Source organism: Lathyrus oleraceus, chromosome 1, assembly GCF_024323335.1.
Source record: "Lathyrus oleraceus cultivar Zhongwan6 chromosome 1, CAAS_Psat_ZW6_1.0, whole genome shotgun sequence".
Lineage (NCBI taxonomy): Eukaryota > Viridiplantae > Streptophyta > Magnoliopsida > Fabales > Fabaceae > Lathyrus > Lathyrus oleraceus.
The window spans coordinates 356135793-356207881 of record NC_066579.1 but is presented as its reverse complement, the minus strand read 5'-3'; the positions used below and the strand labels follow the sequence as shown (position 1 = coordinate 356207881).

The window sequence follows — 72089 nt, the reverse complement described above, 5'->3', positions numbered from 1 at the left end:
ACATTAAAACAAGCACTCAAGCCTTAGCATCACTAGTAATAGTGCAGTAAAAAACTAAATAGTGAGCCACATGATTATCAAATTTATGGAAAATTTTCTGAAAAGAGGTGTTAGAGGACTTAGCTTCGGATAGAAAGAGGGTATCAGGGTGATTTTTATTGACGAGGCCTTCAAGGCCTAATTATAGGCAGGTCTTAGAGGACTTAGCTTCGAAAAATTCAGAGAGAAGATGGCAGAATGCTGTTTGATATCTATTTTTCCTACTTCCTGCTGTGCTGTAATTTGATATCAGTTTGAAAATGAAAGTTCTTTGAAGATTCTGTCTGCAATAATGGTTAAATGGTCACTAGCTGGTTAAATGGTTAAATAGTCAAGTTCTTCCTGCTGTGCTGTTTTTTTTATGCTTTTGAGTTATTGTATATCTTCTTTCAGGGGAAACATATGATTACACTATGAACTTTGTGCTTCATCTCAACATGCTTGCAGATTGCTGTTACGCAGGCAAAATAATGATCAGTCCCATTAGATTTCTGAGCACAACGTGGATGTGTCGATTCCTATAGTGACAATGCATGAGACAGCGCACAAATACTATTATTATTATTGATTCTTTTCTTAGATAGATATCAAATTTGTACCTTTGTTTACATGTGAATAAATCAAACCACCCTATCAGTGAGTGAGTCATTGGCATAACCATTTTGAGTTTCATCGGCATAGCTGTATAAGAATGATACAATTGCTTGTGTTATCTTGCTGTTAAGTATTCCTTACTTTTTCTATTATGCAGAAGACTTTTAAAGAGAAGTTTGATGCAGAACTTCAGCCAACTGAAGAAGGGAATGGAGAGGTTGTTCAAGTGTTAGATGGAGAGCGTGTAAATCAGCTATGGACAGAGGATGCTGGGGGCCGTAACCGTGGTCGGGTTTATGGCGCTGCAGATTTAGCTATTAATCTAAAACGTGGATCAAAAAGTTTTACCCAACAATCTCAAACTCCTCAACACTCTATGTTTGGGATGTCATTAGAAGCTGAAAGAGCAGCTAGAATTAGAGCTGAACAAATTGCTGAGGCTGCAACGACCCAATTACAAGAGGCTAACGAAGCAATACGAGCTGCTACCGAGGCTGCAAAAGCTGCTACCGAGACTGCACAAAGGATGGAGAGGGAGATGAATACTTGGAAGGAATTTATGATGAAGAAATTTGACACTTCAACTTTTGTATCACATTCTCATCATTATGATGACGATTTGGATGATCAATCATTAGATGAAGATTGATCTTGTACTTTTAGTAGAACGAATTAATCTCGGATGTGATTACTTTTTGTGTATGTTTTTTGAAAGTTAATGTGGGTAGAACTTTTGTAGTTTCTTTCACGAATGTTTAAGATTGTTGCCAAATGTTTTACCATAAATATGATATTGTTCGGTTGATGGAGTGGATTGAAAAAATTTGTTCGAGTGAGGTTGTCATGTTGCAACCCGACTCTAAACATCTTTATTGTCCTTTTTTGTTGACTTTAGAGTCGGTGTATGCAAGGCTAAATATTATTATAGACTTTTCTATGTTGACTTTAGGGTCGGTGACACGGACGCTATCTGTTTTTTTCTTGAGTTTTATAAATTGACCTCAATGCCACTCGATCGATGCATACAAAAAATGTTGACTTTTTTTGTTGACTTTAGAGTCGGACAGGGCAACGCTAAACATAATATTGACTTTTCATGGTTTTGAAACAATATAGCATCGGTCCCATTAGTGTCCGCGTTAGCCTCCGTTTCACCGAGGCTACGTAGCCTCGGTGTATCTTTAGCCGACGTTACACAGTAGCTTCGCAACTTTTATTCAAGGCCCGACACCGACGCTAAACCGACGCTAACCACATATTAGTGTCTGTTTTTTCACCTTTAGCGTCTGAAAGTGGCCGACGCTAATAACTGTTTTTCTAGTAGTGGTTGTTTCTATCATGATTATGTTTATTTCACATGCTGTTATTACATAATAATGATGATGATGATATAATGGTGATAATATAAATCCTTGGTTGTCTTTAACATGTATGTGTAAAGTTCGTTTTATCATTATCACTTGCAGTAAAGAGAACTAATACATGAGTAAAATAATATAAGCTTCTTGATTTGTGCATGACTATTTTTATTATTGCATGATGATTACATATGATCTTATTTTATGTGTGTGGTTTGATATAAGATGAAGTTACAGGTTTGTTATATTCACATGAAAGAAACAGCATGATAAGAAATAAAGTAGCTTGCCGTAAGAGAGAAAGCGGTAACATGCATGGTGGTGTTGTGTCAAAATGGAAAAATCCATGTAGAATTAATATATATTTTAATGAAGGCGAATAAATAATGAATGGACCAACATGGCTTGTTGGTAGCTCCCCCCTTATTGCAATGTAGAGGTCCTGGGTTCGAGCTCCGTAGGATCTATTTTTTAAAATTTCAGTGTTTTTACTATGTTTACTCCCTTTCCACTATAATTAATTCACCACTGTTTTTCTATTATTAAAATAAAACCCATTAATTAATTTTCTAATTCATATATTATATTAGTTATTTAAACTAGGATATAATTTAATCTAGTTTATTAATTAAATTTTCATATATCACTTAATTAATTAAAATGGGCTATTTTGAATAATAAAAATCTAATTATATTTTTTTTCTCTTTTCTTTTAAAATTTCTATCAATTTAGTCTAAGTTTTCCCATAAATTCATAAAAAAAAGTTTCTATTATTATAGACTAAAAATATTCTTAATTCATTCTTAAATTTTTTTTATTTCTTTCTTTTTAGTTTAATTAGGTTTTATTATTTTGTATGCCCTTTTAATTTTGTACTCGTTAATTAAGATTTAGATATTTTATATCCCCTTTTAAATTATGTACCCCCATCCCGGAGCCATGTAATAGCGTAGTCTTATTTTTCGCACTTTAATTTTTCCGTACTGTGAATATAACTGTCTAGATGTATGCTAATAGGATTGCATGGAAAGATAAATAATCGAACTTAGATAAATTAATTCAAGATAATATATCCGAATCCAATCATTTCCACACTTGCACCTCTAGGGTAACTCTCTCTTTGTTGCCTTACGATATTACGGTCATGTCCCGCGAATGTGGGGATACCCTTAGCAAAGACCCTTTCGATTAAATCATCATCATCCCTAAACAGATAAGTCATAGTCTCTTCGATCAAAAGGTCAATGACCCTACAAGATAAATCATAGTCCCTCAAACGTTGCCTTCGAATATATGACCTTGTCCCTCGAACGTTGCCTTTGAATATATGACTTTGTCCCTCGATGACCCTTCGTTGTAGCCTATGATTAAATGATGATCGTCCCTTCGAATGCTAAGGTATCCTTACAAATGTTGTCTTCAATGACCAATCGACGACCCCACGATGTCCCTTTACATCCAAAGGATAAGACTACTTACTTCTCAATAGTAAGGAAAGTTTTACCCTCCTAAGGATAGGAAATACCTATAAAGACCTTGGTTAGGTATAACTCTAAAATGCTTGCTCACAGCTTAAAATACTTTTCACACCTCACACTTTTCAAAACATCTTTTAGAAAATCACCACTTGATATACATTCGCAACAGAATCATCGCCGAGTTATATTTTTCTAAACATCTTTCAAAATCAAACGAGATAAACACTTCGTATACATTCGTATAAGAATCATTACAAAGTTAAATTTTTCCGTACTGTGAATATAACTGTCTAGATGTATGCTAATAGGATTGCATGGAAAGATAAATAATCGAACTTAGATAAATTAATTCAAGATAATATATCCGAATCCAATCATTTCCACACTTGCACCTCTAGGGTAACTCTCTCTTTGTTGCCTTATGATATTACGGTCATGTCCCGCGAATGTGGGGATACCCTTAGCAAAGACCCTTTCGATTAAATCATCATCATCCCTAAACAGATAAGTCATAGTCTCTTCGATCAAAAGGTCAATGACCCTACAAGATAAATCATAGTCCCTCAAACGTTGCCTTCGAATATATGACCTTGTCCCTCGAACGTTGCCTTCGAATATATGACTTTGTCCCTCGATGACCCTTCGTTGTAGCCTATGATTAAATGATGATCGTCCCTTCGAATGCTAAGGTATCCTTACAAATGTTGTCTTCAATGACCAATCGACGACCCCACGATGTCCCTTTACATCCAAAGGATAAGACTACTTACTTCTCAATAGTAAGGAAAGTTTTACCCTCCTAAGGATAGGAAATACCTATAAAGACCTTGGTTAGGTATAACTCTAAAATGCTTGCTCACAGCTTAAAATACTTTTCACACCTCACACTTTTCAAAACATCTTTTAGAAAATCACCACTTGATATACATTCGCAACAGAATCATCGCCGAGTTATATTTTTCTAAACATCTTTCAAAATCAAACGAGATAAACACTTCGTATACATTCGTATAAGAATCATTACAAAGTTAAATTTTTCCGTACTGTGAATATAACTGTCTAGATGTATGCTAATAGGATTGCATGGAAAGATAAATAATCGAACTTAGATAAATTAATTCAAGATAATATATCCGAATCCAATCATTTCCACACTTGCACCTCTAGGGTAACTCTCTCTTTGTTGCCTTACGATGTTACGGTCATGTCCCGCGAATGTGGAGATACCCTTAGCAAAGACCCTTTCGATTAAATCATCATCATCCCTAAACAGATAAGTCATAGTCTCTTCGATCAAAAGGTCAATGACCCTACAAGATAAATCATAGTCCCTCAAACGCTGCCTTCGAATATATGACCTTGTCCCTCGAACGTTGCCTTCGAATATATGACCTTGTCCCTCGAACGTTGCCTTCGAATATATGACTTTGTCCCTCGATGACCCTTCGTTGTAGCCTATGATTAAATGATGATCGTCCCTTCGAATGCTAAGGTATCCTTACAAATGTTGCCTTCAATGACCAATCGACGACCCCACGATGTCCCTTTACATCCAAAGGATAAGACTACTTACTTCTCAATAGTAAGGAAAGTTTTACCCTCCTAAGGATAGGAAATACCTATAAAGACCTTGGTTAGGTATAACTCTAAAATGCTTGCTCACAGCTTAAAATACTTTTCACACCTCACACTTTTCAAAACATCTTTTAGAAAATCACCACTTGATATACATTCGCAACAGAATCATTGCCGAGTTATATTTTTCTAAACATCTTTCAAAATCAAACGAGATAAACACTTCGTATACATTCGTATAAGAATCATTACAAAGTTAAACTCTCCTTTCAAAATATTTTCTAAACACACCATATTTCTCAAACACTTTCTCAAATAAGGAAAACATAAGTGAGTTAAGCAATTAAGAGCCCATGGGTAACCATGGATACAAAGGGTGCTAACACTTTCCCTTTGTATAATGTACCTCCCGAACTCAAAATCTAATCAAGGTATTTCCTGTTCTTTTCCGCCTTTCCTTATTGGATAAAAGAAAAGTCGGTGGCGACTCTTGCTATCCACAACATTGCTTTTCAAAGCAAAAACACAAAGTCAGTTCACTGTATCACATTAGTGAATAAGTGTAGGATATATGATGAGGATAGCAAAGCCTGTTCCGCTTACTATAAGAGTCTTAGTGAGAAGAAAGGGAGGAATTGATATCGTGGGAAGTTGTATAGTGCTCCAGCTGATAAGGGGAAGTAGAAGGCTTCAGGTGAGAGTAAGCCAAGCGGGTGAAAGACTTATGATCCTATCAAATTCTTTAAGTGTGGTGTCACGGATATTCATGCCATTAACTGCAAGAGTTCTAAGAAGAGATGCTTCAAGTGTGGAAAGACTAGACATCTTATTGATGATTGTAAGAGTAATAATATGACTTACTTCAATTGTGGGGAACCAGGTCACATGAGTACTCATTTCCAGAAACCCAAGAAGGTTCAATCTGGAGGAAAAGTTTTTGCTTTAACTAGGTCAGAGACTACTAGCACAAACATAATGATTCGAGGTACGTGTTTTATTAATGGTATTCAGTTGATTGCTATTATTGATAAGAGTGCAACACATTCTTTTATTTTGCTTGATTATCCTCAAAGGTTGGATTTAAAGTTGTTTGTTATAGTTGGGAGTATGCTTATTGATACCCCCGCTAATAGTTAGGTGACTACTTTGTGGATATGTTTGAATTGTCCGCTGACTATCTATGGTAAGAGTGTTGGGATGGACCTAGTCTGTCTACCATTGAATCAACTCGATGTTATCATTGGAATGAACTGGTTGGAGTTCAACCATGTTCATATCAATTATTTTGACAAGTCAGTGTCATTTCTAGAGTTAGATGCAAGTGACGAGTTGTTTGTATTTGCTAAGCAAGTGGATGAGTTCGTGGAGAATGATGTTATATTGTTTATAATATTAGCTTCTATGAAGGATAAAACCAAAATTGCGATTGGTAAATTACATGTGGTGTGCAATTTTCCAGAAGTGTTTACAGATGATATCAATGATTTGCCACTGGAGCGCAAGGTTGAGTTCACCATACACTTAGTACCATGTATTAGTCATGTATAGATGGATCCTTATAGGATGTATGCTTCAGAGTTGAGTCAGCAGAAGAAATAGTTGGAGGATTTAATTAAGAAAAAGTTTATCCAACCGAGTGTTTCGTCGTGGGGAGTGTCGATGTTGTTAGTTAAAAAGAAAGATGGTAGAATGAGGTTATGTGTTGACTACAGACAGATGAACAAAGTTACTATCAAGAATAAGTATCATCTTCCGAGAATTGACGATTTGATGGATTGACTGGTTGGTGCTTACATATTCAGTAAGATTGATTTGCAGTCTGGTTATCATCAGATTCGAGTGAAATAAAAGATATTTTGAAGACTGTGTTCAGAATGAGATATGGTGACTATGAGTATTTTGTGATTCCATTTGGTGTGTCTAATGCACCAAGTGTGTTTATGGAGTATATGAATATAATTTTCCATCCTTATTTAGAGCATTTTGTGGTTGTGTTCATCGAAGATATTTCGATATATTCTAAGTTTGATGAAGAGCATGTGAAGCATCTGAGGGTAGTATTATAGACTTTACGAGTAAGAAAGTGTTATGACAACTTGTCCAATTGTGAATTCTAGTTGAAAGAAGTGAGTTTTCTTAGGTATGTGATTTCTAGTGGTGGTAGTAATGTTGATTCGTCGAAGGTTGATGTTGCAATGGGAGACCTTGAAATATGTCATTGAGATCAAAAGTTTTCTTGGTTATAGGAGGTTTATTGAAGGCTTTTCAAAATTGGCATTTCCTTTGACTCAGTTAACTAGAAAGGGTTAAGCTTATGTATGGGGCATTCTGTGTGAAGAAAGTTTTCAAGAACTCAAGAGGAAGTTGATGTCTGCTCCAGTTTTGATTCCGTTGAATCCAAGTGAATCATTTGTTGTGTATTGTGATGCTTCAAAGATAGGTCTAGGTGGTGTACTGAGGAAGAATAGTCACGTTATGGCTTATGCTTCTAGACTATTGAAGGTTCATGAGAGGAATTATCCTAGGCATGACCTAGAGTTTGAAGTCGTGGTGATTCTGATAAAAATTTGGAGGCATTATCTGTTTGGTTCCAAATCTGAAGTGTTCAGTGACCATAAGAGTTTGAAGTACTTGTTCGATTAGAAAAATTTATATATGAGACAAATGAGATGGCTCGAATTTCTGAAGGATTATGATTTTGGCTTGAGTTACCATCTAGGTAAAGCCAATGTCGTAGCTGATGCGTTGAGTATGAAGTTGTTGCATATGTCGATGATGATGGTTTGAGAGTTGGAATTGATTCAGAAATTCACATACATGAGTTTGGTGTATGAAGAGACCCCTGACTCTGTGAAGTTAGGCATGTTGAAGCTGACCAGTAGTATCCTTGAAGAAATCAGAGAATGTCAGAAAATCTATTTGGGATTGATCGACTTGTTAATATTAATCAATCAAGGAAAATGAGGTGATTTCAGAATTGACGAGAATGGTATGATGAGATTCAGAGACAGCGTTTATGTATCAGATGTACCAGAACTTAAGAAGAGTATTCTTGAGAAAGGTTATAGAAATGGTCTAAGTATTCATATTGGTGTCACTAAGATGTATTAAGATTTGAAAAGAATGTTTTGGTGGACATGAATGAAGAAGGAAGTAATTGAGTTTGTTTACGCTTGCTTCACTTATCAGAAGTCGTTGGGTCTGATGCAACCGTTGAGCATTCCTGAGTGGAAATGGGACAATATTTCCATGGATTTTGGACAAGTTTTCCGAAGACGACGAAAGGATGTAACTATATATGGGTCACCATTGATAGATTGAATAAATTAACTCATTCATTCTAATTAAGATTAGTTATCCTTTGCAGAATTTAGCCTAGTTGTATATTGAGAAGGTTGATAGCTTGCATGGTATTCATGCGAGTATTATATCTGATAGAGATATGAGATTCACATTGAGATTTTGGCAGAGTTTGCAAGAATCTTTGGGTACTAAGCTGAATTTGAGTTCTGCTTATCATCCGCAGACGAACGATCAGACAGAGAGGAATATCCAGTCTTTGGAGGATTTGCTGAGAGCTTGTGTTTTTGTGAAGGGGGTAACTGGGACAGTTACTTACCATTGGTTGAGTTCACTTGCAATAACAATTTTCATTCTAGTATTGGAATGACACCATTCGAAGCTTTGTATGGTAGATGGTGTAGAACATCTTTGTGTTGGTATGACTCAGGTGAAAGTATTGTGATTGGACATGAGATTATTCAGTAGACTATCGAGAAGATCAAGATGATCCAAGAGAAGACAAAAGCTTCAAGAAGTCGCCATAAGAGTTACCATGGTAAAATGAGGAAAGAACTTGAATTCCAAGAGGGAGATCATATGTTTTTGAGAATCACTCCGGTAACTGGTGTTGGTCAAGCTTTAAAATCTCAAAAGCTCACACCATATTTTATTGGTCCTTATCAAGTTATGAAGCGAGTAGGAGAAGTGGCCTATAGAGTTGGTTTACCGCCATTTCTTTCGAATCTTCATGATTTCTTTCACGTGTCTCAGTTGAGGAAGTATATTCCTGATCCGTCTCATTTTATTCAAGCGGACGATGTGCAAGTTAGAGAGAACTTGACCGTTGAGGCATCTCCCTTGATAGTAGAGGATCACGAAGTGAAACACATGAGAGGAAAAGAGATTGTGTTGGTGAAGGTGGTGTGGGGATGACTTGCTGGTCGGAGTATGACGTAGGAGCTGGAGAGTTAGATGAGAGAGTCGTTTCCGGATCTGTTTCCTTCAGGTAATTTTCGAGGGCAGATATTTAATCAAATAAATTATGTTTTGGTTTAATTATTTAGTATGTGGTGTGCTTTTAATACAATATTTGTGAGTTGTATGTGTATGTGGTACATGGTGGGGTGTAGTGAGAGTTTTGATGGGCGGATAGAACAATTAAAATAATTAGAAATGATTAGGATTAATAATTATTTTTAATTAATTTAAATAAAATAGAAATATAGGTTTTGGGTGAAAATAGGAACTAAGGAGAAATAGGGGAAGTGGTGAGAAAAATAAGAAGAGTTGCGACTTATTATAACTATTTAGAGATAAAAAGGGGTTAGTGGAGTCTTTGAGAAAATAATATGTAAAGTTGAAGCATTTAGGAGAAAATTGAAGGCTAGGTCTTGAAGAGGTAAGAACAAACCATTAACCTAATTCAGAATTTTGCTGAAAATTTGATGTAACGGGGGAGAAAGGGCTTGAATATGGGTGTTTGGCATGAAAAGGGTAGAGTTAATGACAATGAATAAATGATTAATTGATGCAAACAAAATGAATTAATGATGAATTGATGTTAATATGATTTAACATGATTGAGTATTGTATGGATGTAGATATTTGTTGTGCTTTTGTTGTTTGGTGATACTATATGATGTGAATATGATTCGTATTGTTATTAAATGCATGATTATATGGTGATTAATTATGTATTTATGATGAGTATTATTGTTATAATCTATGGATAGTAATTCAGAAAGAGGAATTACTATTGTGTGTCAATGCATGTTACTTATAGTCAGAAGGGGGGTCGAAGCATTATTATTGTTATTGCATTGATTTGTATGGAAGTGCATCATTGTGTCATGTCGTTGAAAGAGGTAAGTTCACTAGTTCAGAAGAAGGGACTAGTGGCTTGTCCCAAGTTCAGAAGGGGGCTTGGAGCTCAGAAGCGGACGATCATGGGTTTAGAGGGGGGGGGGGGGTTCCTGAGAGAGCCAAATGTGAGTTGGTACCACATGTATAATGTCACAATGTGTCGTGAGTCACATTACATATATTTGCATATTATTATCAATGGATGTGAGATTATGGTGATTTTGTTTATCTATTAAATGTATGACTTGTGTGTTTCTCTACCTTTGCATTCTTTACACCGTTTATATCAAATTTTATTACTCACCTCATTGCTTAATGTTGTCCACCATGAACATCTTGCAAATACTCAGGAGTAAAGTTGTTGATGTGTGTGGAAGGTGGCTTTTGGAGCTATTCTTCGTTTTATTTATTGTTTATCCCAATTTAGTGGTTTTAGTGCTCTGATCTTATAACATCAAGAATGGGGAGTTTGTATGTCTTGAGTCAATGTTGAATTTTGGTGACTTTAAGTTTAATATGTTATTTGTGAAGTTTAATTTGAAGTTGTTATGTTATGATTTTTTGCTGCTTATTGTCACATGCTTTGATGAGTTTTGGATGGTGAACGTTGGTGACACCTTAAGTTGTCAAGTAATTCATTTTTTATAAGTTTTGGGGTTTTGGGTGTTACGCACATCAATTTAATTACATATCATCAAAGCAATCTTTTTCGTAACGACTTCTGGCGTAGACCTATTGTAACACCATGTTTTTCATATTTAATTAATTATGCTATTTTAAATTAAATTTGTAATGTGTTAATGAATCGTTTTATGTTATATGTTTGTGAGTAAATGGCCTAAGATGAGACAACACACGCTTTAGAAATAAAATGAGATTTTTATTTAATTTTAATTAATTTAATTATTTAAATTGAAGAAATAGAGTTTGGGGTAGAAATTAGAAGTTTAGTAGAATTTTGGAATGTGGGAGTAATAAACGAGAAGTGGGGGTATCATGAGTAATATTAGAAATAAATAATTAGGTTTTATTTGGAATTATTTAAATAGAGAATGGGTAGAAAAATATGTTTAGTTTGCAGTACATGAACTTCAGCAAGAGTTTGAGCTAGGGCTTGGAAGAGGGATAGCTAGGAGGAGACACCATTGATAAAAATTTAGAGATTATACAATTCTAAGGAAAGGGGGGAGAATTGTTCATGTGTGGGTGCTTAGACAAAGAAGATAAAGATGGTTCCTTACCCTCCTCCTTTGGGGTTTTTTCTTTTCACCATTATTGAATGGTTTAGAGCTTGAAATGAGTATGCATAGAACTCTCTCATGATCTATGTGTTTGATGTTACTTTTGTGTATTGATTACGTATCAAATTCGTGTGAATTTACCTAGTTAAGTTCTGAAATTTTGTTGTTCTTGTTGGTTGTGTTGAAAGGATTGAAGATGATGATGAGTGTTAATCAAATTGATGTAATATGTGTTAATATGTGCCTATTTGATTGTTTTAATATTGTATTAACATGTATGATTGAATTTCATGTGATTGGGGTCGATTGGGGTCGAAATTGTAGCTTTGATAGGGCTCCAACGGTGGAAAATCACACTTTTGACGTTGTTATTCTGGGCTATCACGCTCAGCTCGATCGGGGGGTCACCTGGAAAATTTTTGCTCAGCACGAGGAGGTATCGCTCACTGAGATGTTTGTTCTAGGTTTTTTGGTTTTGTGTGATTCATGCTTAGCGAGTAAGAGCTGCACTCAGCGAATTGTATTTCGCCTAGCAAAAATGATAGGGCATAACTGAGTTGTTTTTAAGTAATTTGGTGACAATATGCTATTTTGAAGATTAATTAGTATTGTCATGTATTGTTTGAGATTATTTGATTCTGTTTGAATAGAATCGATGCATTATATTAAAATGAAAATTATTATGCATGAAATGGTTGAGTTTATGTTGAGTTGTGATCAATTGATTGATAATGAAAATTGTTGAGTTTCATGGTGAGTGGCCATGAAAGAGTAATGGTTGAGTTGTGAGTCAGGTTCAGAGAGGGGACCATGATGAACATTGATAGGGTTTAGTTGCATTACATGCATTCATGAGTTGTTGAGATATCTAGTTCAGAGAGGAGACCTTGTGGCGGCTCGATTCAGAGAGGGGGTCGTGGCAGGATGAAAATCAGTAACAAACCTATGATCTTCCAAAAACTTGGTACCATGGTCATATAGAGTTGAGTTACAAGTTCGGTTCAGAGGTGGAGTTGTGACGAGTATTGTCAGAGTTGAGGAGTCGAGCATTACATACATATATGCATTGAGTATGACTCAATTTTTTATGAGTTAATGTGAGTGAGTAATTTGATAGTATGAGTTGATTGGGTTATTTTGCACGAGTTTATGTTATTGATGTTGTTTTGGTAGTTGATATCAGTGTGATACTTATAACATGTGGACTATCTATCCTTGTTGTTTATGCATACTATCTATATATGGATGTATTCTTTTTGTTTGTTGCTACGCTTGTGCTCCTCTGGGGTACAGACGATCAGGTACAAGAGTATATGCTTGATGCTAGAGGGTGACGTTGTACCTCTTTAGTTATTTATCATTTAGGTCTTATTGGACTTGCTCTTATATGTAACACTCAAGAATAGGCTGTTCTATGTTTTCTTTTGATGCACGTCTTATTTCCTTGAGGTTTTTTGAACCACTTTCTCATAATTATTGAGATTTATACGTTTAAATTATTGGTTTTTGGATGCTTATTTCTAAGAATTTTAATTATGGTTCTTTCATGCTACAATGAAGCATGCGCCGCACTCTATTTTGTTGAATTATATTGAATTATTTTAATAAATGTTGAGTTGGGGAAATATGGTGTTACATAGTTGGTATCAGAGCAGGCCAATCTACCCGACTAGATTTTGTGACATTATTTGTCCCCTAGTATGCGGCGAGTGTATGAACATTATCGATACAATCTTTCTTTTAATGGATGTTTATTGGTATCCAGAGAAATTGGAAGAAATGATCGTGCAATAATTGAGGCTTTGGAGGTTATGGCTCATGTGATGGGTTAGGAAAATTAGGTGCTCTAGAATCAGAATGGGATAGCAGACGATGTCAGAGGACTAGGAAAGTTCCAGAGGAACATTCCTTTGACTTTTAAGGGGATGTGCGACCTAGATGGTGCTCAGGTTTGGTTGCAAGAGATTGAGAAGATCTTCAGAGTGATGGCTTGTTCAGACACGCAGAAGATCATGTTTGGTACTCATATGTTTACTGAGGAAGCGGAGTATTAGTGGGACAATGCTCGTCAAAGGATTGAAGTTGTAGGTACTGATATCACTTGGGAGAATTTCAAGACCGAGTTCCTTGAGAAGTAATTTCCTATTGATGTTCATAGCAAGAAGGAGATCAAGTTCCTTGAGCTGAAATAAGGAAACATGATTGTTATTGACTATGTTGTAAAGTTTGAGGAGTTGTCTATGTTCTACCCGCATTACAATGGGGTGGGAGCTAAGGATTCCAAGTGTATCATTTTTTAGAGCGACTTGCATCCTGAGATCAAGAAATTCATCATGTATTAGGAGATCCGTCAGTTTTCTGTGCTGATTAATAAGTGTAGAATCTATGATGAAGATAAATGTGCTAGATCTGATCACTATAAGAGCATTATTAAGAAGAAAAGTGGAAGTCAAGACCATGGAAAACCTTATGGAGTTCCAGCTGATAAAGGGAAATGGAAGGCTTCATGTTAAAAAGAGACTAGTGGATGAGGAAGCTTTGTTCCTCTAAAATGTTTCAAGTGTTTGAAAGAAGGTCATCGTGCAACTGAGTGCATGAGTGTTGGCAGAGATGTTTCAAGTGCAACAATCCAGGACATTCTGCTACTTAATGCAAAAGTGGAGTTGTGACTTGTTTCAACTATGGAGAACCAAGTCACATTAGTACCCACTTCCAAAAGCCAAGGAGAGCCCGACCAAGTGGAAAAGTCTTTGCGTCGAGTATGGATGAGACCACTGGATCTGGTAACTTGATTAGAGGTATGTGTTTCATTTATGGTATTTCTCTCATTGATATTATTGATACGGATGTGACACATTAGTTTATATGTCTTGATTGTGATAAGAAGTTGAATATGGAAATATCTTAAATGGTTGGAAGTATGGTCATTAATACCCCATCTAATGGTTCGGTGACTACTTTGTTAGTTTGTTTGAAATTCCCTTGAACTATTTATGGTAAGGACTTTGGCATTGACTTAGTCTGCTTACCGTTAAGTCAACTTGATGTTATCGTAGGAATGAACTGGTTGGATTTCAACCACGTTCGTATCAAATGTTTTGATAAGTCTGTGATGATTCCAAAGTTTGAAGAAGGCGAAGATGTGATGTTTATGTCGGCTAAGCAAATGGAGGAGTCCTTGAAAGGTGACGCTCGAGGGTTTATGATGTTCACTTCATTGAAAGCTAAAAGAAAAGTTGTAATTGGTGATCTACCAGTAGTGTGTGATTTTCCAAAGGCGTTTCCCGATGATATTAGTGATTTTCCTCCATAATGCGAGGTTGATTTCGCCGTAGACTTAGTACTTGGTACTAGTCCTGTGTCGATGGAACCTTAAAGAATGTATGATTCAGAACTGAGTGAGTTGAAGAAATAGTTAGAAGACCTGCTTGAGAAGAATTTTGTTCGGCCTAATGTTTCGTTGCGGGAAACGCCAGTGTTGTTGGTTAAGAAGAAACATGGTAGCATTAGATTGTGTGTTGATTATATACAGTTTAATAAGGCTACTATTAAGAACAAATATCCTCTTCCTAGAATTGATGACCTTATCGATCAGTTGGTAGGTGCATGTGTTTTTAGCAAGATCGATTTAAGATCTGATTATCATCAAATTCGTGTGAAGCCATAAGATATCCCAAAGACTGTGTTTAGAACTCGATATGGTCAATAAGAGTATTCAGTGATGTCGTCCGGTGTGTTTAATGCGCCAAGTGCATTCATGGAGTATATGAATAGGATCTGCCATCCTTACTTGGATAAGTTTGTGGTTATGTTCATCGATGATATTTTGGTGTATTCTAAGACAGATGAAGAGCATGCAGAACATCTGAGAGTTATGATACATACACTGCAAGATAAGAAGTTATATGCAAAGTTGTCCAAGTGTGAATTCTTGTTGCGTGAAGTGAGTTTTATATGTCATGTGATTTATAGTGGTGGTATATTGGTTGATCCTTCGAAGGTTGACAATGTGTTGTAGTGGGAGACTCCAAAGTTAGTTACAAAACTCGAAAGTTTCATGGGTTTGGTCGGTTACTATTGAAGATTTATAAAAGGATTTTCAAAGAGAGCTTTGCCTTTGACTCAGTTGACTCTGAAGGGTCAAGCTTGTGTGTGGAATTTTCAATATGAAGAGAGTTTTCAAGAACTCAAGAGGAAATTGACGTCGGCACCAATTTTGATTTTGACAAGTCCAAGTGAATCTTTTGTGGTGTATTATGATGATTCAAAGATGGGTTTAGGTGGCGTGCTTATGTACATATTGACTAAATATGCTCATTTTATTCCAATAAAGATCATTTATCTATTTCAAAATTTAGTTGAGGTGTATATCGAGAGGATTGTTAGTTTACATGGTATACTTTCGAGTATTGTTTCATATAGAGATCTGAGGTTAACTTTGAGGTTTGGGGAGAGTTTGTATGAAGCATTGGGAACTAAGTTGCGGTTGAGTTATGCTTATCGTCCACAAATGGACGGCCAGATAGAGAGGACTATCCAATCTTTGGAGGATCGTCTGAGAGCATACATGTTGAAGCAAGGAGGTAACTAGGATAGTTACTTACCGTTGATCTAGTTTACGTACAACAACAATTTTCATTCGAGTATTGGAATGAGAATGTTTGAGGCTTTGTATTGTAGGAGGTGTCAAACGCCTTTGTGTTGGTACGAGTCTAGAGAAAGTGTTATGCTTAGGTAAAAAATCATTCAGCAAACGACTGAGAAAATCAAGATGATTCAAGAGAATGTGAAAGCTTCGCAGAGTTGGCAGAAGAGCTATCATGATAAGAGGAGGAAAAAATTTATTTCCAAGAGGGAGATCATGTGTTCCTGAGAGTCACTTTGGTGACTACTATTGGTCGAGCTTTGAACTCTAAGAAGCTCATGCTACATTTCATTAGTCCTTACCATATTTTGAAGCGAGTAGGAGAGGTGTCCTACAGAGTTGTGTTACCATCATATCTTTCGAATCTTCACAATTAAGAAGATGATTGATGCTAGAGGATGATGTTATACCTCTTTATTTATTTATCGTTCATGTCTTATTGGAGTTTCTCTAGTATGTAACACTAGGGAACAAACTGTTATATTTTTTATTTTGTTGAATGTCTTATTTCCTTGAGGATTGTTGAACCACTTTCTCATTGTTGTTGAGATTTATTGGTTTTCCGCTGCTTGTTTTTTTAGAGTTTTAATTGTGATTCTTTTACACTATGGTGAAGCATGTGTGGCACTCTATTTTGTTGAGCTATATTGAATTATTTTTTAAATGTTGAATTGGGGAAGCAGGGTGTTACACCTATGACTGACGCACCTTCTCTAGGAGGTGACCCTAAAACATGTCGAAGGTGACCTTGGAAAGGAGTTTCATCTTCTCCGCCTCATAAAGACTTTAGACAAAAGATAAATCATTTGTCGACACAATAATAACAACTTCCTATGGGTTGCAAGGAATCTGTGCGGGAAGAATAACGGGCATCCAGAGGTAGGAGTTAACAACCCTATGGCGTCGTTTTTGGACGAGTCTGTTTATGGAACCCTCCTCTAGAGGGGAATGATAGCCTTTATCCCGACCCATGTTTTCTCGAACAAGAGATTATGGTGTATCTTCCACATATATGGTAGTCACGACGCACATGAGCTGGTCAACCTCCTCAGAGGTGTCATACCCTAATTTTGTCCTACCATTCACTCTTGATCCATTTGCATTACATGCATCACATTTTCAAGTTAATTCATTTAAGTCACCATAAAAGTCATTAATAAGGACTTGTACACTTTAAATATAAAGTCTATTTTATCACTCTTGTATCATCTTTCATTGTATTTTGCATGATTATAACTCTAGGGTCATGTTAGAAATATAAATATAAAAACAAGACCATTTTTTCCTTTATTCATTTGCCATTTTTTATCTCATGCCATTAGACCATATTACATACATTGTCATAGCCTTGAATAATCCTAATGTTTCTGAAAGGGCTTGATTTCTAAATGAGGTTTATTACATTAAGCCTAAGGTCCATGCATAACACATCCATCATAAGAAAAAATTGATGTTTAAGGAGAAATAAATCTTGTTTTATAAGAAAAGCATGTGCAATACTCATCATCATCCCATCATTAAAAAAAGTACAACCAAAAATGGCATACATCACCATAATATCATTCATATTATTATTTATTTATAATAAGAGGGAAAAAGGCAAGTGTATTGGAGAACAAAGCATCATCCTAATCCTCAAACATCCCTAAACATAACATCCGCAATATACATCATCTCTACAATGTATACACCATAATGTTATTGCTTCAACATAACATTCCTAAACTAAGAATTCAGCATAAGTTCCACAATATACATCATCTCCGTAATGTATACACCACGTACATTAAGAAATAACAAATAAATGAAATAAAACTCAAGAAAAAGAGAGGTTTGTTTCATGGTATTGCAAACACGTGAGTCTATTGATCTTTCATCATCAACAACCATACATCCGATCATCATGTTACAACATAAGGACTAAACATATACATTGGAATGAAAATGCCAAATTTAAATTCAATTGAATGTGTTTTCATTACATGGTACATATGATGTTTGCATGATTCATGTGAGTTCACAAACCTACATGATACATACACGGTTACAAGATAAAACCATCCATAGCATCTCATTCCATCCTTCGCACATTAAATAAAACTAAAAAAAATGAGAAAATGAAAATCAATTTGCACATGAAGTCACGAGTTCAATAAGCTATTACTCCACCCCATACATCCATGAAATTGCAACACTATCAACATCTCCCCACCTGCCATGACTATTTCACACATACATACTCAAAACTCATGAGTTTCTATTCATCCCAACTCACACGTTTCACCACCCTTGATCACGCAGCCCTCACCCTTCTCACACACTTGCAAAACTCCCTCCAAAACTTAACACGAATTCCACTAATAAATCTCATTCCTTCCTATAAAAATCAACACTTAGCTCATTCCATGACACTAAAAAAATACCTAGAAACTCTACCAAACTCGTCCCAACCCTCACTACAAAACTATGAGCTAAAGCCACATCTATCCCTACCACAAACCTGCCACCAGAATAATAGAGAAGAGGAAATAGTCTTAAGAAGAAGAAAAACACATGCCAATAAAAGAATTGGAAGGCTCACCGGAATTCCAGATTCTGGCGAGGGTCTTCATACTTCATTAAACTTTATTTTTCATGTTGTTTATGCATATTTCTTGTCCTTTTTCACTCTAAATCGTTGTATGATGTTATAATCCCTGAAATATTGAATGAATTGGGTTATGGTTTAGTTTTGGGGAAAGGGTGATTTGTTTGTTTTGTTAAGAATCTGTTCAAATAGAAAATGTATTCGTGATCAGCGCAAAAAAACAAGAAGAGTTTATGTTGACATTTTCCACTTTAGATGAAAATTTGAAAAAATATGGAAATAAGAGGGATGAACACTCAACGTGTTCATCCTTTTGTTCTTCTTGTTTTTTTTTTTGATCCATTTTTGTAAGGAGAAAAGCATGGAACGCGTTTATGAGAAAGAGAAGAGTAAAATGTAATCATATTAGAGAGAAAGAGAAATCAGATATGGACTCCCACATGCATTTCTTTTTTTTTTCCACCACAATCACCTCCCAATGGCCACACGTGGATGGTGTATAAACCCTCAAATTTACTGACTATAAGTCTTGATCTAGGGTCCCATGAGGGGACCCTATCACAATTTCCATGCGCCCTACTTCATTACCCTTTGTCATGTGGTGTTCTTATCAGATGCCTCATGGTTTAATAAACTTTTGTTGACTCCCTTAGCCCTATTGGATCAGGCCAATGCCTCTTGGGCCTTCCCTTATACCTGGTGCTTCCAACACCCCCTTCTTTTTTTATTACCTTTTTCATTTTTATTATTTGCATTTTTGTTGTTGTGTGTTTTAGTCGGCCTTGACCCATGTTTTTGTTTGCTTGCATATCTCTCCCATGTACGAAATGCACCCTCTCCCTTTTTTATTATATTTTTTATTTTATTAATTAATTTTAATTAATTAGATAGAATAATTTATAAATAAAATTAATACTTCAAAAAAATATAAAAACCTTTATCAAAATCGCTTGGCTTTCAAAAATTCATCACCCTTCACCATTAAACCAAAACCTTTTGATCGATTTCACATTAACGCAAATCAAATGCTTGACTCGATCAAGTTTGTTTTCAAAATCAAAACAAAAATATTTAATAATTTCAAATATGTTTCATAAATAAGTTGAAAAAGGAACGATTTAGTGTATACCACTCTTTTCCCCAATTGTTTGGATACGAGCCGTATAGCTCAACCATTCGAGCATTCGTCATCCATTCAAAATTCTCAATCTATATCGAACCTCTTTTACAATCAAATAACTCGAGGAATGCATTTTCATTAAGAATTGATGAAAAGGGAATAATTTGGTGTATGCTTTTATTTTCCTCGAGTACTTGAAACTTGTTGTATAGCTTGCCTGTCAAGTACTTGTCATCTTCAAAAAACCTTAATCATATCTAACCCTTTCAAAATTAATTGGTGAAAAACAACTAGTTGGATGTATATCCCTCTTTTTCCCGAGTACTTGGATATGATCCGTATAGTTTGACCATCCGAGCATTCATCATCCACTCAAAAACAATTCAACACATCAAACTATCTTTTTCCACACCCCCGTGCGATCCAAAACCTTTTCACAAATGAACAATCTTTTATCTGTTCTACCGCGATACAAACAAACCCTTAAGCCTCCACCGTGAGCATACAGGCAAACATTTAACCACTGGAATAAGATCTAAACATTGTTCACTAAAATCAGTTAACAAATACATGGTTTTCTCCAAAGAACTACATAGCTTTGAGTTTCCCATCGCACTTGGGGATACGTAGGAGAGAGATTTGAAATCTCATCAAGCACTATAACATAAAACCTAAAAATATTTTTGCCTTTCCTAGAACTATGTAGCTTTGAATTCTTCATCGCATATGAGAATACGTAGGAGCAAGACTCACAATCTTGTCAAGCACCCTAATAAAAAACACTTTTGCGGTCTTTTCCTTTTCCTTTAAAACTTTCAATAATCAAAAGAAAACAAATAAGAAATCTAACATTATATTATAAAATCTAACTAAATGGTTCCCATATAGTATAAAGGATGTGAAGGGTGCTAGTACCTTCCCCTTGCCTAACCGACTCCCAAACCCATATTTGGTTGTGACGGCCATTTTCTTTTTAGTATAAGGGTTTTATAGATATTTTCCCTTTCCTTTTGTAAAAAATAAAGTTTAGTGGAGATTTTGTTATCATCTCTAGCGTGCGAACGCCCATGATCATTTTTCGCGCCATGATAAAGGGAAACTACAGTAATCTCACTACGCCAAATAAGGGAAAAGAGGGCGCTTATTTTGGCCTATAACAACGCTTTTAAGCGCCCTCTAAAGTGGCGCTGACATAGGTAAAGACAACGCTTTGTTTTCCTGGAGAAAGCGCTGTCTAAAGTGGCCACATTATAGTGCGCTTTCAGAAAAAAGCGCCCTCTGGAGTGGTCCATAAAGGGACACCTTAGAGGGCGCTTTCTGGAAAAAGCGCCCTCTAAAGTTGTCAATGTAAAGTGTTTAGAGGGCGCTTTCAGGAAAAAGCGCCCTCTAATGTTGTCAATGTAAAGTGTTTAGAGGGCGCTTTCAGGAAAAAGCGCCCTCTAAAGTTGTCAATGTAAAGTGTTTAGAGGGCGCTTTCTGGACAAAGCGCCCTCTAAAGTGTTAGTTATTTTAAAAAAAATTGTTTGAAAAACAGTGGATATTTAATTGGTAACCTGTTCGCATGCTGCAAAAGTATAAAATTCATATTGATTTCATCCTTTAATCCAATGTTATACACCATTAATCCATTGATATATACAACATGAATCCATTTATGTACAACATTAATCCTCCATATATACAACATTAATATATGATTCTTTGATCAACAATATACAACAACATATTCATGATTTAGTAAAAGTACAACAACAATATACAACATATATACAACAACAACATACAACAACAACATTCCATACATATATGTACAACAATATACAACCTAGCTATATGATTCTTTGATCAACAATGAATTGACACAATTCATCCTTCATTTCATCCAAATGAGCTCTTGAGTAAGATTTGTATTCCTCAAAGTACTACAATTAAGAGAATAAAACATATTCATGATTTAGTAACAAATTAGATGAAATATCCGATAATATTAAAATAAACCCTAAGTTATTATTCCATACCATTTTTGGGATGTCTATACGATTCAACGCAATGATATCTCTCATAAATCTCAATACAAAAAATCCGCAATCGACCGAATTATTTTGCTGAGGACACTACACAGAAAAACAAACAATATATATATAGTTAATTTCTTACAAACACTATTATAAGCAAAAAAACAAACACTATTATAAGCAAAAATAAGATACTTAATATATACCTGAACTCTGACCCAGGTAATGTCCTTCCTATTACGATAATTCTTTTTCGATCTAAATTTTATTATTGCCCTAACAAAATAAAAACGTATATTGAGATCAATCTGACAGACATAATTAAATATACAAATACACACGAATATTTAGGGGAATTTCACTTACGCGTCAACCGTCTTCTTCATACTCGGATATTTACTCCAATCACCCGATAACGAATCGAGATAATACACTATTAGTCTCGTAAGATCCATAGCAACCAACACCCAGTGACCACTGTAAAATAAAACAAAAATTTAGATGAATGAAAATTTTCTACGTAAAAGATATACATAGATTAGAATGAAATTATTAGAAAGAAAATCTAACCCGTTGCCAGAATTAAACGGTAAAAAATACAAACTGGGTGTAGTATTATCGCCGGCCGCCATGAATCTATCGACTAGATCATTCTTTACGGATGTTGGATTTTTCGTTATTAACGTTGCGTTGATACGGGAAGCAGCAATAAAATTGAAACGGTTACACAATTCAGTTCCCCGCATCAATGTTACATACGTATACCTTAAATAGAAACATAATAAACATTAGACTACTCATTGAAATGTGTAAATAAATTGTTCAACTAAGTAAATTATAGATTGATCGGAGTACCATATGTATGTATGAATGACAGCGATGCCCAATTCGTCGTGTTCAAAAAGTTGTTGGATGTCCTCCTTTGCAATTATTTCGAAATGAGCAGCTCCGAAAACACCTTCATCAAAATCTATACTACGAATGGCCCCGTGCATAATATCGGACTCATCCACCATTTTCTTAAGACGCATCATAATTTGAGATTTTGTCCCGGACGTCGTTGGAATATCCTTAGCAGCGCTTTTCAACTTTCGACCGGGAACCTAAAAATTCATATAAAATAAATCATGACTTTTTGTGATGCAACAGAATCGTTGCGTATATAATTCAATGGGTATATATATTTGTACCTCTTTTTGAGATGCAACCGACTCGATGCGTCTTGAAATCCCTTTACCAACTTTATGTGTGGGTCTTGTAGGAGTCTAACATTACCATGTAATAAGGATTGATTAAATATCATAATTGTAGCTGAATTGAAATGTGAATACTAAATATTCATAATCATTTAAAACATATATACCTCGGCATCAGGGAAAATTAGATCTGACGGCCAACCAACAAAGGATCCGACTGCATCTCGCATCAACGTTGTCTCTGAAACAACGTCAGGTAATGGTAGAAGGGCGTTCGTATCTAATACAAGGTCAACCGAAACTTTCATATATCCCACCGGGAGGGGATTATGGTGAAGTAATTCACCCGAAGTATTGTGCACTTTTCCCTTGCCAACTATGCGATAAGTTGGTGACGATAGATACAACTGACAAGGTGAAATGCCCTAAACCAATAATAAATGTTATTGTTAACGTGTATATGTGTCAAGTAAAAAAGTGCTATTTTAATTTCATAATAACATATATAATTACCTCGGGAAATTTCGGTTGACAATTGATACTAGCTCGGTCACTAGTATCTTTTGCCTCGGAAGCGCACCTTTCCTCTTTATACCTTGCATTCTCGTTTTGCAGTTGGAGTACTTGTGCCCTTAACTCCGCCAAGGTCTCCATCACCTCTTTGTTGGTAGGATTTTTTGTTTTTGGTTTTTTATAAAATGACGACGGAGTCACACCAAAACCCTTACCCCTCACACGACCGGAATACTCAGGAACATTTAGTACTCGACTAAGTACGCTCCTGCAATCCTGGACCTCGGTTGAAGGTAAGGTTTGGGATAAAGTCTCCTGAAATATTATTAGAGGAGATTAAAAATGAATTATATGTCTAACAAAATTTTCGATATAATTAAAGAAATAATGTTACATATACTTACACATTCGTCATAAACATTTTGGACCGCTTCAACGACAGCCTCATCCTTCCCAACCCGAGCAACCTTCCATAATACGTGCTCCGGAAGAGATGTTGCGTCACTTTTCTCCTCGGTTAGCTACACATTGAATTAGATTATAAGATCATCAATTATAACATATTGTGACAATGTATAAGCTCATAGCATTTGAATATACTCACAATTCTTTGTTGTAACCGTGCATATCCCGTACGCCCTTTTTTGTACGGATACGCGGGTTTTGATGCCCTTTTCCGATTTTTGTCGCTTACTTACTGGATAAAAAAGTTTAAGGCATATTAGAACCAAGTAACTTAACAATTGTATAATACCATAATTAATAGACATTACATGGAATTTTTCGTTTCTTCGTTTGGCGACAAAGTTATTCCATTCATCGGCTGAAATAATCTCGGCATACTTCATTGGCCGTTCTGCTTCAACAAATTTTCCTTCCTCATCCTTGAGAAATTTGTTGGACAAAAAGGATCGAAATCCTCGGAGTCTTTTTCCGGCCAATTGAATACAATATTTTTGCCGGCTTTCATCGATGTGAAAGGATCTCTAAAAAACATACACATGGAGTGTGTTATTATAAAGTAATATTATAACAATATATGGTCAACAAATAGTCAACAAAAAAAACATATAACAATATATGGTAAGTACCTGTATCTCCGACCATATTTTTTCTTTGCCAACCTTCAAGTCCGGACTTCTCCAATTATCACATGTAATCGGAATATGTTGTCGAACAAGGAAACCAATGTAACTTGCCAACATTGAACCGTTAGGCTCAATTAGTTGGTCTTCAGCACTCCAATGTACTTCAAATTTTACACCCTTGTCTCTTGCACGAATGATTGACTTCATAACAGTCAATCCTCATTTGATTTCTTTTTCAACATTGTTACGTGATCCATTCGCGTCATGGGTATCGTCTTGGTTAGCCATTTTATCTGTAATATAGAAATGATTCAATAAGACCCAAGTAAGACAATGATTCAATACGTGAACACATTCATATACCTTCCATTTCTCTCATGTTACAACAATCTAAACTTTTTTTTTTATCATTATTGAATACAAACTCACACACACCTACTGCATGCAAAAGACCAATGCAAACTTATGGTGTTTGGAACATGAACAAACTTGCATCCATAATCATCAAACTTCCAAGCACAAGCTCAAACACACTTCAAATGATATCAGTTTTCAATCAGAAATAAAAAACTCAGTTTGCCCTAAACAACATTAATCAACATAATGCACAAAATGTAAAACTAAGTTTAGAAAATGCCCTAATCAAACACATGAAGAAAGTGAACGGTAACGATGGAGAAGAGAAATACCTTCAAGGTGACGGTAACGATGGAGAAGAAAGTGAACAGTGAACGTGAACGCAGCAGCAGAAAAAGGCGACGGCGACGATGACGGTGAGGGAGGGAGAACGAACGGAGGACGAGAGTAATCGCAGTAGAGAGTAATCGCAGTAGAGAGAAAACCCAGTTACGTAAACGAAATAGCTTATAGAGAGGGAAAATAAAGAGACATGCAGTATATGTTATAATTTTAATGTTTACTAAAGGGGACCTTAGAGGGCGCTTTTGTAAAAAAAGCGCCCTCTAAAGGGGGCCTAAGAGGGCGCTTCTAAAAGTGCTCTCTAAGGCTTTCCAAAAGCGCCTTCTAAACTGGAAATGTACATGGACTTAGAGAGCGCTTTTTTAAAAGCGCCCTCTAAGGGTAACCTTAGAGGGCGCTTTCACTAAAGCGCCCTCTATTCTTGTCCCTCCATTTCCTCATTATTTTTTTTTTGGCTTCACTTTAGAGGGCGCTTTGTTACAAAAGCGCCCTCTAAAGGGGGCCTAAGAGGGCGCTTCTAAAAGCGCTCTCTAAGGCTTTCCAAAAGCGCCTTATAAACTGGAAATGTACATGTACATAGAGAGCGCTTTTAAAAAGCGCCCTCTAAGGTTACCCTTAGAGGGCGCTTTCAATAAAGCGTCCTCTATTGGTGTCCCTCCATTTCCTCATTATTTTTTCGCTTCACTTTAGAGTGCGCTTTGTTACAAAAGCGCCCTCTAAAGTGCGTTGTCTATTCCAATAGTATGCTCCTTATTTTTTCTCTTCACTTTAGAGTGCGCTTTTGTAATAAAGCGCCCTCTAAGGGGCGCTGTCTATTCCAGTTTTTGGCGTAGTGTCTTGAAAGACGAGGGAAAATTAGAGGTCGTAGGATGGGGCATCATAGTCCAGCCAGCATGACTAGTCTAGATACCTTGAGCATTGGTAAATTGGTAGAACAACCGTAATTTACCCATTTTAGCTGTAACATGCAATCGCACTTGTTAAAAAAACTATGAGACTCTATCCTAACCAAAGATCTCTCTCCTCTTTACGTGATCGGTCACACTCACGGTGACATAAGTATCAATTTGTTTTTTCCTCTTCTTAGACGAAGAAAATTCACTGTAGCCAAACCCTTCTTATATCCAAGTCCTTGAAATGAGGAATATAGGTCCTCCTTTATTGTTACCTTATCAATGGGGGGCCTAACTTGACGCGATAGAAATTGATAGCACAATGGAAATGAGGCTAAGACCAATAATTTAGGAGTCAACTTTTACACAAATGAGAAGATTTGGTCGGAGATTATCAGAAGGAGATATTGGCCTTAGGAGTGAGGGGTTTCACCAGCAAGAAGCGCCTCATAAAATTACCCTAGTTGTTGGTGAAAGGGTTGAGCCAAGGATAATCTAGGTCGAAAGTAATAAGCCTTTGGCCACGAGTTCCATCCTGAGAGGTGTGAAATATATAAAACATATCGAAGACCATCCCGAGGGAAGGATTCCATGACTTATGCTCAACACAAAACTAAAATACCATCATATAAGCCCAACCCCTTAAATGAAGATGGGAAGCGGAAAATTTTGAGTGCTTTAGGACGACCACCTCAAAATCATAAATGTGCAGCTGCATTCCTATCCTAAAGAACAAACACTTATAAAGCGAGACCAATAAGTATTCAAAGTAACTACATATCCTTTATTCCGAACCCACGGGAAGGATCGACCAATCCAAAGGGTCGTCGACCGTGATATCAATAACATTGATAGTCATTCCATATTCATGATGGACGGGGTTGTAACACCCTAAAACCCCATACTCTATTTTTATAGAAAATTCACACGTAGGATGTTACTTCACTGAAACACTGATACATAAACATGCAACTTCAAAAATCCGCAGCGGAAAATAAAAGAAAAACATAACATAAGTCTGAATTAAACATCACTAAAAACTCCATGAAAATGATTTACAACTCAATACATAAGAACATAAGCGCCCCGTTCCCCGATGTTACAGAATCAGAGTATTATTTGACTAACTGTAAAACAATAAATTCAAATAGGGCGTCAAAGTCGTCTCACAGTCATCACGAGCTATCACTCTTGATTACTTATACAAACATTGCACAGAGTCGTCCAACAAACAAAGAAGGGGTGAGAATACACTTACAAATAATAACAGTGAAATTTAGCAGCAGGATGATAATAAGAACACATCATTAATACAAAATACAAACACAATCACATTTACAAGCACAAATATCATTCATAATATATGCAATGCTACTACTCACGTACCAAACAACCACTTTTATAAAAAAAAATAAATTGTTTTTCTTCTTGGCCTCCCTATTCACGTACCTTAACTGTCAATAACAACATACTATCCATATTCTCAAACTAACTAATTCTTTTTTATAAAAACATAATATTAATAAAAACACTTCATTACTATCCCAATTTATTATCCCATTTTAACGGTAAAACATAATATTATTACAATAAATTCCAATATTAATTACCCCAATAAATAAAGATTTATTTAAATAAACATTATTATTAAATGAATAATTAACTAAAATAATAAATATAAGGTTACCCAAAGTCATCCAATATTTTCGTGTTGCCCTCATTTCTAAATCTTTCGTTAAAATATATAGTCTTAATTTCTAACTAAAAATATAATTTTCTATTTATTATTAATAAAATAAATCCAGTTAAATAGTTATCCCAAAAATATATTATTTTTATTATAACACTTAATTTCTAAATAATTGTTCCAATTAATTAAATATATTTATTAAATAAATACTTAATAAAAATCTCTAATATTATAAATTATTTATAATAATTATAATTACTCTAATTTTTAGTAAATTATTTAAAATTATTTAATTATTTTTAATAATTTAAATAGATCCAAAAACAATTATATTTGTACCAACTAATTGGGACACCCCTATTTCTATTAAATAATTATTTCAATTAAATAAGTATTTGATTATAATAGTAATAATGGATTATTTTTAAAAATTCTAATTATTCAGATAACTACTAAAAAAATTTATTTAATGATTACTAATAATCTAAATTTTATTTTCTTTACTTTCAACCTAAATATTTCTCTTAATTATTAAATTACTAAAATACCCTCAAATCTCCCAAAACACCAAAATAACTCGAATACTGCAGAATAATTTAAATACAAAAATATCAAACACATCGGCACTTTAATAATTAAATAAAATTATTTATTTAAATTTGGGGTGTTACAACTCTCCCCAACTTAAAAATATTTTTGTCCTCGAAAATCGCTCGACACAACAGCTTCTGATAAACTCTAATATCCAACTTTCCAGCTCACCCACCACACAACTTCCTTGCTCTAAAGAAAGAATAGTCCCCCTAGTCTGACAATCTTTATGCGAATGATAGACAGAGCTCAACTTAACTTAGTCCTCAATTCTTCCTACAAGCTCTCTCAGAACTTGGACGTAAATCTCAAAACTCTATCATAAATAATACTCGACGGAATACCATGCAATTTCACCATCCCCCTGCTATAGATTTCTGTTATCTTTAGAAATAGAAAATTGATCTTAATCGGGATAAAGTGAGATGACTTAGTCATTCTATAACCACCCAAATTGCATCATTTCCCTTAGGAGTACTTGACAACCCTGTAAAATATTCCATCAAGATATTGTCCTACTTCCATTCAAGAATATCCAACGGTTTCATTAGTCTACAAGTTTTCTGATGCTTATTCTTCGACTTCTGGTAAGTCAAACAAGCGTAAACAAACTACACAATGTATCTCTTCGTTCCTGGCCACCCAAAACATCTTCTTAAGATCTTGGTACATTTTAGTAGCCCTAGGATATACACTTAAACTGCTTCTGTGACTTTCCTCTAAAATCATTCCCTCAAGCTCCGACACGTCAGATATATAAACTTTATTTCAAAACCTCAAGATCCCATTCTTATCAATTTTAAAGTCATTAGCTTCACTTTAGTTAACTGATACCGAACGATTCAACAAACCAACATATAACTTATGTCTCTCTCTATAATCTCTTTAAGAAGACCATTTAGTCAGCTCCAACATACTCAATCTCACATTATTAGTAGTCATCTCACACACTAGTGCAAGTCTCTTAATTAATCAATCAAATCCAACTCTCCAACCATCAATGCTAACGTGTGCAAGGATTTCTGACTCGAAATATCTGCTACAACCTTGGTTTTACCAGGATGGTAATGTCGCATCCGCGAAAAACAACCGGCGGGCTATAACAAAACAACACAGAGCCGCCACCGTGCGTTATTTATCCCAAAGAGGGAAAGGAAACGCTCGAAGTAAACCTGGGAAAAGCATGGTCTCGCGACCAAAGAGAATGGGATCGGGAGTCGGTTATGCGAAGGGAAGGTATTAGCACCCCTACGCATCCGTCGTACTCGACGGGATCCACGCTCAAAAAGATAGAAGAAAGGTTGCTAAAACAAACATCACACACACACACTGAAGACAACACAGGTGGAGGAAGAGGGGAGAGGGCTCGCTAGGATATCGCATCCTATGCCTACGTATCTCATCTGGAATGAGAATCAGAGTTGTCGTAGTTCGGCTCACGCACGCCAAACAAAACAAAACACAAAAAGGCAAACATGGAACCCGAACGCCAATCGCTGGACTTACATCAGCTTCCGAACCAAGCAAACCCACACTGGAAACCAGATGCCACTTGATGGACTTATACCGGACTCCAAGCACACAACAATAAGGATACGGAATGCCACTGGCTGGGCTTACATCCGTCTCCTATCACACACAAGAAGAAACAAGCAACAAGTTACTAAGGAGTCGGGAACTCGAGCCTAGCAACTGTCAAGCAAACACACGCAAAAGGAAAAAAAGTGCCCGGAGAGATCTCGTACGATCTCCTGTCTACGTACCTCATCTGGTATGAGGATCAGGGCAACGTAGTTCCCCTGAACAGGGGAGAAAGACTAGCCTAACCAGATACAGAGGGAGACACAACTACTAGGGAGCTGGACTCGAGCCTAATAGTTATCATGCATCATAGCCCTATGTTAAGGTTTCTATCCTAACTTGCATAGGCAGCAAGCTAATCCTAAACAGGCAAAGCAAAGCATGCAAGCATAATCAAAACAAAGCAAACATTCACAATTAGCACGCACTATATACAGACAAAGTGGGCTCACACAAAGGTTAGGCTGCAAAAGCAAACCAACTGTATCAGGTGATGTTAGCTCTTAACCCTAACATTGAGAGTTAGGGTGAAGCAGATGAAATAGGAAGTGAGGGGTGTGCCTCACAGCTCTTATCCCTGGCCTGGGAGAGCTTAAGACAATGAAGTGTGGGTTCAAAAAGTGGGAACCCTTCTACACTCATGACACTGACTCAACTGTACAACTGTACAAGGATCTTGGGTTACTATCCACAATGCATCAACACAAGTTGTGTGAGCAAAGGGATGACTCGACTGAGTAGCAGGAGATGGGTGGCACATCTCTTGTATCTTCCAATTGCCTTAACAAAGGTCTTTTCCTGCTTGGGGACAAAGATAAACAAGCACAAGCATTGCCTCTTAAGGAGGACTTCGGACAGGTGCCTGGCCAAGTAACAGGCCAGGTCTTCCAGACTACATGGAGTTAGTGAGTTCTACCTCAATTGGTTTAAGCAACCAAGCAGCAGCAAAACAAGTTCACAATGAACTATAGCAACTAATGTACCTGAAATCAATCTAACATAATCAGTACACAACTCAAACAGTCAAACAGACAAACTAAAAGTCAACAGTTAACTGTACACAAGCAATGCATCAAGCAAAGCATAAGCCAAGGCTCAACACAAATGACTTAGAGGCCACCTACAAAACAAAATCAATGTTAATCCACATCAATCAAACAAGCAACTCAAGCCAAGTGAATTAATTCCTCCATGCCATATGCTTTTTGTCCTGAAAACACAACTCAAACATTAAGCACTAACCACTAGGACATTGCCTAGGGTCAAAATGGGAGCAATAAACCAAAACAGAACATGAAAATTATCAAAAACCAAGATCAATCAAATGAGAAACAAATCCAAGTGGTCTCATATCCATATCATCAACCAATATCATTTCATAAAGCATTTAGTGCAAAGCATGCAATTTAGAACCTCATAGGACCAAACAGAAAGATCCAATTCAAATCAACTCACAAACAAGTCAATCAAAATCCATAAGTCAAAGCATGTTCAAACAAGCTCATACAAGGCACCAAATCATGCATCAACTTCAAGCAAGCATAAAACAGAGTAGGAACATGCTAAATGCACCAAACCAAAGCCATGGCAAACTTTAATGTGTCTAGAATACATGTGCAAAATTTCAGGTCCATCCAATATATATCAAGAATTTCACAAATCATCTAAGATCATGACTCACAAAAAGTCCACAATTGGTCAAACAGAAAGGAAATTCTCAAACAAATTGGAAATGCATCCAAAACTTCTACAAAAATTCACATTCAAACTTAACATCCAGAGTAGTCAACATGCAAAAATTCAGATCATTTTGAGTTCATATGGCATGGTAAATAAAATCAGGAAGTTAGACAAGAAATGGTGTGACACAAATTGTCACACCTAGATTCAACAGCTCATATCTCACAAACCAGGAAATCAAAAATCACAAACTCTATACCAAAATGTTCATTGAGATGTCTATTTTATACATGCAAAATTTCAAAACTTTTGGATTAAGCATCATCATTTCATGATCAAAATATCAAGCAATGTGCAAGCAAACACATGTTCACATAAACCCTAGGCCAAAACAAATTCCACATGTGCACAAATCCTGGAAAAATATTCATAAAATAGAGGACATCATAAGGATCATGGCACAAAAAATCGCATCTCAATTGGATTAATGGTTTAGGAGTTATGAATTTTCTAATGGAGAAGAAAATAAAAAATATGATGAAACTTGGCATGTGAACATGTAATGTTAGTGAACTAAAAATACAATAAGGCACATATGGAATTGTTATAGCCAGGAATCGAAGGGAGTAGGGTTTTGAAAAGAGGCGCGCGCCAATGGACCTGGACACGTGGTCCAGTACATGCGCTCCTAACACCAACAACCATGCAAAACGCGAAAATATGGATCAAACAAGGTTTCTGGAAAATTTTCTTAAAGCTTCATACGCGTTCTTCACACATTCATAGCTCAAGAACAAATGTTCACCAAAATTGACAAAATCCATATCACTAGAACCGTCTTTCAACCAACAACACGAATCACAAATCAATTAGACCTAATTCTACCTAGATCAAGAGATTCGAAGAGAAACATATTTGTGCATCAATCTTAAATTCGCCATAACTTCTCATTTCTTGATGAAAATCAATGAAACAAATTGCAGTTTGCTCTACTAAGAAAGATCTACCAAAAGCATGCTTTAATTTCAAGAATTGTTAAAGTCGAAATCTGACCTTAATTGGATGACAGATGTGAAATCGTGTGAATCAAGCCTTGTAATGCCAAAACAGAAGTTCTTTGATGCTTGTATGAGTGAATGAAGCAAGGTTTGGATGTTGATTGTACACGATTTAGCTCAAATCTCCATTTGCCATCGATGACCTTCACTTCAACAGTTCCAAATTGAGCTCGAATTCTGCTAGTTCTTGCTCCAATAAGCTTCCACTATGCTCAGGGATGAAGAATTGATGAAGATCTTGGCACGGCTTGTGAAGAAAAATGAAGAAAAGTTGAGAGAAAAAATGAAGAGTTCTTGAGATCTAGATCTAGATTTCTAAATTCTGTTATGATTAGCAATGAAACAGTTATGATTTAGCTTTTATATGTGTTGTTAAACATGTTGCTAATCATGTTTAGTGTTAATGCAAGTGATTAATGGAAATCAAGTTTTATGCTAAATGGCAAATTGGCCAATTCACCCTCACTTGTGAAAATCAATGTAACCGTGAAATTTTCTGGTTTGGATCAATTGCAAATGATGTTTAGAGGCCAATGCAAGTGGAATTACATGAAAACAATGCATATTTCTCAAGTTCACTTTTTCCCTCCACTTTTCAAATTAAGTTCACATGAAAAATGCACTTTTTGTGTGATGAATTTTAATGAAATGTGATGCATGAATTGAATAGAGGAGATCAAAAGAAATTTTCTCCAAAAAGTCTCACTCCATTTGGCCTTGTGAATCAAAAGTTATGCCTTGTTGAAGTTCAACTTTTCTTGACAATGATCAATCCATCACTTGCCAACCACAAATTAGAAATTCATGTTCTTAGACTTTTTGGAAAGGTGAGAGCAAGATCTACAACTTTCATGTTTGACAAAATTTCATTTGAAGCATTTTTGGACATGTAATTTTGAGGAGAAAACCTTTCCATTTTTGGCAATTTTGAATTACAAGTCACTTTCTATTTTGGGAAAGTTTTCATCTGACTTTATTTTCTTCAACCTTGATGTTTGAAATGTCAAATGAAACTTTTTTGGACATGAATGAGGTGTCTCTAACCCTCTCCCACCTCCAAATCCATCAGTTGACCTTTGGTTGACTTTTGTTGACTGACAGATGAACTGGCCATGCATAGATGAACTTGAGCTTCAAACTCCTGATGAAATGGCTCAAACATGAAACCCTAGCTTCCATAAGCTCAATGAAACCAATAAATGATCCCTCATCTCATTGAAACCCTCATCTTCTTGACAAGCCCTGATTGGCCCAATGCAGATGATTAGGGTTGACCAGAGGTCAAAACCCTAATCTCAAGGAATCTGATCAAGCATAATGAATCTCTTGGTGATGACAAGACCATGATGATGATGATGTACCATTTCAACCAAGATAATGATCAATCTCCTTGAGGAACCAAGAAACCCTAATTTGAAACACACACCCTCAGATGGCTAGTGATCCACTCAATGAACCCTCAGGCTTGAATCTTAACCTCTTTATCTTCTGATCAAGACTTAGGAGGATGACTTGCTCAATGTTGCCATATGATATGCAAAGATGCAATGTCTAATGACCTAAGAATGAAATGCAATATGTTAAGCTAGTCCCAAGAGAGGAGGGCAAATTTTGAGGTGTTACAGGTAATTCAAATTAACATCATAGTCCTTCAAAAGTTCTAACCATGTCAGATATCTGTTAGTTGTAATTTTAAGTGTCGGGTTTTTGTTATCGTATCCACAGGGATTGTAAGATATCACCGCCGTTCGATGGTTGTATTAATCTTAGCTTAAGTAACACAGGGGGTTTTAGTTGGTTGTCACGTTATCTTGCATAAAAAGGTAATAAATTGCGGTAAAAGTTTTGGTTTGAATAAATGAGAAATATTGCCAAAGTTAGGGTTCGATGATCACTTTGCATGTATTTGTTCGGTCAACAATCTTATAAACTCCTTTAGATGATAAATCATTTCACAAAGTCCTCCCAATATGTTTCTCTCGAACACACATTGTGAGTTTTCCCATTTTGATCCATTGTTTCTCTCGAACACAATCTATCAAAATGACAACTTTTTGGTTCAACCTTATGGTGAACAAAATCATTCATTACTATCTCTAGCTAACAAACAAGATTGGATGAAAACCTAGGTCAAGAGTTGGTAAACATCTCTCGATCATAAACCAACACAAAGAGTTTTAAATAGAAACAAAGTTTTCATCATATATTCACCATTAAAGAGTTTACACATGAAGATCCTTACATTTACACACAAAGCTAGTAATCACCTACATCTAACCTTGACAAATGGATGACTTAGCTACTCATTTTCATGGTAGCTTGGTCGGCAAGTTTCGGAAGAAGGTTGATCAACATCCAAGGCGGATAATCGAGATTGGATGGGAATCCACCTTCTTTTTGTAGAAGATGGTTACAAGATGAAGAGAAATGAAATCTAGGGCATAAAAGATCCTAAGAACAATGCTGGAAAATATCTCTAAGAAAGTACAAAAGTGGAAAAATTAGGTAAAACTAAGGTATGGCTTCAAAAAGTGGCACTTGCTTCTTATAGAGTTGTACTGGGCTGTCATGCTCGCTAGGCGAGCAGAATGGCTCGCCTAGCGAGGGTCTAATTGAGGCACATGAGGCACCTGCGCCCAGAGAAACAGCCTATCTCAGACTGTCATGTTCGCCTAGCGAACAACCCTTCGCCTAGCGAAGGACACGCTTCAACCTTCGCCCCAGCGAGGTTGAGAGGTTTTGCTACTGGAATGCTCGCTGGGAACTCGCTGGAGCCTCGCCTAGCGAGTGAGTGCTGGCTGCGCTTTTCACCAAGTCTGGAAGCGTTCGCTGCAACGTTCGCTGGAAGCTCGCCTAGCGAGTTTGGTCATGTTTGCCACTGTAAAATCCTGGAGCATTTCGCTGGACCCTCGCTAGACGCTCGCCTAGCGAGTGCTTCGCCACAGACCTCGCCTAGCGAGCAAGCTGATGAATGCTTGTTTTATTTGGTCCCTTTGCCAAATTCTTTGTGTCTTCACTTCTTATTATTTCATGCCTAATTCCTGCATAATAACACACAAATCAAAGGGACCAAGATAGATTATCATTGTATTGTATTTCATCTGAAACAAAGGTGGTTTCGACATTTTAGCAAGGAAATGGAGTGAAAGATACCCTTAATTGATAGCTCAAATAAGCACTTTTGGGTATCTAACAACTCTCCCCAACTAGATTCTTGCTTGTCCTCAAGCAAAGTATGCCTCTTGAAGGACAAGAGGATTTGCTTTAAGAAAAAGGTTTCTCCGAAGTTGGATAAAACGGCTCAAACACAAGCGAATCAACATATACAGGTTTCCAACGGTTCGAATAAAATAATACACAAGAACTAAAACTTAATAGCTATGCGAAATATTTATCTATCTACAACAATATTATTCTGAATGAATCACCCTATCTCTCCTCTTCGAATAAGGAATGAAGAATTTACGCGTTTGCAACCGCGGGAATAATCTCACTCTCTAACAAATAATGAAGAAATCAATTTGATTCATACAATGTCTAACAATTATAAATGGTAATGTGGAAGCACGAAGATCACTAAGGGCTTTTCAGTTGAAGCTTGGTCAGGTTAACAAACAAGGGTCATTTCTAAGGCCATTGAAAACGAAATTGCCGATGCAAAAGAGACATTCACTGTACACATATTCACACATCTCGACTTCGTTCCATTTGTTTCTTATTTGAAACCTTCACAACTCTTATTTCACAACTCAATTTTTATTTTTCACTATTTTTCTTCCAAGCAAGCATTCATTTTCATTCTTTCTATTTTTGTTCTTTTCTTTCACATCATATTTACAAAACAGATGTTTCTTTTCTATATTTTTATTTTCAATGCTTGCTCGGTTTTTCTTTTCTTTTTCAAGAGTTGTGGTACTTACCGATTCTCCCCAACTTATTTCTTACTCACCCTAAGTGAATGCTCTTAACTTTTTACAGAAAAAGAACAATAATCAAGATTTTCCGGGTTGTAAAAAAAAGATTTTTGAAATCTCACTTTATTTCAAGTTGAGATTCAACTGTTTAAGCTCAAAGGGGTTAACGAATACTCTCTCTGCTCACAGGTAAGTTGTTTTTGGATGTAGTTGTGCTCGATAGAAAACAAGTGCCTTGATCATTTCTAATTGCTTCCACATATTCAAAATAATAAAAGACAAAGCATGAATCAAATGAATCAACAAAACTTATTAGAATCCAGCATTTAAGTGTACAATGGAGGTTTCCTCACAATTTGTGGTTTTAAGTCCTAGATGAAACATTCATTCAATTATGTTGCAAAAAGACAATATTCAATTTACCAAAAAGAGTAAAATTCTTAATGCATTCTAAAATTCTAGCCGGAGGTAACCATGTACCTTAGCCTCATTCACTTGTTTATTCTTATCATTGCCATCCAAGCTCGGATGCACCTTCATTGGGTACTTCTTTGAGGAGCAACCAATCTAGAAGGTTTGCCACTCAATCAACCAAAAATTTATTAAACAAACAAAATAAAAAACATAAATAAATAACATTACTGAAAAATTAAATTTGTTCATGGGGGACAAAACACCCCAAAGGTACAAAACCAAAGTCAAAATACAGAATCCGAAAATACAATAGAAATAAACATAAAAACTGAAAAATACAAAAACTTAACCCTCTAAGGGCTCAGAATCCTCCTCGCTACCGGCTTCAGAACCGGTAGCCTCATCATCCTCAGCATTATCATCATCAGCTGCAGCACCCGAAGACGCACCAGCGCCCGCCCCCTCACCATACACAGGCCTGTCCACAGGCCAATTGGCGTTAAGCAGAAACTGCTCACGCGTCATCAATGCATGAGCACCACTTCCCTGCAGCTGTAACCGCTGCATAGAGTCGTGCATATCTATCATGGCACGCTGGGATGCCGCCATCCATTCAAAACTGAAATCACACACAGCCTGCAGGTAAGGATCTGGTCCAGGAGTAGAAGTACCAGGACCATCAGAAGCCCGGGTACTCTCTGCAGCTGCACTGCCTCTGGCATTCTTCGCTCTACAATATTTGGCCACGTATCGGTCATCGATAGGTGGTTGGATCCTTACCTGACCCCGAGATGGTAGTTTCACCTTTGCCTGAATGCACAAACGCATGATCAAGCACGGGAAAGCTAGGGGACAATTCACACGAGCCCCCGACTTTAGCCCGCTCTCAATCACGGACTTAAGCTCATTAGCGATGATCCTCGCCACATCGATCTGGACGTTGGAGAGGATACTGTGAACCAAATGTGCCACTGGGATCGGCACTGTAGACGTGTGGGACTTTGGCTGGATGTTTGTTAGAACCAAAAGCAGTATCAGTTGAGCCAAGGGAGTCATGTCCTCCCTATGATACCTCATGGGAACCCCAAATGGGTTCCGCTCAACAGATTTCCCTCTTAATAGCAGGGCGGCAGAAATGGCTTCAACATCCCGGTGAAGCCGTAAATCAGTGTGGTATGTGTCTCTTTCCTCAGCTCCCAGCTGGAGCGGCTCACCTAGGACTCGGTTAATGGCATCCCTATCAATTGCAACTGGACGGCCAACCACTCTAGATATCCAAGTAAAGGGCTCGTCATCATCAGGCAGTGCGTTTGCATAAAACTCACGCACCGTTGCTATGTCATAATGCTCAAGTGGGGAAATTAACCGATCCCACTTCATAGTGTCCATCAACCCGGCAAATGCTCTGTTTGTTCCTTGGGGGTTGATGAGGAATCGCTTCTCCGGAAGAATTTTCCGTTTCTCCAGAGCAACGTACCTGGCGGCCTGCTTCGCCCCGACAAATTTGTCGTTATCAAATTGGATCGTTACTGGACGGGAAGTGCTCGTTCCCTTTCTCTTCTTTGAATTTCCAGACCTTGATTCCATCTGCAAAATATAAAAGGAAACAACACACACCAAACAGATTAGACAGCAAAACCAAAATTTAAAGAACTGTCATGCTCGCTGCTGCTTCGCATAGCGAAGTGGCAGCGAATGCTCGCCCCTGGTTCGCCTAGCGAGTGCTAGCGAACCTTACGGGTTTTTGGGTTCTGCAGCATGTTTAGAGAATATTTCCCCAAAACCCATACTCTAATGGTTTCAATCTCAGAACCTAATGATTTATCAATTAAACAACCGTTCTAAGCTATTGGGGATTACATATTTACATGCAAAACCTAAAATCCCCAATTCCAAAACCTAAAATCCCAATTTGCAAAACCTAAAATCCCAATTTGCAAAACCTAAACTCCCTCATGCAAACCTAAAATTTCCCACACCACAACTCATCCTAATTGTCATTCAAATTGGAAATACAGAGTTCAAACATACAGAAAATGTAGTAGGGCAAACCTTAGTTACAGTGATAGATTGAAATGTGAAGTGGAGTAGGGTTTGCAATCTCCAAATAGGGAACCAAGTTGTTAGTGAGAGAGATGCAAATGAGAGAGTGTGGAGAGCTCTGTAAAAATTTCCTCAGCAAAGTCGAAAAACAGAAAAATTGTGTTTGGGGCAAAATGAGTGCCCTGCTGAGATTTTAAATAAGTGTTGTCATGCAGCGCTCGCTGCTGCTTCGCCTAGCGAGCAGCTAGCGAATCAGCTCGCTACTGCCTCGCCTAGCGAGCAGCTAGCGAGAATGACAGCAAATGCCTTTTCAAAGGCAGCAATTCATGTTCATACAGCATGGTTTTAGCACTAGGAAACCTAACACAACACAACACAAAAAACAGTAAATACTTACAATGTTGGGGTGCCTCCCAACTAGCGCTTGTTTAACGTCGGCTAAGCTCGACGGTGTGATGCTCACAGAGGAGCATCAAGCGGAATTGCACAGCTCTCGCGATCCACATGACCGCCGAGATAAACTTTCAATCGTTGGCCATTCACGGTCCAACTATCTTTCTTGTCCATGTCTTCGATTACAATAGCCTCGTACTCCTTCACCTCTTTCACCCGAAATGGCCCGGACCATTTTGATTTCAACTTCCCGGGAAACAATTTCAACTTGGAGTTGAACAATAGGACCAATTGTCCGGGCACAAATTCTTTGTTACGGAGCTTCTTGTCGTGATACTTTTTTGCCTTTTCCTTGTACAACCAACTTGAGTGATATGCGGCATTGCGCATCTCTTCCAACTCAAGTAGTTACACCTTCCTTTTGTCACCGGCCAACTCATTTTCAAAATTTAAAATTTTTAGAGCCCACAAGGCTTTGTGCTCCAATTCAACCGGCAAGTGGCAAGTTTTACCAAACACCAATTGAAAGGGAGTTAGGCCAATTGGAGCTTTAAAGGCCGTACGGTATGCCCATAATGCTTCGTCCAATTTTTGGGACCACTCCTTTTTTGAATTAGACACGGTTTTTTCGAGGATTCTCTTAATCTCACAATTAGAGACCTCAGCTTGCCCATTAGCCTGTGGGTGATACGGAGTTGTCACCCTATGCGATACACCATAATGTTTTAAAATGTTTTCCAAAGGTGCATTACAAAAGTGTGACCCTCCGTCACTTATCAACACTCGGGGGGTTCCGAAACGGGAAAATATGTTTTTCTTCAAAAAATTTATCACCGTTTTCGCATCCGCCCGAGGTGAGGCAATCGCCTCAACCCACTTAGAGACATAATCGACTGCGACAAGCATGTACTCGTTCCCATAAGAGGGTGGGAATGGTCCTACGAAATCTATGCCCCAACAATCAAATACTTCCACTTCTTGGATATTTTGGAGAGGCATCTCATCTCTCTTACCAATCCCTCCGCTTCTCTGGCAACTGTCACAACTTTGCGCATGGGTATGTGCGTCTTTGAAAATAGTGGGCCAATAAAATCCCGATTGAAGAATTTTAGTGGCCGTTCTAACCCCATTATAGTGTCCGCCGTAAGGCGAGTTGTGACAATGCCAAAGGATGCTCTGCGCTTCATCGCCAGTAACGCATCTCCTTAATAGGTTATCACTACCCAACTTAAACAAGTATGGGTCATCCCAAACATAATACTTGGTATCCGAAAGGAACTTCCTTTTTTGGTTCGAAGTTAGGTCGGAAGGCACAAAACCACTAGCCTTGTGGTTCGCAAAGTCTGCAAACCACGGCCTAACTTGAACTTTAAACAGTTTTTCATCAGGAAATTCTTCCCGGATTTCCTTTTCAGACGCGGTAACCTCCATATTCACTAAGCGGGATAAATGATCCGCTACCAAGTTTTCCGACCCCTTCTTGTCTTTTATTTCCACATCAAATTCTTGTAACAAGAGGATCCAACGGATGAGCCTTTGCTTCGAATCCGGTTTGGTTAGCAGATATTTAATCGCCGCGTGGTCGGTATACACTACGACTTTAGACCCTATAAGATAAGACCTAAACTTTTCTAGCGCATACACTATTGCAAGTAGTTCTTTTTCCGTGGTGGCATAGTTTATTTGAGCCACGTTAAGAACCTTACTCGCATAATGTATCACATGAAATTTTTTGTCATTTCTTTGGCCAAGTACCGCTCCAACTGCGTAGTCGCTCGCATCACACATTAGTTCAAAATTTTCATTCCAATTGGGAGCGACTATGATTGGAGCGGTCACCAATTTTTCTTTCAAAGTTTCGAAAGCTTGCAAACAATCATCGGTTAAGAGAAATACCTGGTCCTTAGCGAGCAAATTGCCCAAAGGCTTAGCCACCTTTGAGAAGTCCTTGATAAAGCGTCGGTAGAACCCGGCGTGCCCCAAAAAACTTCGGATGCCCTTCACATTCACCGGAGGGGGTAACTTTTCTATCATTTCAACCTTAGCTCGATCCACTTCAAGCCCCCTTGAAGAGACTTTGTGGCCTAGCACGATCCCCTCGGTCACCATGAAGTGACACTTCTCCCAATTAAGCACCAAATTGGTCTTCACACATCTTTCCAACACCGTTTTCAAGTTTGCCAAGCATAGACTAAAGGTCCCACCAAATACCGAGAAGTCATCCATGAAGACTTCCATTGTTTTCTCTATCAGATCGGAAAAAATGGCTTGCACACATCGTTGGAAGGTCGCCGGTGCATTGCACAGCCCAAAGGGCATTTTTCGGTATGCGAACACTCCAAACGGACACGTGAAAGCCGTCTTCTCATGATCAACCGGGTCAACCGCAATTTGGTTATACCCGGAGTAGCCGTCCAAAAAATAATAGTATTGTTTTCCCGATAGTCTTTCGAGCATTTGATCCATAAATGGGAGTGGAAAATGGTCCTTTCGAGTCGCGGTATCCAACCGCCTATAATCAATACACATTCTCCATCCCGTTGCAACTTTAGTAGGGATCAATTCGTCCTTGTCATTTCGGATTACGGTAATTCCACCCTTCTTCGGAACAACGTGCACAGGACTAACCCACGGACTATCCGAGATCGGGTAAATCATTCCCACATCCAATAGCTTTACAACTTCCTTTCGAACAACCTCCTTCATGGTAGGATTTAAGCGGCGTTGTGGTTGAGCCACCGGCTTAAAATCCTCCTCCATCAAAATCTTGTGCATACAATAGGATGGACTAATTCCTTTTAGATCGGATAGAGTCCAACCCATGGCTTCTTGATTTGTTTTTAGCACAATGATTAGACGGGCTTCTTCTTCATTTGTCAAAAGGTTGCTTATGATGACCGGCTTTGCCTCGGTCTCATCTAGGAATACATACTTCAAAGTAGAGGGTAGCACTTTCAATTCAATTGGCGCTTTTTCGTCAATAACCTCCTTCTTCAAGTTTTCCTCCTCTACTTCCCATGGTTGTAGGTCGTCTAAACTATCAAGTTCCTTTAAGCATTCCTCAAGAGCTAGCTCTTCTTCAACAGTGAAAACCTCCAATGAGTCGTCAAGAGCTAACTCCATAGGAGATATCTCATGAATATGCTTTGAAACCTCCATAATAGCGTCTTCGATCACATCGATGCGAAAGCTATCATTTCTATCTTTTGAATGCTTCATTGCCTCGAATAGATCGAATGTAACTTCCTCATTTTGAACTCTCACCTTCATTAAACCGTCATCAACATTGTCGCACCTCGAAAAAATGATGGGATACGACCTAGCGAAACGCAATCGCACGCTCGCAATGATGGACTGAACAGAGTCGCCACCGAACTTTATTTATTCCTAAAAAGGAAAGGGAAAATATCGATAAAACCCAAGAAAAAAAACGACAATGATTATGGTCGTCGCAACCAAATCAGGGTTCGGGAGTCGATTACGCAAGGGGAAGGTATTAGCACCCCTCACGTCCGTTGTACTCAACGGGAACCATTAGGTCAGTTGTGTGCATTAATATTAGTTTGAAATGTTAGGATTTTCAATTTATTAGGTGGGAAAGAAAGAATAGAAGAGAGGAAAATGTTTTTGGATTTTTTAATGAAGGACTAAACCTAAGTTTTTTATTAGTGGGCCTGACAAGATTTACAAATCCTGCTCCTACGTATCTCAAAAGAGAAATCAAGGCTTACGTAGTTCTGGATAGAAAAATGTTTGTTTGTTGGTCGATTTTAGCGAAAGCTACTTTGTGTCAAATCGACGAAAACATTGTTGGACTACCCAAAACAGGTGGAGAAACATTGCCTTGCATTGTTTTGAAACAAAGTACCTTTCGTTTGTGAAAAGGTTTAAGAGATCAATCGCACGGCGGCGAGGAAAGAAATTGATTAATTTGATGTGTTTTGAATAATGGCGAGAACTTGGATGAGCGAGATATACATCTCGAATCCTAGCCTCAGGAGTGCATGGTATACACCATGTTCCATTTCCATCTTTATTGAAAGCGTATTAAGGTAGGAATTAGGTATTTTGAGGTTTGAAAGACGAGTACTTGTGACCTACAAGCTCTTACAGCTTGGGTCTAATACTCGGGACTACGTCTGGACATTCCACCCAGGCAGTCTGTTTCTTTCCAATATTGCTAAGAAAATGATTCGAATATTTATGAATGTTTTGGAGGGAAGACGAATATTTATGGCTTGCAAGCTCTTACAGCTTGAGCCTAATATTCGGGATTACGACTGGATATTCCCTCCAGGTAATCTTTTTCTTCCAACTTTATTAAGAAGATGGTTTGAGATATTTACAGGTGTTTTGGAGAGAAGACGAATATTTATGGCTTGCAAGCTCTTACAGCTTGAGCCTAATATTCGGGATTACGACTGGACATTCCATCCAGGTAATCTTTTTCTTCCAACTTTATTAAGAAGATGATCTGAATATTAGAGGGTTAAAGAGAAGACGAATATTTATGGCTTGCAAGCTCTTACAGCTTGAGCCTAATATTCGGGATTACGACTGGACATTCCATCCAGGTAATCTTTTTCTTCCAACTTTTATTTAGAAAATGATTTTGAATATTGGAGTGTTAAAGAGAAGACGAATATTTATGGCTTGCAAGCTCTTACAGCTTGAGCCTAATATTCGGGATTACGACTGGACATTCCATCCAGGTAACCTTTTTCTTCACGTTTTATTTAGAAAATGATTTGAATATTAAATTAAAACAAATAAAGTACCGAGGTTTGAAATTATTGAAAGTTAAATTGATGTTGCTTAAGAGCTCATTGTAAGAAGGCCCAAGAGTAAGCCATGTGAGGTTGATGGCGATGCTTAAAAGCACTCGACTTACCAGGGTATGGAAATGGGCTCGACGTTGAATCGAGAATTAGGTGATTCATTTTTATTATTTCTTTGAATGGTTTTTCTTTTCATCAAGGAAAATGAGATGATTCATCATGATTGTAGCACACCTCACACATAAAATCAATAATTCGTAAAAATGAATGGACAAGCACAAATATAATAATTCTCGTAAATCCCAAAATAAATAAATAATTGCCTAAATAATATTAAAAAAATAAAATAAAAATAAGAATAAATAAAATAAATGATAAGAGAAACATGTTAATTAATTAAATAAGAAGACTATATAATTAAATATGAGTTAGTAATAATAATAATAATAAAGATTTAATTGTTAAATAAAACTTTATTTAAATAAAATAGAGTTTGTTTTTTTTATTTTTTTGAAAGAAAAGGAAAAGAAATAAAAGAAATAATAGAATTTGATGATGAGGACACGTGGGGAATAAACCCCTTCAATTCCAACGGTCACATGGGGTGACCAAGAAAATGGCCATTAATGCAGAAGGAGAAACAAAACGGTAGTCCTCCTTGGGCAGTGGGATAAGAGTCATCATTAATGACCTTAAAGATTCACTTTAATACAAAAGCAAAACTAAACATGAAGCATTTCCCTCCGCCCCGACCTTTCTCTTCTCAGCTTGAAACACTTACAGAAATAAGTCACAGTCTATTTTTCCTTCCCCAAACCGAACTTCAGTATTAAGAAAAAAAGAAAACAAATGCAATGGACATCTACCAAATCCTGAACTCTAATCAACCTCCGACATCAAACGACAAAAGGGGACAAACATTTTTGCAGAGAAATGGAAACAAAGCATGGAAGAGATAAACTATGCACAACTCGTGAATCTGGGAACGAAACGCAAAAAGGGGCAATAAATTTACCGGATCGGGGTACTTTGGAGCAGATGAACAGGTGAGCGACCACTTCTCTTCCTTTTCCTTTGGACTCAACACTTTTATAGCTTCGCCTGGGTTCTCCAGAATAGCTCTGATGGCTTTTGTTGTGGTGTTCTTAGGGGTTCGTCTTCTTCCCTTTTGAACTGTCGTCGTTAAAAGAGTTTTCTTCGTGTTCAAAGGTGGCGGCTTGAAATCAATAGGGTTTCGATTAGAATTTTTGTTTAGGGTTTTGGTCGTGTTCAATTCCTCTAGCTTTTTTGAGTGGTAGCCGCTCTTCTTCAAATACTGTTTTTTTTAGGGTTCTCTCCTTCGGTTGATCCTCAAAATCTCCTTTTTATATTTGCAGATTAGGGTTTTCAGTTTGGGATTCAAAGGTTCAAAAGAGGAATTTCCTGGCAGTGTTTTTGATGCTCAGAATTGGACTACATATTTCGATGATTGGACTTGAAAAAGGTAATCTGAACCACACTTTTTCCAATTGTTTTGTCTGGATGCCAAATTGGGAATTCTCTGAAATTTTACTGCTTTGGCTAATTAGTTGTATTTTTTACTACAGTGAAATTTCGGGTAACCTGGAGGCTGAGGACAAGGTTGAGGTTCAAGGTGGCCCGCTGGTATTGATCTTGGCTTGCTTAATGTCGTAAAGCTACTCTATTTGACTTTAATTTGGAATAGTTTGGTAGGCTGACATGACATGATCAATTGTGGATTTTGCATTTCAGGAGGTTTCATGGAGCAAAGGTGATGGATCAAACCGCTAGGTTCTTGTGCATCACTTTCTGGCAGTATGTTCTTGATTTCCTCACCGAACAGCATTTTCTCAAACTTGACTAATTTCCTTCTCGTAACAGTCAACAACGGTAGAGTGTTTTGCCATAAGCTTCTCCTGCAAATCTCTCTCCTTGGCAATAACTTCCTCCACCTTGGGTAATATTGGTGTGGCTTGTGGAGAAGACTGCAAGAATGCTACAGGTGATTTTAACTCCTTTGTGATCTCTTTCAGCGAGCTATCAACTGATTTTCGGGTTGCTTTACACGCTTGAATATCTCCTGACCTGAAATTTTCCTTGTGATTTCAATAACATTGAATTGTTGAAAATTTGTTGCTTCTGTCAATGCCTTTCTCTTTGCAACATTGCGTTTCTCCCATGCCTGTGGAACTGTTCCTGTACTTGTTGGAACCCTGCAATAATTTCCTTTTTGATTTCTTCCAAGCATTTTCACCATTTGCTCTTTATTTCCTTGTTGTAACAAGAACACCATTTTCTTTATTTCAGGTACATGCTGAGCTGCCTCTTTTTACCTCCGGTGACATGTCTATTACTTTCAGTCTGCTGTTGTGAAAATTGAGCCGTGAAGCCAGGACTATGCATAGCCTTTGCTAGGAAGGACATCATCTGTTGCTGATGCTGCTCCATCACCTGCCCACGTTGCCCAACATTTTGCAATTGGTTATCAGTCGTTTGTTGTCGCTGCAGTATTCGACCCCCAAAAGGTTGGCATGAACGAGGAGTATTTGATGCCGCTTGAAACTTGATCGCATCCGTCAGGAAACCTACTTGATAATTGTATAGAAAATGCACTCGGTTCTTATCTGATACCACCATGTTCACACTGGTATCTGCTCGACTTATTATGATATGCCCCGTTGTCAACTTCAGTAACATAGCCTCTAGCAAAAGCAATATCCAAATTGCTATCAGAATCCATTCTCCGTAGGCCATGGACGTGTTTTTGATCCTCGTAGACCAATTGATAACTGTTACTATCATTAATATTGAAGTCCATTCTGTTTTTTGAAGAGTGGTGAATTTGTGGTTGTCTTGCAAAAGTTGGCATGTTCCTACTACAGATTTTTTTAAATTAAATGTATCTGTTATTCCACTTTTATGGAATGTGTCCTTGACAAACTTTTTGTTTGAACATTGTTTCAGGGTTGGAAAGATATATTTGGTTTTAACCTTGCAGCCATGGATCATATCCAGGTTTGTATAAAATATTCTTATCTGTTGCTCACCAGTCACCATTGATAGTAAAGCTTATTCAGTTTTTGAATGATCTTTCAGCAATTGTTGGCTTCAAGATCAGATGCCCTTTTCCAAGATGCAAGATCAAAACTGCTTGAGATACGTGCTCAACAATCCAAACGTTTACAAGACAGATCAGATACCGGAGAATTCTTGCGGAAGAAGAAAAAGAAGACATAAAGTATTTTGTTTTGTTCTGGTCATGATCTTGAGCTGAATTAGTATATGTATTTGGTCTGGGGTGAGAGAAATCTCAGTGTTTCTCAAAAGCATAGTCAGCAATGTCAAACATGACTGCATTAAAGGACTGATAGAGTTTACTGAACTTCGGGCAATATCCAGCACAACAGACTTTATTTTCTCAGCATGTACTTGAAGAGATGGTAAAGGCAATTTGACCAGTACAGTAAAGCATCCAAGAGAAGCAGACAATATGTCCTCGTACTTCGAGGACAAACCAATCACTTAATAGCTTGACAAAAGGATCTAATAAGGATAAGGCATTTTCATCTTTTACACCTTGTTTCAAACCCTTCATACGTTTATGTAATATTCTAATACCAAACCTGTTATCAGATGTGAGCATAATAAGCCACTAGCAACTACACGGCCTGAAAATATATTTTTTAGCATTAGTACGCCTATCCTTATCTTCCAGTTTTGTCAACTCATTCTCATGCCAACCAATTTCATTCTTTAAGCCATCCTCAACAATGCCATAAATAAAGACAAATAGATCAGTCTAATCTACAAATGGATTGCTTTCAATACCAGCAGCTATACTATGCAACATATTTTCCAATCTTCCTTTTACATTTTGCGAGACATGCTTCTTCAAATGAGCAGTCACTTGTGCAAGCAGCTTTAGCGCATTGTTTTTGAATGTTATGTTTTGGGCCACCAATTTCAAGCTCTCAAATGACTTTTTCTTCTTTGTTTCCTTCATTTTTGAAGCTATCTTTTCCACCTCCTTCTGTTCGGCAACAGCTCCAAAAATGTCATTCTCTATGATAGAAAGGAGATCCCCCAAACAGTAATCTATCTTTCCACTAAGTGCACTTGAAAGACACTTGGACAAAATAAAATTCAGTGTGTATCCTAGGACATGAAGTTCATATCCTCGCTTTAAGGTAGATCGCAAAACCTTAACAATGAATTGCAAGTATTCTAATCCAAGTTCTTTCAAACAAGTAGCCAATGCAGACCTAGCTTCATCATGAATGCTTTCTAGATGACTCTTTAAGAAGTTTGAAATTCGATGAACGATTGTTGGAAGATATGTGTCCATCATATCACCTGGAAGTAACTTAAGTAGTTTCAATGCAGCAAGACTGATATTTACATTGACCTTTTCTGAATCTGAATCCATCAGCTTTTGTATTTTAGGAAGCACAACTTTATAGAGGCACGTCTGTATATCTGTGTTCACATCAGACACACCAAAGTTTCTTATATTAACTGAAGAAACAATGTCACTGATCCCCATGTCAGAAACACCAACCAAAGCTTTCTTAGGTTCTTCAGTGTGAGAAAGTTCTGAAAAGTGAAATTTATCCAAAATAGAACAAATGAGGCAGCTCAGTGATATCAAGTTCAGTTATGGAGCTCAGAATAGCTTTCCGATGACAAATACTTGCTTTCTTTCGAGGTGCAAGTCCTTTCAACTTTCTTACTTTTGGCATCAAAAGACGGATAACCAAAGGCACAAGATTGGGGTTTGAAAGGGATATTCATGAATCAAGTGGCATGATTGGCCATTGGCTTGTGACACGAGAAGATTGGTTATGAGTATTAACAATCCTATGAACAACACCATAACTTTGGACCAAAACCAATCCTCATATAAGACCAAAGTAAGGTTGGGCCAAACATGTTAAACAAAATTAAAACATAAGAAATTCAGGACCAAAATCGGGGTATGACAAACATCTATCATCACTCGCGCGGTCTTCATGAACGGTCGGCCCAAGATGAGTGGAGCATCATCATCTTCCTCCATATCAATAACAATAAAATCGACCGGGAAAAAGAATTTGTCGACCTTCACCAAAACATCTTGGGCTACGCCATGAGGATGGGTCGTCGACTTATCCGCCAATTGCAACGTCATTCGGATGGACTTAATCTCAATGTTGCCAAGTCTCTTGATAATTGACAAAGGTATAAGATTAATGCTTGACCCCAAGTCAATAAGTCCTTTCCCGACATAGACTTCACCAATTTTAACCGGCAATGTAACTCTTCCCGGATCAACCTCTTTCTTAGGAAGCGTCCTTTGAATAATGGCACTACAGCTCGCATCAAGGACGATGGTCTCCGGTTCCGTATACCTCCGCTTTTTTGTTAGTATGTCCTTCATGAATTTGGCATACTTGGGCATTTGCTCCAAGGCTTCGGCAAACGGAATGTTGATTTGCAACTGTTTAAAAATATCCATGAACCGGGCGTAATGCCGTTCATTCTCCCTTTTGGACGGGGCATGAGGATAAGGGAGGTTTTGGATTGGAGTAGCGCTCACTACCTCCTTTCCCTTTGCAACTCTAGCACTCTTCCATCTAGGCTTTTTCACTATCTCCCCTATTACCTCATCGCTTGTATTTTTCTCAATCTCCACACCTTTTTTCTTTTCAACTTCACCATTATTTTTGTTCTTTTCAACTTCTTCCTCTTCACTCCACTCCCCCACTTCACCATCAATATTTTCCTCAACTATTTCCTCCTCATTTTCTCTCTCATCTCTTTTTTTATTCTCACTAATTAACTCCCTCCCACTTCTCGTCATGATCGCTTTACAATGCTCCTTAGGATTTGTTTGCGTGTTTGCCGAAAAGGAAGGACCGGTTTGTTGTTCCGCGAGTTGCTTAGCAAGTTGCCCAACTTGAGTCTCGAGATTTTTTATAGCCACGTCATTGCTCTTTTGATTGGCCATTGACATTTGCATGAATTGCGTCAATGTCTCTTCTAACTTAGAATTGACGACCGGCGGTTGTTGAGATTGATAAGGATTTTGGGGAGGGTTTTGACGGCTAGAAGAACCACCTCCATAACCTTGGTTATGATAATAGTTACTTCTAGGTTGGAACCCTTGGTTCCCTTGGAATTGTTGTTGTTGATTTTGAGGGTGCGGTTGATAAGGTTGTTGTTGTTGTTGTTGTTGTCTCGGTTGATAGTCCCGTTGATTGGCCATGTAGTTTACTTCGTCAAAACCGGGAGGTGGACAAAATCCGGTGTCATGTTCACCTTTACACAGTTCACAACAAGCTATTTGTTTAGCTTTTGACGGTTCTCTTAACTCTTTGATTTGTTGCGTTAAGAGTTCCACTTGTTGTGAGATGAGCTTGTTTTGGGCAAGGATGGCATCGTTCGTCCTTAGCTCAAGCACTCCCGACTTCTTCAAAGAGTTTCCTCGACTTTGACTCTGAAGATCATTTAAAGCCATTCGATTTATGATGTTTGTGGCTTCTTCGGCACTTTTTGACAATAAAGAGCCACCCGAGGTAGCATCCAACAACGTTTTGCAGTTTGGTTGAAGTCCATTTTTGAAGATATGGATTTGAGTCAATTCATCAAATCCATGCCCTTTACATTTCCGAAGCATGGACTTGAATCTTTCCCACGCTTCATTTAAAGATTCACTAGTTCCTTGTGAAAACACCGAGATGGCCGTCTTGGATTCCATGAACCGGTTATGGGAGAAGAATCTTTCGATGAACTTTTCTTCTAACACGTTCCAGTCTGTCATGACGGCTGGTGTTTGGTCTAAGTACCAATCTTTTGCTTTGCCGAGCAAAGCGTGGGGAAATAATCTTCTGAATAACGGGAGCTCCTGAGCCTGATCCACTCCGGCCGCCAATGCTATCTCATAAAATTTTTTGAGAAAAGCAAATGGGTCTTCATGGTCCATTCCGGTGAATGGACTTCCATATAATAAATTGAGAGTTCCCGTTTTCATCTCAGCTTGCCTTCCCGTGTGGTTGGCAAACTGAGCGGTGTTTCTTGGACTGTTTATGCATGGAGTAGAAATAGGTGGTGGTGGTGGCTCCATGTTAGGTATGAATGGTAGTGGATTTGTGGTAGAAGAACTTTCTCCTTGCTCTTGACGTTGTCTAGCCTGTTGCCTCCTACGTCTCGTTTTGCTATTAAGCCTCCTTGCGGTTCTCTCGATCTCAGGATCAAAAAGAAGTTCGTCCACAGGGATGTGCCCTCGCATAAAACGTAAGCTGCACACTAAACCAAACAAATTACAAGCACAAGTTAAAAATTCAAAAGCTAAAAATTAAGCAACCATTGCGATGCTCGCAATATCAATTTACAATCCCCGGCAACGGCGCCATTTTGTTAGTTGTAATTTTAAGTGTCGGGTTTTTGTTATCGTATCCACATGGATTGTAAGATATCACCGCCGTTCGATGGTTGTATTAATCTTAGCTTAAGTAACACAGGGGGTTTTAGTTGGTTGTCACGTTATCTTGCATAAAAAGGTAATAAATTGCGGTAAAAGTTTTGGTTTGAATAAATGAGAAATATTGCCAAAGTTAGGGTTCGATGATCACTTTGCATGTATTTGTTCGGTCAACAATCTTATAAACTCCTTTAGATGATAAATCATTCCACAAAGTCCTCCCAATATGTTTCTCTCGAACACACATTGTGAGTTTTCCCATTTTGATCCATTGTTTCTCTCGAACACAATCTATCAAAATGACAACTTTTTGGTTCAACCTTATGGTGAACAAAATCATTCATTACTATCTCTAGCTAACAAACAAGATTGGATGAAAACCTAGGTCAAGAGTTGGTAAACATCTCTCGATCATAAACCAACACAAAGAGTTTTAAATAGAAACAAAGTTTTCATCATATATTCACCATTAAAGAGTTTACACATGAAGATCCTTACATTTACACACAAAGCTAGTAATCACCTACATCTAACCTTGACAAATGGATGACTTAGCTACTCATTTTCATGGTAGCTTGGTCGGCAAGTTTCGGAAGAAGGTTGATCAACATCCAAGGCGGATAATCGAGATTGGATGGGAATCCACCTTCTTTTTGTAGAAGATGGTTACAAGATGAAGAGAAATGAAATCTAGGGCATAAAAGATCCTAAGAACAATGCTGGAAAATATCTCTAAGAAAGTACAAAAGTGGAAAAATTAGGTAAAACTAAGGTATGGCTTCAAAAAGTGGCACTTGCTACTTATAGAGCTGTACTGGGCTGTCATGCTCGCTAGGCGAGCAGAATGGCTCGCCTAGCGAGGGTCTAATTGAGGCACATGAGGCACCTGCGCCCAGAGAAACAGCCTATCTCAGACTGTCATGTTCGCCTAGCGAACAAACCTTCGCCTAGCGAAGGACACGCTTCAACCTTCGCCCCAGCGAGGTTGAGAGGTTTTGCTACTGGAATGCTCGCTGGGAACTCGCTGGAGCCTCGTCTAGCGAGTGAGTGCTGGCTGCGCTTTTCACCAAGTCTGGAAGCGTTCGCTACAACGTTCGCTGGAAGCTCGCCTAGCGAGTTTGGTCATGTTTGCCACTGTAAAATCCTGGAGCATTTCGCTGGACCCTCGCTAGACGCTCGCCTAGCGAGTGCTTCGCCACAGACCTCGCCTAGCGAGCAAGCTGATGAATGCTTATTTTATTTGGTCCCTTTGCCAAATTCTTTGTGTCTTCACTTCTTATTATTTCATGCCTAATTCCTGCATAATAACACACAAATCAAAGGGACCAAGATAGATTATCATTGTATTGCATTTCATCTGAAACAAAGGTGGTTTCGACATTTTAGCAAGGAAATGGAGTGAAAGATACCCTTAATTGATAGCTCAAATAAGCACTTTTGGGTATCTAACAATATCTCAAACTCTAATGATTAATGAACACTTCAAACATCGACTATATAACTAGTGCCTCCATATCTTCAGCACAAACACTACAACTGCCCACTCCAAATCACAGATAGGATAATTCCTCACATGAATCTTTAATTATCCCGAAGCATAATAGACAACCCTTCACCTTCGTCAAACTCAGGTTCACGCTCTAGAGGAAAGTGACATATATCTTCAGGAAAAACATCAAGAATCACACACCATTAGTACTTCACTAGCCGTCACATTTGTTATCCATTCTCCGAGAAGAAAACATCAACAATACCTAATCGTTCTCCCTTAAAGACATCTTAACTTTACTAGCTGATAGGAATCTCAAATACACATCCACTTCAGTTTCGAAAAACTCACACAACTTTAATATCGCTCAAACCCTTGCAATCAACAACTTACTACACCAACTCTTCACAGCTGCAACAACACAGAGAAACAAACACTTCTCTCACACTTGTTTCAATCCTGCTCCTGCTAAAAAATGGTAAATGAAATAAGTGAGTAACGACCATGTTTCACACACATGACGCATACTAAGAAACAAACAACATTATAAAAACCTGGCCGGATGGACCGACCTGCTCTAATACCACTATGTAACACCCTCAAACTCCATACTTTATTTTTATAGAAAATTCACACATACGATGTTACTTCACCGAAACACTGATACATAAACATGCAACTTCAATAATCTGCAGCAAAAAATAAAAGAAAAACATAACATAGGTTTGAATTAAACATCACTGAAAACTCCATGAAAATGATTTACAACTCAATACATAAGAACATAAGTGCCCCGTTCCCCGATGTTACAAAATCAGAGCATTATTCAACTAATAGAAAAATAATAAATTCTAAGAGGGTATCAAAGTCGCCTCAACGTCATCACGAGCTATCACTTTTGATTACCTGTATAAACATTGCACAGAGTCATCCAACAAACAAAGAAGGGGTGAGAATACACTTACAAATAATAACGGTGAAATTTAGAAGCAGGATGATAATAAGAACACATCATTAATACAAAACACAAACACAATCACATTTACAAGCACAAGTATCATTCATAATATATGCAATGCTATTACGCACCAACTCCTTCACCTATATGCATATGGTACCAAGTTTTTATGGATATTAGAGATATGTTACTGATTTCTTTCCACGGTCTCTGGTTCCTCACCTAAACCAACGAGCCCACCAAATGGATATGATACCCACCTCTGGTCCCTCACCTGAACCAACGATCCCACCAATGGATCTGGGGCCACCAAATCGACCGAAGTCCCACCTAATTCCAAAGTATATGTATGCATGAAAGTGTGAATAAACAAACATACATCTCACCAAAAGAAATCATATGTCACCAAAAGGTATTCATAATTTACTCACCAAATAATGGTCCCACATTCAAACCACGCATTGCCAATGAAAGGCCACCAAAATTGTTTCATCAGACTAATATTCACCAAATGAAGTATGAATAATCAAAAAAATTATTTATAGAATCTATTCACCAAAAAGTGGTTCTAAAATACCAATCATCCATTGCCAAACACCATCCACTAAATCACCACATCAAGACGTTTTATTTCAAAACATTTTCACCATTATTACACCCAAATTATACAAATTCTACCAATTATTGTAAAGTATTACATTTTCAAATGAAAAACTCTATAAGCTCTTAAATATTTTAGTTTATTTTTAAAGGAGTTTAATATGATTTAAATCCTGATTCTTTGAAAAGAGTATTATCTATATGAAATCCTGAATTTTCTAAAAAACTATTATTCACTCGACAACACTATTCTCCCGAAAAATACTATTCACCCGAAAACACTATTCACCCAAAAACAGTATTCACCCCAAAACACTATTCACCTGAAATCACTATTCACCCGAAATCAATATTCACCCGAAATCCAGATTTTCTAGAAAAAGTATTCTAAAGTGTTTGAAATTGTTGTATTGACAAATTTTCACGAGTGATAATTCTATTGAACACTATTGGGTGTATTAACACTCTAATATGACAAGAAAATCACTTAAATTAGTCAAATAACTCTAGATGACAAATATCTCCAAGTTAACTCTAACATATTATAATTAATAATATTAAATTATTATTATTATAAAACAAATTAAATTGAGACATAATGTTACTCTAATCATTATTCAAGTCACATGGTGTCGCTTCTATGACACTTATAATAAACCCTACAATATTTAAATTAAATCATACATATTGATAATGATCATTATTATAAGGAATTATGAAAATAAATTTCATCTTATTTTAATTGAATCCACTTCAATTGTAATTAAATATATTTTAATAAAACAAAAACATATAATTTTGATTATATCATCCTTTAAAGTATCAATATGTCTAAAATCATATTCGAATTTAAATAGAACCAAAAACTCAAGTAAAAAGGGCACAATCATCTATGAATCACATAACAACGTGATAATCAAAAATAGGATTCAAATAACAATAAGAAAGGAGAAATGAGATTTATCCCAAATCTCATACGATCATAATAGCAAACATAGAAAAACATACAAAATAATCATTGATAACAATTATACGGTGACAAATATGGGATTTATCCAAAATCCCACGTAACATCAAACACAAAAGAAGCAGACAAATAGGATCGACGATAGCCAAATGGGATTTATCGCAAATCCCATTTGATTGTAACAGAAAAATACAGAGAAACTAAAATAAAAATCTAACCAAAGATGGTGTTAATGGGAGGGTAAAGGAACCCTCACCATCCTACTGCCTAATAGTCACATTAAGTAATTCTCCCCTTACCTGATAAAATTGTTTTTCTTCCAAAACTTTACGAATTCCTCTTTTCCTTCCTAATAGATCCCCACTGTTCCAAAATAAGCAGCTACTTTGGTAAAAATAAATAAATTATTTCTTCCCTCCCTATTCACGTACTTTAACCGCCTATAATAACATATTTTCCGTATTCTCAAACTAACTTAAAAACTTTTTAATAAAAACACAATTGTAATAAAAATACTCAATTACTATTCCAATTTATTATCCCATTTTAATGGTAAAATATAATATTTATTATAATAAATTCCAATATTAATTACCCAAAATAAATAATAATTTATTTAAATAAACATTATTATTAAATGAATAATTTACTAATATAATTCTAATTAAATAAAATAATAAATATAACGTTAACCAAAGTCATCCAATATTTTTGTGTTACCCTCGTTTCTAAATATTTCGTTAAAATATATAGTCTCAATTTCTAACATAAAAATATATTTTTCTATTAATTATTAATAAAATAAATCCAATTAAATTATTATCCCAAAAATATATTATTCTTATCATAACACTTAATTTCTATAATTATTCTAATTAATTAAATATATTTGTTAAATAAATACTTAATAAAAATCTCTAATATTATAAGTTATTTATAATAATTAGAATTACTCCAGTTTTTAGTAAATAATTTATAATCATCTAATTATTTTTAATAACTTAAATAGATCCAAAAACAACTATATTTGCACCAAATAATTGGGACACCCTATTTCTATTAAATAATTATTTCAATTAAATAAATATTTCCTTATAATAGTAATAATGCATTATTTTTAAAATTTTAATTATTCTGATAACTATTAAAAAAATTATTTAATGATTACTAATAATCTAAATTTTATTTTCTCTGCTCTCAACCTCAATATTTCCCGTAATTATTAAATTACTAAAATACCCTAAAATCTCCCAAAACATCAAAATAGCTCGAATACTGCAGAATAATTTAAATACAAAAATATCAAACACATCGACACTTTAATAATTAAATAAAACTATTTATTTAAATTTCGGGTGTTACAACTCTCTCCCACTTAAAAAGATTTTCGTCCTTAAAAATCGCTTGACACAACAGTTTCAGATAAACTCTACTATCCAGCTTTCCAACTCACCCACCATGCAACTTCCTTGCTCCAAAGAAAGAATAGTCCCCCTAGTCTGACAATATTTCTATGAATAATAGACAAAGCTCAACTTAATTTAGTCCTCAACTCTTCCTACAAGCTCTCTCAGAATTTGGACGTAAATCTCAAACCTCTATCATAAATAATACTCGACGGAATACCATGCAATTTCACCATCCCACTGATATAGATTTCTGTTATCTTTAGAAATAGAAACTTGATCTTAATCGGGATAAACTTAATCAGTCTATAACCACCCAAATCGCATCATTTCCCTTAGGAGTACTTGACAACCCTATAAAAAATTCCATCAAGATATTATCCTACTTCCATTCAAGAATATCCAACGGTTTCATTAGTCTACACGTTTTCTGATGCTTATTCTTCGATTGCTGGTAAGTCAAACAAGCATAAACAAACTACACAATGTATCTCTTCGTTCCTGGCTACCCAAAACATCTTCTTAAGATCTTGGTACATTTTAGTAGCCCTAAGATAGACACTTAAAATTCTTCTGTGACTTTCCTCTAAAATCATTCTCTCAAGCTCCAGCACATCAGATATATAAACTTTATTTCAAAACCTCAAGATCCCATTCTTAACAATTTTAAAGTCCTCAACTTCACTTTAGTTAACTTATACCAAACGATTTAATAAACCAACATATAACTTATGTCTCTCTCTCTTTATATATATATAATCTCTTTAAGAAGACCATTTAGTCAGCTCCAACATACTCAATCTCACACTATTAGTAGTCATCTCACACACTAGCTCAAGTCTCTTAATTAATCAATCAAATCCAACTATCCAACCATCAATGCTAACCTGTGCAAGGATTTCTAACTCAAAATATATGCTACAACCTTTGTTTTACCAAGATGGTAATTCAAATTAACATCATAGTCCTTCAAAAATTCTAACCATGTCAGATATTAAAAACTCCCATGATTACAGAACACTTCGAACCTCGACCATATAACTAGTGCCTCCATATCTTCAGCACAAACACTACAAATTCCCACTCCAAATCACAAGTAGGATAATTCGTCACATGAATCTTTAATTGTCCCGAAGCATAATAGAAAACCCTTCACCTTCGTCAAACTCAGGTTCACGCTCTAGAGGAGAGTCACATATATCTTTAGGAAAAACATCAGGAATCACACACCATTGGTACTTCACTTGCCGTCACATTTGACACAACTTTAATATCACCCGAACCCTTGCAATCAACAGCTTACTACACCAACTCTTCACACCTACAGTAACACAGAGAAACAAACTTTTCTCCCCCGCTTGTTTCAATCCCACTCATGCTAAAAAGCGGTAAATGAAACAAGTAAGTATCGACCGTGTTTCACACACATGACGCATACTAAGAAATAAACAACATTACAAAAACTTGACATGATGGACCGACCTCCTCTGATACCACTATGTAACATCCTAAAACCCCATACTTTATTTTTATAGAAAACTCACACGTAGGATGTTACTTCACCGAAACAAACACTGATACATAAACATGCAACTTCAATAATCCGCAACGAAAAATAACAGAAAAACATAAGATACGTCTGAATTAAACATCACTGAAAACTCCATGAAAACTATTTACAACTCAATACATAAGAACATAAGCACCACGTTCCCCGATGTTATAGAATCAGAGCATTATTCTATTAACAAAAAAATAAAAAAATTTATGAGAGCCTCAAAGCCATCTCACAGTCATCACAGGCTATCACTCTTGATTACTTGTACAAACATTGCATAAAGCCATCCAACAAACAAAGAAGGGGTGAGAATACACTTACAAATAATAATGGTGATATTTAGAAGCAGAATGATAATAAGAACACGTCATTAATACAAAACACAAACACAATCATATTTACAAGTACAAGTATCATTCATAATATATGCAATGCTACTACGCACCAACCTCTTCACCTACATGCATCTGGTACCAAGTTTCTATGTATATCAAAGATATGTTACTGATTTATTTCCATGGTCTCTGGTACCTCATCTAAACCAACGATCCCACCAAATGGATCTAAGACCCGCCTCTAGTCCCTCAACTGAACCAACGATCCCACCAATGGATCTAAGGCCACCAAATAGACCGAAGTCCCACCTAACTCCAAAATATATGTATGCATGAAAGTGTGAATAAACAAGCATACATCTCACCAAAAGGTGTTCATAATTTATTCACCAAATAATGGTCCCACATTCGAACCATACATTGCCAATGAAAGGCCACCAAAATAGTGTCATCAGACTAATATTCACCAAAAGAAGTATGAATCACCCAAAATTTATTTATAGAATCTATTCACCAAAAAGTGATTCCAAAATACCAATCATCCATTGCCAAACATCATCCACTAAATCACCCCATCAAGACGTTTTATTTCAAAACATTTTCACCATTATTACACCAAAATTATACAAATTCTACCCACTATTATAAAGTATTACATTTTTAAATGAAAAACTTTATAAACTCTTAAATAGTTTATTTTATTTTCAAAGATGTTTAATATGATTTAGATCCTGATTCTTTGAAAAGAGTATTATCCACCTGAAATCCTGAATTTTCCAAAAAAGTACTATTCACTCGACATCACTATTCTCCCGAAAACACTATTCACCTAAAATTAATATTCATCCGAAATCCCGATTTTCCAAAAAAAGTACTCTAAAGTGTTTGAAATTGCTCTATTGACAATTTTTCACGAGTGATAATTCTATTGAACACTATTGGCTTTATTGACAATCTAATATGATAAGAAAATCATGTCAAATAACTCTAGATGACAAATTTCTCCAAATTAAGTCTAAAGTATTATAATTAATAATATTAAATTATTATTATTATTATAAAACAAATTAAATTGAGACATAGTGTTACTCTAACCATTATTCAAGTCAGATGGTGTCGCTGCTACGACACTTATAGTAAACACTACAATATTTAAATTGAATCATTCATATTGATAATGATCATTATTATAAGGAATTACGAAAATAAATTCCATCTTATTTTAATTGAATCCACTTCAATTGTAATTAAATATATTTTAATAAAACAAAAACATATAATTTTGATTATATCATCATATAAAATATCAATATGTCTAAATCATATTCGAATTTAAATAGAACTCAAATATCAAGTAAAGAGGGCACAATCATATATCAATCATATAACAACACGACAATCAAAAATAGGATTCAAATAATAACAATATAGGAGAAGAAAAATCAATTCAAAAGAATTTAGGCCAAATGAGATTTATCCCAAATCTCATACGATCATAACAGCAAACACATAAAATATACAATAATCATCGATAACAATTATACGATAACAATCATAGATCATAACGGTGACAAATATGGAATTTATCCAAAATCCCACATAACATCAAAGAAACACAAAAAAAAAAGCAGACAAATACGATCGAAGATAGCCAAATAGGATTTATCCCAAATCCCATTTGATCTTAACAGAAAAATATAGAGAAACTAATATAAAAATCTAACCAAAGATGGCGTTGATGGGAGAGTAAAGGATCCCTCACCATCCTACTTCCTAATAGTCACATTAAGTAATTTTCCCCTTACCTCATAAAATTGCTTCTCTTCCAAAACTTTAAGAATTCCTGTTCCCAAACTAAGCAACCACTTTTATAAAATTATTTTTTTTTGTTTTCTTTCTGCCCTCCCTATTCACGTACCTTAACTACCTATAACAACATACTATCCATATTCTCAAACTAACTTAAATTTTTTTTAATAAAAACATAATATTAATAAAAACACTTCATTAGTATCCCAATTTATTATCCCATTTTAAAGTAAAACATAATATTATTACAATAAATTCCAATATTAATTACCATAATAAATAATAATTTATTTAAATAAATATTATTATTAAATGAATAATTAACTAAAATAATTCTAATAAAATAAAATAATAAATATAACGTTAGCTAGAGTCATCCAATATTTTTGTGTTACCCTCATTTCTAGTTGTGATTCAACGAGCTTGTATGGAAACATGCTATTTTTTATTGGGATTGTGATATCATCACCTAGAAAATGTGTATAATCCCATGATGGTTGGGATATAGCCACATGGAGATCATTGAGACTAATCGCATATTCGGGAATAACCCATATTCGTGCTTTTCTTGGGTTTGAGACTTATGTAAAGTAGTAACCAAGAAAGACAAATTTTTGAAATGGATTACTGTAACTTCGTGAAGCATATTACATGCAATGGGGTTCTGGACTCTATTGACAATATCTATTGGATGATTAATCCATCTACTGGATGTTTGGTATCCATTGATCATATCTGGTGGAAAGAACATAATGCATTCCTGTTAGTGGAGGTCTGGTTCCGATTCATCATATCTGTTGGGGAGTGTGACAAACACAGTGGTGGTCTAGATTCCATTGACAATATCTGGTGGATGGTGAAATCCATGCAGTGGATGTATGTTATCTATTAACCATATCTGGTAGATAATGTAGTTTGTGTCGTGGAAGTATGGTATTTCCATCGACCATATCTGATGGATGAGTTAGTAGATCTTTGTGATTGGTCTTAGGATAATCACCCTTGTGTTACAAATGCTTAAGTCTATGTTCTATTGTGTAAGTGTACACAAATAAGATAAGGTTAACTGACATAAGTTAAGAATTGATAAGAGATCCCTGTAGAGCCTAGTGGACCCATAAGATAGGGGAACGCACTGAGATTATCATCTCACCCCATTATTATTATTATTGTTTTTCAAATGGTTCTTTGCAGGTTAAAGGTAAGGACAAGCTTGTGTGATGATGTTTCAAAGACTTTGATTATCGTTAGCTTCCGTTATGGATTATGTGCAAATATGGATATTGTACAAAGATCTTAGTTTTTGTTTAGATACCCTTGTATATCATGTGCCATAACTATATACTATTCTTTTTGGACGTGTAGATATAATGACGTCGTTAGGCACTTGTGTTGTATCAGTACCAATTAACATTGCGTATATTATATTTTCTAGATGTATATTATACAAGTGTTATAATTGGTAGCAAAGCATGGTTGATTCTCGACCTAGCCTTGAAGCACCATAAGTAATTCAAATCATGCCTCATATGTGTGTATTACCAACATGATTCTCAATGTTGTGATGTATAGTATTAGGTATGATCAAATTAATCCTATATGCATAATAATTAGAATTATGGTTGAGTGATCACAAAGAAGTGGAAGGCCTACAGGCACTCCTACCCAAGGTGAGGAATCATGCCAGGAGTTTGGAAGTCAGGAGGGCCGATTGACTCAGTTAATGCCTCAGTAACAATAGTTTCAATTTCAAATGCAGTAGCAACAACAAGAATTCATGGTACAAATGATGCAAGATATGAAAAGTTAAGCGCAACCTCAACCCACCCCACAAGATGTTGTAAGAAGAAGTTTTCAAGAGTTCTACCAGATGAACCCTCCCGAATTTCAGGGTAGTCTTGACCCCGTTTAGCTCATGATTGGTTTTTTGAGATGGAAAGAGTATTTCAAGTGGTACCGTGTATCAAAGAAGATAAAGTGTCTTTTTCCTCACATATAACGAATGGCCCAACAACTAGGTGGCAGGTTAATGCAGTGAACTGCATGGTGACTCTAGGAATTGTGAAGGATTGGAAGTAATTCCTAGATAATTATTTCCCAAACAACTTAAGATCCCAGAAGGAGCTCAAGTTTCAGCAACTTCGTCGGGGAGATATGTCTATGATAGAGTATGCAAAGAAGTTTGAAGACATGGATGCCTACTCCAGGAAAGTTTCCTATGCAGCTGACTATAGGTGGAAGATATACCAGTTTATGTTCGATCTTTAAGCAGAGATTGAGCATAGTGTATCCCATAGGAAGTTCGACACTTCTATAGAGATTTTAAGGAAATGTTATATTGCCAAGAACAATTTGAAGAAGATTTAGACCGAAAGAGAGGAAGCCAGACAACTTTAGAAGAATTCTAGTAGGGTGGTCCAACATTTGAAACCAAAGGGATCGCTATTCAATGGAAAGCAAATGCAAAGTACAAGATCACTATCATCCCAGACATGTACTAGTTGTCATAAGCTACATTCTAGAAGATGTAAAGGCATCCTGGAAATGTTATCTTTGTCAGGATAAAGGTCATGTAGCAAAGGATTGTCCTAATCTAAAGACACCACGAGTATCATATGGAACTAATGCTTGAGCACCTGAAATGCATATATGCATGTTTAGGTAATTTTGTATTGCTTGTGTTGCGGAGTATCACCCTTCTTTTATTAGATTTCTAATTCCTTATTTTGAATTTCTGAATGAGTGGTAAAAACAACAAGCTTAGTTTTGGAACAAAGTGTGTGTCGTAGAAAAGACTACCTCACGTGGACTCATAAGTGGGTGGCTAAGAGTTATCATTTGTGATACGTCTAGATATGTAACCTCTATATGATGAAATGTAAAATGAATGGGAAGTTCGAAAGGGGATCCAAGTCGGTAAGTTCCTTAGAATGTCAAGGTTCATCTTGAATGCATATTACTTGGTTGTCAAGAGTATGAGTGGTTTATTGAAATTACTTTTGTTGTTTATCTTCCTAAATAGAGTTTGGGTTGTATGATTGTGGAGCATGACATTCACATCTTGTTGGAGCTAAGTAAATTTTGAATCTTAGTTTTATATGTCATTTTAATGTATAACTTTGATAAAAGAGTTGGAAGAGTAATACTGGTCGGATTGATATAATTGATCTTGAATTTTTCATGGGTATATTGCATAGTCAATCGTCGGTAGACACGTCGAGGATTGTAGACACTTAGGGAACCAACCTATGTGAATTGTACTTAGTGTGAGTAAGTCTTGGGCGTATCACTATTATGACAAATGAGAACCATAAGGAGTGAAGTTGGAAGATATTTGTCGGGTGGTTATCTCGAGGAGATCGGTTCATTATCTTGCTAATGTGTCAATACAGTATAAATTGATAGTCATATTATGACATTTGGATATTTCACTCAGATACACGGCCTCGAAGGTGGACCCCTATGAGAGTGGTACTTGATGTATACAACGTTACCATACCTTATATGTAAGATTCATGAGTATCCTTCCAGGAGACAGTGAGTATGGGATGTTCCTAAAGTTCAACGTGTAACTCATATTAAATTTTTTTAAGAAAGAGAGGTAGAATTTCCATGAGACAGAGCAAGATGATCGAAAGGAATAATTACAGTTAGGAAGTGTGATGTCATCTCAAGATGTGTAACCAAATGGCATGACTCTGTGAGTGTTGTCAAAGTCTCACTTTTGGTTTCCCTTATGGGTTGAAGTCCCATGTTAACAGAACCCTGTGACTAGGTCATAACCCTATAGATGACTTGAAATGGGACATAGCAATAAAAATTGGGCATGGTCAGACTAATATGGATGAATTACAACAAGCATCGAATAATATTGAATGTATTACACTCTTATGGTCGTAGTAGTGTCGACATATATATCTTTTGGTGGGTGTTGGTCATATTCTCAACCTTTGTGTGTTGGCAAGAATGTTATTCTACTAGTGCATGTTAGTTAGATTCTAGTATTAGTTTAGGCAGTAGATTAGCTTATGGGCAATTGCAACCCATAAGCTAATCTGTAGTACCCGTGGATCTGATGTGTTCCACGTCGTTCGAGTCAGAATAGCATAGTGGAAAGTGATGGATGAAAGATTTCAGTAAAGTTTATAGAAAATCAAGGAGATTTCTCCTTTGAATGGAAGTAAGATACTTTTTCACCAAGTGTGAGATACCTTATTGGAGTAGCATGGAGGAAATAGGGCATCATATCGGTGTGCGCTTAGTATGTAGTATCAAGCCAAATGAAGTCTAATGAGAATATTAGTAGTTTGATTGTAAGGTCTCTTGAGATTGTTGAAGAATTTATAATAGAAGAGTTATCGGTATCGCTGGTAGGTAAGGAATCAATGGTTAACGCCTTACAAATTTCAGAATGTTCGAAATTCAAACAAATCAAAGTGGCACATCTGAATGAGTAAGTTGTAGGAAAATTTTATAAGTTAATCAAGTATTGCAAATTAACGCATGACTAGTGTTATACCCCAAATTTCACCCTACCTTTCACAATGATCATTTAGGTCACTAGCCCTAATCATATGCATATCTTTATGGCCATTCATTTCATCTGTGTAACACCCCGATAATAATAAAATAATTATTTGAATTGAGTTAATAATTTAATTATTAATTTAATTAAATAATTGGAAATTTTATTATTATTATTATTTTTTTGAATTATTATTATTTTGGAATAATAATTATTATTTGGAAAATATATATAAGATGGAATTAAGGAAAAAGTCCCATTGGGAGTAAAAACATTTCACGTGAAAAACAGAGAAACGATCGTGAAAGAGGAAAGGGCAAAGAGACAGAGCAAGGGCTGAAGGTTGAAGAGAGAAGAGTTTGGAGCTTAAAGATTCGTCGATTAACTCAGGTAAGGGGGGTTTATCGTCGATTAATGGGTATTTTGGGATAATATGTCATGGGTAGTGATAAGCCGTTAATTTGACCCTAATTGGGAATTGTAAATGTTGAAATGTTGTTGGATGAACTGTGCTGAAAGTTGAAATTAAACCGGTATTTGTGTGAGTAATGATTTCCCGATCGTATAGCTTTTTACGGAATCGGAATCGGAGGTCCGGAAGTCCTCCAACGGCGGAATTCTGCATTCTGCCGTGTGTTAGCGCAGGAATTGTTGTTTGGTCTGCGTTAACCGGTTAACCCAGGGTGTTAACCGGTTAACACTGTATTGAAATGTGGAAATATTGAGTTTTTGCCTGCGTTAACCGGTTAACCCAGGGCGTTAACCGGTTAACGCTGTTGCGTTTTGCCAGAAAGTGAGTTTTGCCTGCGTTAACCGGTTAACCCAGGGCGTTAACCGGTTAACACTGTTGCAGAGTGAAAAATTATTGTTTTTAAACGTGGTGTAACTAATTGAGGGTTGACCTATGTTGCCTATGGTGTAATAGGGATAAATTCCCGCTGTTTTGAGCAGCATATGCAATATTGAAATGTACTAATATTGTGGTTGTTGTTTGGCATAATCTGACATGCTTATGTGATGAAAGATTGATGATGTATAATGATGTACATGATACTGTGAATGTATATATTATGCATGTATGTGTGAATGGACTGTTGTATGGCTCAGAGTGTGAGCATATGTTTATTCTTGAATTATTGTTGATGTTGCATTGCTAGATGATTAGCATGCATGGCATAGCCTTCGGGGCTGTAGCTAATTCCCATAGTGAGGAATTAGTGAGTGAACCATTGTGGGTTTGTTGTTGATGTTTGCATACTAGATGATTAGTGTGCATAGTCTAGCCTTCGGGGCTGTAGCTAATTCCCATGGTGAGGAATTAGTGAGTGAGTCACTAGGTCTCAAATGAGTGGGACTAGTGAGCTTAGTAGCCGTATCTGGAGGGATCGGTGAGCTTGAACTATATGTTCAAGAATAGTCGGTACCGCATGTGTAGAGTCTCATTGCATAAAAATATGTATGGCGTATAATATGAATGGATGTGTTCCAATATTATACGTGTGTTGTGTTGTTGTTAAGTATGATTTGAGATTATACTGGTATTGTATATTGATGTTGAGTATGATGTTTAAGCCAATGAGCTATTACTGAATGTGTATTGCAATTAGGGCGATTGATGTGTTAATTACTTGGCATTACATGTTGTTTTATAATGCTTATTATATTGATTGAGGAACTCACCCTTACAACTATTTTTCAGGTAACGAGAAATGAGTTGAGTAGAAGCAAATGCTTGGAGTCTAGTGTAGTCTCCCTAGTGGGTCATGCTCTGATAGATGTAACATCGGGCGGGAAAACTTTGACTATTGTTGTTGTTGTTGAACTAAATTACATGTGATGTTACATGTTTTGCATGATTGAGTTGATCTCTATCCGCTGCGTAATTGTGCAAATACTTTATATTTAAATTAAATAAAAGAGCATGATGGTTATATTGTTTAAATGGTGGAATGTTTGTGTGACACCCTTGGTGCACTATTACTCTGATTATATGTTTATTATTTTAATTAATTTTGGGGTATTTTAGAAGGGTGTTACATTAGTGGTATCAGAGCATAGTCGGTCGTGTCGAGTCGTAATTATTCTGTTTTCCCTGTACGGGATAGGTGTTGTGTAACCCTATCAGTACTTATTGTTTTAGTTTGTTGGGTTTTCAGAATAGAGATGGCTGGAAGAGGTAGAGATGATGCTGCGATTGCTGAAGCTCTGGGTATGCTGGCTGGAGTACTTGGAGGGAATCCAAATGTTGTAGGAATGGGAGCTGCTCGTCAACTGAGTGAGTTCCAGAAGAACAATCCTCCAATGTTCAAGGGAGCATACGATCCAGATGGTGCTCAGAAGTGGTTGAAGGAGATCGAGAGGATCTTCAGAGTAACTGAGTGTGCTGATAACCAGAAGGTCAGGTTCGGTACACATATGCTGTCAGAGGAAGCTGATGATTGGTGGGTTGCTACCCGCACTGAGTTGGAATCTGCTGGGAATACTGAGATCACTTGGGCTGTGTTCAGGGAAAGGTTCCTGAGAAAGTATTTTCCAGAAGATGTCAGAGGAAAGAAAGAGATAGAGTTTTTGGAATTGAAGCAGGGTAACAGGTCGGTTACTGAGTATGCTGCGAAGTTCACCGAGCTGTCAAAGTACTATACTCCCTATAATGAGGCTGCTGGAGAATTTTCGAAATGTGTGAAGTTTGAGAACGGGTTGCGTCCTGAGATCAAACAAGCTATTGGATATCAGAGGATCAGGGTGTTTTCTGACTTGGTTGATTGTTGCAGAATTTTTGAACAGGATTCCAAGGCTAGAGCAGAGAGTTATCATCAGAGGGTTGATAGGAAGGGTAAGAATCAGATGGATCGTGGAAAACCGTATGCAGCTGGCAAAGGTTTTCAGAAGCAGAGTGGGATGAAGAGGCCTAGTGGGGGAGACTCTAGTGCTCCTGCTAAGTGTTATAGATGTGGTCGGGCTGGACATCGTGTTCATGAGTGTACCAGTGCTGAGATGAAGTGTTTCAAGTGTGGGAAAGGTGGTCACTTGGCTGCAGAGTGCCGATTGAAGACTGTAACTTGTTTCAACTGTGGAGAGTTAGGTCATATCAGTCCCCAGTGTCCTAAGCCGAAGAAGGAGAATCAGTCAGGAGGCAAGGTTTTTGCTCTATCAGGTTCTGAGACTTCTGCAGATGATCGTTTGATCAGAGGTACGTGTTATATTAATGGCTTTCCTCTTATAGCTATTATTGACACAGGTGCTACTCATTCTTTTATATCTGTGGATTGTGCTGTGAAGCTTAAGTTAGAGATATCTGAGATGCGTGGAAGTATGGTGATTGATACTCCTACAAAGGGTTCAGTGACTACTACTTCGATTTGTTTGAGTTGTCCTTTGAATATTTTTGGTAGAGATTTTGGGATAGACCTTGTGTGTCTTCCATTAGTGCAGATTGACGTTATCTTGGGTATGAACTGGTTGGTGTTTAACCGAGTTTATATCAACTGTTTTGATAAGACGGTGATATTTCCTGAGATTGAGGAAGGGCAGAGTCTATTTCTATCAGCCAGGCAGGTGAATGAGGAAGTGGCAGATGGGGCAGAGTTGTTTATGCTGTTGGCAACTTTAGAGGCTAAAGATAAACTGGTGATTCGTGATCTAGCAGTGGTGTGTGACTTTCCTGATGTGTTTCCGGAAGAAGTGAATGAGTTACCGCCAGAGCGTGAAGTTGAGTTCTCGATTGAATTGGTACCTGGTACTAGACCGATATCGATGGCTCCGTACCGTATGTCTGCTGTTGAGTTAGCTGAATTGAAAAGTCAGCTGGAAGATCTGTTGGATAAGAAATTTATTCGTCCGAGTGTGTCACCGTGGGGTGCACCAGTGTTGTTGGTTAAGAAGAAGGAAGGTACTATGAGGTTGTGTGTGGACTACAGGCAACTGAATAAAGTGACGATCAAGAATCGGTATCCTTTGCCGAGGATTGATGATTTGATGGATCAGTTGGTTGGTGCGAGTGTGTTCAGCAAGATAGATTTGAGATCTGGGTATCATCAGATACGTGTGAAAACTGAGGATATTCAGAAGACTGCTTTCAGAACGAGGTATGGACATTATGAGTATTCTGTAATGCCTTTTGGTGTGACTAATGCGCCTGGAGTATTTATGGTATACATGAATAGGATTTTCCATCCGTACTTGGATCAGTTTGTTGTGGTGTTTATTGATGACATTTTGGTGTATTCGAAATCTGAAGAAGAGCATGCTGAGCATTTGAGAGTGGTTTTAGGAGTGCTGCGAGAAAAGCAGTTATTTGCTAAACTGTCTAAGTGTGAATTTTGGTTAGAAGAAGTTAGTTTTCTTGGTCATGTGATTTCAAGAGGTGGTGTTGCTGTTGATCCTTCTAAGATAGAAACGGTATCTAAGTGGGAAGCTCCGAAGTCTGTTGCCGAGATTCGAAGTTTCCTTGGTTTGGCTGGTTATTATAGGAAGTTCATTGAGGGATTTTCTAAGTTGGCGTTACCGTTGACGATGTTGACTAGAAAGGGGCAAGCGTTTGTTTGGGACTCAAAATGTGAAGAAGGTTTCCAAGAGTTAAAGAGAAGGTTGACTAGTGCTCCTATTCTGATATTACCGAGTTCGTCGGAACCATTTGAGGTTTACTGTGATGCTTCATTGTTGGGTTTGGGTGGTGTGTTGATGCAGAATAAGCAGGTTATAGCTTATGCTTCGAGACAACTGAGGATTCATGAAAGGAACTATCCGACGCACGATTTAGAGTTGGCAGCTGTAGTGTTTGTTTTGAAGTTGTGGAGGCATTACTTGTATGGATCAAGATTTGAGGTTTTCAGTGACCATAAGAGTTTAAAGTATTTGTTTGATCAGAAAGAGCTGAATATGAGACAGAGGAGATGGTTAGAGTTTCTGAAGGATTATGATTTTGGTTTGAATTACCATCCGGGTAAAGCAAATGTAGTGGCTGATGCATTGAGTCGGAAATCATTACATATGTCTATGTTAATGGTTAAGGAATTGGATTTAATTGAGCAGTTTAGAGACTTGAGTTTGGTGTGTGAGAGTACTCACAACCGTGTTAAATTGGGAATGTTGAAGTTAACGAGTGGTATTCTGGAGGAGATCAGAGGGGGTCAGAAATCCGATATGCTTTTGGTTGATAAGTTGACTTTAGTGAATCAAGGTCGAGGTGGTGAATTCAGAGTTGATGAGAATGGTGTTTTGAAATTTGGTAGTCGGGTGTGTATTCCGAATGTTATTGAGCTTAAGAAGAGTATTCTTGAGGAGGGACATCGTAGTGGCTTAAGTATTCATCCTGGAGCTACGAAGATGTATCATGATTTGAAGAAGTTATTTTGGTGGCCGGGAATGAAAAGAGAAATTGCGAGTTTTGTTTATTCTTGTTTGACTTGTCAGAAGTCAAAGATTGAGCATCAGAAGCCGTCTGGACTAATGCAACCGTTGGCTATTCCAGAGTGGAAGTGGGATAGTATCAGTATGGATTTTGTTTCTGGTTTGCCGAGGACAAGTAAGAATTTTGAAGCTATTTGGGTGATTGTGGATAGATTGACGAAGTCGGCTCATTTCATTCCGATCAGAATGGATTATCCGTTAGAGAGATTAGCTGAGTTGTATATTGAGAAGGTTGTAAGTTTGCATGGTATTCCGTCGAGTATTGTTTCAGACAGAGATCCTAGATTTACATCGAAGTTCTGGGAAGGTTTGCAGAAGGCTTTGGGAACTAAGCTGAGACTGAGTTCTGCATATCATCCGCAGACTGATGGTCAGACTGAGAGGACGATTCAGTCACTAGAGGATCTTTTGAGAGCTTGTGTTTTGGAAAAGGGAGGTGCTTGGGATTGTTATTTGCCTTTGATTGAGTTTACCTACAACAATAGTTTTCATTCGAGCATTGGTATGGCACCGTTTGAAGCTTTGTATGGTAGGAGATGTCGGACACCTTTATGTTGGTATGAGTCCGGTGAGAGTGTTGTGGTTGGACCGGAGATTGTTCAACAGACTACAGACAAGATTAAGATGATTCAGGAGAAGATGAGAATTGCTCAGAGTCGTCAGAAGAGTTATCATGATAAGAGGAGGAAGTCACTTGAGTTCCAAGAGGGAGATCATGTGTTTCTTCGCGTCACTCCGATAACTGGTGTTGGTCGAGCTTTGAAGTCGAAGAAGTTGACACCTCGATTTATTGGTCCTTATTAGATTTTGGAGAGGATAGGAGAAGTAGCCTATCGTATCGCCTTACCGCCGTCGCTTGCGAATTTGCATGAAGTTTTTCATGTGTCTCAGTTGAGGAGGTACATTCATGATCCGTCGCATGTAGTCCAAATAGATGATGTACAGGTGAGAGATAACCTGACTGTTGAAACATCACCTATGAGGATCGAGGATCGAGAGTTGAAGCAGTTGCGGGGTAAAGAGATTGCCTTGGTGAAGGTAGCTTGGGGAGGACCAGCAGGTGGCAACGTGACTTGGGAACTGGAGAGTAAGATGAAGGAGTCTTATCCAGAGTTGTTCGCTTGAGGTATGTTTTCGAGGACGAAAACTCTTTTAGTGGGGGAGAGTTGTAACACCCCGATAATAATAAAATAATTATTTGAATTGAGTTAATAATTTAATTATTAATTTAATTAAATAATTGGA

The 72089-nt window shown here is 37.0% G+C and overlaps 3 protein-coding genes across 3 annotated transcripts in view; all 3 read left to right on the top strand.

Moving 5' to 3' along the window:
- LOC127106647 (uncharacterized) overlaps positions 1–1282 on the top strand; it is a 3292-nt gene extending 2010 nt beyond the window's left edge. The window contains exons 4-5 of the mRNA XM_051043948.1: positions 433–501; positions 765–1282. Coding sequence (XP_050899905.1) covers positions 433–501; positions 765–1282 — 587 coding nt within the window. The remainder of the gene's footprint in view (positions 1–432; positions 502–764) is intronic.
- A 7606-nt stretch (positions 1283–8888) lies between these two features.
- LOC127106636 (uncharacterized) lies at positions 8889–9260 on the top strand. The gene has a single exon (XM_051043939.1). It carries the CDS (start codon positions 8889–8891, stop codon positions 9258–9260), a length of 372 nt encoding a protein of 123 aa, XP_050899896.1.
- Positions 9261–44959: 35699 nt separating this feature from the next.
- LOC127136254 (uncharacterized) lies at positions 44960–46213 on the top strand. The gene is made up of 4 exons (XM_051062840.1): positions 44960–45375; positions 45706–45812; positions 45916–45973; positions 46082–46213. Exons 1-4 carry the CDS (start codon positions 45263–45265, stop codon positions 46191–46193), a joined length of 390 nt encoding a protein of 129 aa, XP_050918797.1. The 5' UTR covers positions 44960–45262; the 3' UTR covers positions 46194–46213.
- The last annotated feature ends 25876 nt before the right edge of the window (positions 46214–72089 follow it).

Excerpts from the sequence above, each read along its gene's own strand:
- LOC127106636 (XM_051043939.1), top strand. The coding sequence starts at position 8,889 with ATGAGGAAAGAACTTGAATTCCAAGAGGGAGATCATATGTTTTTGAGA.
- LOC127136254 (XM_051062840.1), top strand. The coding sequence starts at position 45,263 with ATGGAAACAAAGCATGGAAGAGATAAACTATGCACAACTCGTGAATCT. Across the intron at positions 45,376-45,705 it reads ACTTTGGAGCAGATGAACAG|ATTAGGGTTTTCAGTTTGGG; the intron begins GTGAGCGACCAC and ends TTATATTTGCAG. Across the intron at positions 45,974-46,081 it reads AGGTTCAAGGTGGCCCGCTG|GAGGTTTCATGGAGCAAAGG; the intron begins GTATTGATCTTG and ends TTTGCATTTCAG.